Source organism: Panicum virgatum, chromosome 9N (genome assembly GCF_016808335.1).
Source record: "Panicum virgatum strain AP13 chromosome 9N, P.virgatum_v5, whole genome shotgun sequence".
In the NCBI taxonomy this organism is placed as follows: domain Eukaryota; kingdom Viridiplantae; phylum Streptophyta; class Magnoliopsida; order Poales; family Poaceae; genus Panicum; species Panicum virgatum.
In genome coordinates, this window is record NC_053153.1 from 39774972 (window position 1) to 39830361 (window position 55390).

At 45.4% G+C, this 55390-nt stretch overlaps 4 protein-coding genes and 1 long non-coding RNA gene across 9 annotated transcripts; 4 read left to right on the forward strand and 1 right to left on the reverse strand.

Moving 5' to 3' along the window:
- Window positions 1-12054: 12054 nt before the first annotated feature.
- LOC120687503 (probable histidine kinase 5) lies at window positions 12055-23400 on the forward strand. 2 transcript variants are annotated; one of them, XM_039969519.1, is made up of 14 exons: window positions 12055-12909; window positions 14817-15071; window positions 15543-15998; window positions 17128-17403; window positions 18016-18185; window positions 18288-18503; window positions 18586-18772; window positions 18876-18927; window positions 19036-19265; window positions 19387-19461; window positions 19784-20442; window positions 20860-21360; window positions 21862-22422; window positions 22934-23400. In XM_039969519.1, exons 1-13 carry the CDS (start codon window positions 12676-12678, stop codon window positions 22130-22132), a joined length of 3582 nt encoding a protein of 1193 aa, XP_039825453.1. In that variant the 5' UTR covers window positions 12055-12675; the 3' UTR covers window positions 22133-22422; window positions 22934-23400. The 2 variants fall into 2 exon arrangements, with proteins under 2 accessions (XP_039825453.1, XP_039825452.1); XM_039969518.1 differs by having other exon boundaries at window positions 12057-12909; window positions 19363-19461.
- Window positions 21943-23790, reverse strand: LOC120687504. The gene is made up of 2 exons (XR_005680765.1): window positions 23400-23790; window positions 21943-22319 (listed from the first exon to the last, which is right to left on the reverse strand). It is a non-coding gene; the product is annotated as an uncharacterized LOC120687504 (long non-coding RNA).
- A 6650-nt stretch (window positions 23791-30440) lies between these two features.
- On the forward strand, window positions 30441-31325 carry LOC120689008 (CASP-like protein 2U2). Its single transcript, XM_039971362.1, has 3 exons — window positions 30441-30742; window positions 30854-30986; window positions 31083-31325. The coding sequence occupies exons 1-3, from the start codon at window positions 30441-30443 to the stop codon at window positions 31323-31325; spliced, it is 678 nt and encodes a 225-aa protein (XP_039827296.1).
- Window positions 31326-36299: 4974 nt separating this feature from the next.
- LOC120692832 (probable polyol transporter 6) lies at window positions 36300-41422 on the forward strand. 2 transcript variants are annotated; one of them, XM_039976227.1, is made up of 3 exons: window positions 36300-36536; window positions 39505-39733; window positions 39852-41422. In XM_039976227.1, exons 2-3 carry the CDS (start codon window positions 39634-39636, stop codon window positions 41276-41278), a joined length of 1527 nt encoding a protein of 508 aa, XP_039832161.1. In that variant the 5' UTR covers window positions 36300-36536; window positions 39505-39633; the 3' UTR covers window positions 41279-41422. The 2 variants fall into 2 exon arrangements, with proteins under 2 accessions (XP_039832161.1, XP_039832162.1); XM_039976228.1 differs by lacking the exon at window positions 36300-36536 and having other exon boundaries at window positions 39005-39733.
- A 1771-nt stretch (window positions 41423-43193) lies between these two features.
- Window positions 43194-46664, forward strand: LOC120687706. Of its 3 annotated transcripts, XR_005680813.1 has the most exons (3): window positions 43196-43666; window positions 45485-45870; window positions 45976-46109. XR_005680813.1 is itself a non-coding variant. In XM_039969730.1 (2 exons), the coding sequence occupies exon 2, from the start codon at window positions 45922-45924 to the stop codon at window positions 46489-46491; it is 570 nt and encodes a 189-aa protein (XP_039825664.1). In that variant the 5' UTR covers window positions 43194-43584; window positions 45485-45921; the 3' UTR covers window positions 46492-46664. The 3 variants fall into 3 exon arrangements, 2 of the variants coding, with proteins under 2 accessions (XP_039825664.1, XP_039825663.1); XM_039969730.1 differs by having other exon boundaries at window positions 43194-43584; window positions 45485-46664; XM_039969729.1 differs by lacking the exon at window positions 45976-46109 and having other exon boundaries at window positions 45485-45907.
- Window positions 46665-55390: the final 8726 nt, after the last annotated feature.

Below are 55390 nucleotides of genomic sequence, written 5' to 3' on the forward strand. Positions count from 1 at the left end.
TCGTCTATGCTACACTTTATGTCAAACAGGCTGAGAAGGCGTTTCACTGGATGCTCCAGGGCCGCGATTCTCAATCACATACAATCAGTTTGCCACAATCCTTAGCTTTTCAGTTGAAGATCTTAAGAGGCCAAAGATTCATGATGAAAATGTGCTTGATGATCACTACATGTATGACAATGCATATGGAAAGGTTGACTTTGGGACAGTCTTTGGACTTATTCCATGTTACAAGATGATCAATCAACTCTTCTGTGACACCCGGCCCATTTGTTTCGGCCCAGTAGTAGCCCATGAGCGTGGTGTGTGCGAGTTTTGTACCACATTGCTAGTTGAGTAAGGGTGGTGTCAACTTATAAGTCTTTGTCCCCCAGCCATAGCACCTTTGAGTTAACCATTTTACAAGAAGCGAGGACGAAAGTGTAAGCAGAGTGCTATGTGTACGCGTGCCCGCCCCTCGGAAGGGCTGGGCGGTGCGGCTTTGGAGGACGGGGTGTAAGAAGTGGTATCAAAGCCGACCCTCGCGGTTGCACGTACGAATTAGTGTGCGGGCATATGGCGCATGGCATGTGTGGGCCCAGATGGGACACATGGCATGGCATATGGCGCCGGCATTGGACGTACGGGCGTGCGCCAAGAGGGGGCGGTCCTGGACATTCGCCCGTGTGGGTGAGTTGGACCGACGAGGACATCGAGTTCTTTGAGGGGGGGTGTGTGTGACACCCGACCTATTTGTTTCGGCCCAGTAGTGGCACATGAGCGTGGTGTGCGCGAGTTTAGTACCACATTGCTAGTTGAGCAAGGGTGGTGTCAACTTATAAGCCTTTGTCCCCCAGCCATAGCACCTTCGGGTTAAGCCTTTTACACGAAGCGAGGACGAAAGTGTAAGTAGGGTGCTATGTGTACGCATGCTCGCCCCTCAAAAGGGCTGGGTGGTGTGGCTTTGGAGGACGGGGTGTTACAACTTCTGATACATAGTCTCTCCTAAAGGTGAAAACTCATATAAGATCTCCAACATGTCAAGGAATTTGCTTGCTAGGATGTCTCCAAACCAAGAAGAATTCAGTGTGTTTGATTTCATTTGGGAGGAGATCATCTTCACTTCTGTGTCACCAAAGAAGGGATGCCACTAGGCCCTTATATCTTTTCCATGATCAAGGAAGTGACCGGGGTGAAAATCTTGACAGATAAAGGGCATCAAGTCTATAAGCCCAGCAAAGGGACTCTTGAGAGGCTCCTAAAGATTGGATCACATGCTCTACCTCGTCCATCTCAAGTTCCTTCAAGCTCTCATGGACCCGCTGCATCTCATGGACTTTCTCATGCCGGTCCATCAAGCTCTAGTGGCCCTCCTCGTTCTCCAAGGAAGAAGAAAGGAATTCTTAACTTCATCTCACAAAGGGTTATTTACTTGCTTCATTGTTGGGTGTCACAACGTCGAAGAGACACACTTACACAAGCAATATGTTGATGAGCAGCTCCTTAAGATTGAGACAAGACAAAAGGAGCTCATGCCCAAGCAAGATATCCACACTCACTGCTTAGGGCTCCTATCGATTTTCCTCCACCGCCGATATTCTACAACCCTTGGGAGGAAATGGGAGGTCCCTCCATGATGTATGGTGCTCCACCTCCTTTTGATGATATTGAGGAGGTCTTCGGGTGACCGTGAGTGCTCGGATGATGAAGATGATGATGATGTGTCCGCTGCGGACACTCCTTTGGACAAGGTCGAGGGTGATGACGATGAAGAAGATGACGATGAAGAGTAGTGGCTATGGAAGGGCCTCTCCTTTTTGGCGCTTGATGCCAAATGGGGAGTGAGCTTACCACAGTCATGGAGGACATGACATGATCTATTTCTTTCCTCTCATCTAGTTATTTGAGAACTTTATCTATCTATTCGTGCTAGTGGACATGTAAGACATTTGGGCTATGTTTGTGATTTGTGTGGTGGTGTGCCAAGTGAGACTTTTTAAATTTGTAAGACTTATTTGCACTAGTGTGATCTAGAACTATTGTCTATGTGATACTCATGACTTGGTGTAATATTCGTTCTCACTTGCACCCCACAAATGCATTGATATAGGGGGAGCTCTTTTGAATTTGTGCAAATGACATTATAGGCCATTTTAGAATTTTTTTTACTGATGCACAAATTAAGGGGGAGCTGAACTATATCATTGGATTTAAATGATTTTATTGAATATCTTGTGAGTCTTGATTGTGTTGTCATCAATCACCAAAAAGAGGGAGATTGTAAGTGCATTTGGCCCCCTAAGTGGGTTTTGGTGTTGATAACAAGCTCAATTCAGGAGGTAATAGTTTTATTGAGTTATGAGCAGGTTTAAAAATTATTGAAATGAAAACGATCAATTAACGATGCCAAATTTGCTAAAGAAACGATGTTTGAGCACCATTGAAGATCTTTTATGAATTTATATTTTGAATTTGAGTATAGGAAATACCATACTTCTAAGGGGATACAAAAAGATTGCTTGGACATGCCAAAGTGCTTAACTAAGATGCTAATTACCATAATACCATTGAGAGACACTCCGCACTCGAGCATTTTTTCTTGCAGTTTTAGTAGGGGTCGGAAGTTCCGACCCCCTCGAAAGTTCTGTGCTCCCTCCAACAAAGGGCTCTCGGCCAGCTGGTTTTAAATGTGTCGAAAGTTCTGACCATGTGTCGGAAGTTCCGATAAGCACATTATCTGCACAGCAACGGCAAGTTTTTGGAGCTCGACTATATATACCCCTTTACCCCTCTCTTTAGTTGCTGCTGACTCTACTCAAACACAACACTCCTTTGAGCTTCCAAGTTTTCTCCCCAGCCCTTCCAAGAGCTAATCCTTGAGTTGTTTCGAGCCAGGGCTTGGGTGAGAGCAACATTCGAGTGTGAGCTTGAACCTTTGACTTGTGAGTGCAGCCAAGTTCTTCTCAAGAGCACTATAAGCATTCTCCTTTGGTCGATTCGCGTTTGTAACTCTTGAAGCTTGCTTCTAGACGGTTAGGCGTCGCCCGTGGAGGGCCCTCTCATCTGTGAGCATCCCAGGAAGTTTGTATTGCCCCGTCCTTCGTGGACTTTGCTAGTAATTAACTCAATCCTCCTTGTGGTTGATTGAGTGATGGAAAGGATTAGTTGAAAACCCCACTCAGCTCCTCAACGGAGACGTAGCTTCCTTAGTGGAAGTGAACTTTGGGATAAATCTCGTGTGAACTTTTTTTTATTGCTTTCATATTGTTCTTGTTGTCTTTGAGCTTGTTTTGTCGATCTATGTTTGTGTGTTGTTCCATTGTGCGAGATCACTTGCAGGTTACTCCAAGACACAAGGGTGAACTTTTGATTCAAACAAATTCATTGATTTTAACTCAGATTTTGAATCACGTACTAGTTCCTTTTGTTTTGTTGGAAGTTCCTTCATAGTGTTGGAAATTCCAACCCATTGGAACTTCACAGGGTCAGAAGTTCCAACCGGATTAATTTGCGCGAAGAAGTTTTCAAGTTTTTCAGGTTCGCCTATTCACCCTCCTCTAGACATCAGGAATATCCTTTCACCACCTGAACGACCTGGAGGATTGCCACGAGGCTCTTTTCCGCGTGGCACTTGACGCGGTGTGGGTGGTGAGGTCGGAGCCTCATTTGTTGCCTGACCGTCTCTGGTCCCTGCCGCGCCAGGTCATGCGCTCGTTGGCGCTAGGCGTTCGCCAGGGGCTGCCAGCCCGTTGGCCTCAACGCAACTTTGGTCTAGCTGGGACCTGGGCCAGCTAGAGCCCGGGTTTCCCGTGGGGAATGGTTCTCAGGAGCGGAGGGTTCTCAACACCGAGTTCGCGAGAGCCGCTGGCGTTGTTGCCGTAGAGGTTGTCGTCAATGACACCCTCCTAAGGGGCGCGCTGACCCGGGTCAATACGACATCTAGGGAGCTCTTATGGTTGATGTAGTGGCAGTTGTGCCGATCTTGGAGCCCTCAGTGCCGTAGCTGATGAGTGGGCCCTTGCGACTGATGTAGTGACGGTTGTGCCGGTCTTTAGAGTCAGTTTGTAGATATATTTTGATTGTTTTTCGTGCAATGTTTAAGAACATTTCGTGCCTTTCTAATTTTTAATCCCTGTCCTTCTTGGTTTTTTCAATGTTTGGGTGAGAGGTTGGAGTTACGAGCATGAGAGTTTTGATTATGCCGGTGAGCAGAGGCATCGCAGCCGCTGGGGTGTGAGCTTGTTGCGATCTGACCAGCCTAATCTGAGTGCATTCTCTCGTGTTCCTTATCGTTTGTCCCCAGCGTGGGTGATGGGTTGGGTGCGGAAGTATTTTCCGAATAAGGTGTGTTCTGGGTGGGTAACCCACGAGTGAGGTCTGGCCCCGTGCAAAGGCTTGGGTCAGCCGTCACTAGAGAACGAGGAAAAAGGAAAAAATTCTTGCTGCATAATGGCGTAGTGTCCCCAAACAACTTTTTTTTTGAAAGGGAAATTTTATTGATTTCAAGCACAATACATCAAGGTGATACATCGTCTTGAAATTTTCCTACCTCTGCCTAAACGACACACAGCCTAAAAAGAGTTTGATAAAGATCCTTCTACACTAATGACTGTCAATTATAAGACTAGACCGCCACCCATGTGCCCGGGCAAAAAAATTCTTGGCCACCTGTGCCAAGAAATGAGAGGCCGCTACAAGCTTGTCCTGCAAAGTATACTTCCGAAGGATAGCCCATGTACGGAGCCAGTGCGTAGTTCAGTAGATAACCTGCAAAAAGAAAGATTTTTTGTTATCGAACACCAACGCATTTCTGCATAGCCAAAAAGACCAACACAAGGCTGCCGCACCCAGAAATACTAGTGGCTTATATTCTTTAGGAATTCCATTGAGCCAACTCACACACATACTAGGCATATTATGAGGTTTTGGTATGCCCCAGTCCGCATAGACCGAAGCCCATACCATTCTCGCGAATCGGCAGTCAAAAAACAGATGTTGTATTGTTTCATTTTCATGACAGAAACAGCACTGTTGGTTCCCCTGCCAATTCTGTTTTGCAAGATTATCCTTTGTAAGAATGACGCCTCGTCTAAGATACCAGAGGAATATCTTTATCTTGAGTGGGGCTTTTAATTTCCATATTCTCTTATTTAGGTTAGGAGTGTTCTGATTGATTAATCCCAGATAATATGACTTTACCGAAAAAACACCTGTCTGGTCTAGGTTCCATTTAAATTCATCCATTTCTTGGCTGAGAACTATAGTTGATAGACGTGAGACAAGATTATTCCACATCACCAACTTATTGCTAATTAGATCTCTACGCCAAGGGAGGTTCGGAATCTGTGTACTTAGTACATCAGCCACCGTATCCTGTTTCTTCCTGACTATATTATAAAGTTGTGGGTATTGATCGCGTAAAGGACTATTTTCTAACCAAGTGTCTTCCCAGAATCTTACTTGAGACCCATCCTTTATCACGAATGTTCCGAATCTTAAAAAATCTCGTTTTACCTTCATCAGGCTTGCCCAAAAATGTGAATCTCCGCTCTTCCATTGGGCCTGTACCAACGGTTTAGACCCTAGGTATTTATTGCGTAAGATCTGCTGCCATGTACCATCTGTTGTTAACAGGTGGTACAACCACTTACTGAGCAAAGCTATGTTTTTTAATTCCAAATTGTGAATCCCTAGCACCCCTTGATCCTTGGGTTGACACAAGATGTCCCACTTTGCTAGCCGATACTTTTTTTATGCTCGTCACTTTGCCAAAAAAATCTAGATCGAAAATAGTCCAACTTCTTACGAACCCCTTTTGGGATTTCAAAGAAGGACATCATGTACATAGTCAAGCTGCTAAGAACAGAATTAATGAGTGTTAAACAACCTCCAGTTGAAACGTGTTTACATTTCCAACTACTGAGACGTTTTTCAAACCGTTCTTGGATCTTCAGCCAATCGCTATTAGACAATTTTCTATAATGAATCCGAATGCCTAAGTATCGGATTGGGAAAGATCCTAGATTGCAACCAAACAGTTCCATGTACTGACTTTCGCAATTCTTCGCTTCTCCAAAGCAGAAGATTTCACTCTTATGGAAATTAATTTTGAGACCCGATAGATGCTCAAAAGCACAAAGAATAGTCCTCATGTTATGAGCCTGCTCCAGGTTATGGTCCATAAGGAGAATTGTATCATCAGCATATTGTAGTATTGATAGCCCGTCATCTACCAAATGGGGAACCACACCACTCAGCAAACCCTCTGCTTTTGCTCTCTTAATGAAAAGTGTGAGCATGTCGGCTACTAAATTAAAAAGGATGGGTGAGAGTGGGTCTCCTTGCCTAAGTCCTTTCTTTGTTTGAAAATATGGACCCACCTCATCATTGACATTTATTGCAACACTTCCACCTAAGATGAAAGACTTAATCCAATCAATCCACTTGTTTGAAAAGCCTTTCAGCTGAAGCGTCTGAATCAGGAAGTTCCACCTCACTTTATCATAGACTTTTTCAAAATCTATTTTGAAAATTACCCCACTCTAGTTCTTGCGATGTAATTCGTGAACCGTTTCATGCAAGATCACAACACCTTCTAAAATATTTCGGCCACGCATAAATGCCGTCTGTGAAGGGCTAATTATGTTATCTGCAACCGAATTGACACGGATTGTCGCCACTTTCATGAAGATTTTAAAACTCACATTCAGGAGGCATATCGGCCTGTATTGCTGGATTTTGCTGGCTTCTTGTGTTTTTGGCAATAATGTTATGACACCAAAATTTAGACTGAAAAGGAGAAGATCACCATTATGCAGGTCATGAAACATTTGCATGAGGTCCCCTTTGATGACGTCCCAAAACTGCTGATAGAATTCAGCTGGGAAACCGTCTGGTCCTGGCGCTTTGTTATGATCCATATCAAAGATTGCATCCCGAATCTCCTTTTCAGTGAAAGGAGCTACGAGGAATGCATTTTCTAGTGAACTGACTTGAGGGATATCATCCATCCTATCGCCTAGAGTAAAATTATTTTTATTCTTTTCCTTACTATGCCTCATGATGTTAAAATCTCCCCCGATTAAGGTGGGCAACAGATTCTGTTGACATGTACGGACGAGTTCTGACAGAAAAGCTGATTTGAATTCATCCTGTGCCGGACCATATACTGCCATCAAAATCCATTTGAAGTCATTGTTTCTGTTTCGGAGATGGAACTTAATAAAAAATTCCCCTTCCACAATAATAGATAGATCAAGGACTGTTGAATTAATTCCTAGCAGAATACCGCCTGACCGTCCCCTAGGTGGGAGGCAATGCTAGATAAAATCCGTGTCACCAGAAAGACGGTTAAGATTTGATCTAGACATGTCCTGTTTCTCGGTCTCCATGAGGGCAACAAAGTCTAGTTTGTGATCTCTAATTGCATTTGAGATGTATTTATATTTAGCCAAGTCTGAAAGACCTCTGCTATTCCAGTAGAATCCTTTCATGGGGAAACACTTTTGTTTAGTTTTTGAGTCTTTTTCCGCGCCTTGGCTTTTTTTAGCTGTTGATTTCGACTTACGTCCGGTCACCTTAAGGTCACAAATTCTCATGCCTAGGTCCAGGTCATCCAAATCCACATCATCAGTTATGTCCTTGATTAAGTGGGAAAGGAGCCTGTTTTCATTTTCAGGATCCTCCTCATCACTTAAATCAAAAGGATTTAAATCGGTATCCGCTCTTTTATTTTTTTTGGCTGAACCTTAACTGTGTCCACTTCGATTCATTTTAGTGCATTAGAAGAAACATTAATCTCTTTGGAACTGCTACCCATAGATATCCCGATAGACTTTAATTTTGTAACACTATTGTCCACAGGTAACTTTAAAGATATGTTACCTGGTGGGTATGTCCCTGTCGGGTTATCCAGGTTCCTAATAGCAGCACGCCTCTTGGCTTTGTCTAGAACTAGCTCATTTGCTGCAGGATTACCATCAGCAGAAAAAGAGTAGTTAGCGCGAGCACTTCGGCGTTTACCATCAAGGAAAATTGATCCAACACCTGAAATATCGTCACATTCCGTACCTGCTATACTGTTGGTAGGTGTCTTGAAAGCTGCCGGCGTGAACACTTCCGGCTGCCCTGACGCCAACACAACTTGTTGCTTACTCGGTGTTGTCAGCCCCGCCTTAGCAGATACCACCGTATCTGTACCAGATAGATCGAGTGATGATCTGAAATTATCGCAACAATTATCTGACAAAGGTGAAGGAGTACCTGTATTTGACTCCGGAATTATAGGCGATGCCATCACAGATGGCCCACTAGATGGCGAATTAGCATAATCTGCTACACAAAAGGGTGAGACTGTATGCAATTCCTCAGAAGCTGACCCAAAGAAGCGCGAACACTGACCATTATTTCTTGGTGAAGTAACATTAGCCTGACACTATAAGTAACCGACTCAGAGCCTATTTGTACTTGCAGTGCAGGTTTAAGCTCCTGAGGATTTTTATCCATCACCATGCTGGAATCGCCCATTGGCCCTGCCATCTGGGCGCCCATGCCAGTCGAAAGCGCATCTACGCCCAAAGGTGTGTCGATCACCTCTCCCTGCTGCTTAACTGCATCAGATAGAAGGCATTGTGAAAAATCAGATTTAACACAGCCATATTCTGATGTAAAAAAAGGATGATATTTACCAAAAGTATTCCCAAGAACCGGCCTGAAACCACCTCTTGGTACAGTAACCGCAATCTTGGTCGATTTTGTAGTTCCTTCAGACAAAATCGGCTTCCTCGGTGGACATGGGCGACGGTTTCCCATAGGAGTGACCGCAATCCGACACTGCATTGGGACAGGTCCAGATCCAAAATTTTTTGTCTGAGGTAAGCTGCTCTCAGGTTGACTCGTCCTCTTCAATTTTTTTGAAGAATCATCCCTATCCTTATCCTCAGCACTACAATTACCATCCCCGAAATTATCAAAATCCATGGGATCATCATCTTCTGGCGGAAGCGTTGCTGGCAAGAAAAGTTCATCTTCCTGTGCAAAGGTCACATGATAACCTTGAGTACCAAAAACCAGGTCTGTAGTATGTGGCAGCTGACGCTTATCCAGCATCCCAACCTTGATTCTGATCACGCCCTTCATCCTATAAGTTAGCATATCAACTTCCAGAGTTGCACCAATCACTGTCCCAACAACCCAGAAAACCAAGTAATACCTGTAAGCATGTGGCACCCCCGTAACATGGACCCAGACTTCCTCTAACTCATACGTAGGTGCAATATCTTGATCATTTTGCCAGACTGACACCGTGAGTGTGACGCCATGATTTTTCAACTGAAAGCCAATGTCAACCATTCTCTGCAGTGAAAACGACATAGGTGTGTTTATTCGAAAACGACGTAGCTGTTTCATATTCCATGCATTGGTGAGGATCTCGCCGTTGGCATCTTGCAGGTTGCAGCTTGTAGGTCCCAAGCTGGAGTACTTCCATGAGGATGTATGATCCTTCCCCCAAGGTAGAGACAGCTTGTGGTGGTCCTTGTTGCTTTGGACAAGGCGGAGCACCAAGTCACCGATGTTGAACGCCCGACTCCGTACTTGACGGTTGTGGTAACGTCGCAACGCTTGCTGATACTTGGTCGATCAGAGGTGGGCAAACGTCGCACGCCTGGTCGAGTTGGTCCATCGCGTCTTCGAGGGATGCCTCTGCTCCCCGTTCGTCGTATGATCTGACCTTCGGCGCTCCATATTCCAAGTCCGTTGGGAGGACAGCTTCGGAGCCATGGACCCATGTAGAACGGTGTGAAACCGGTTGCTCAGCTGGAGGTGTTGTCCCAAGGCTCCTTGTGGATGGAAAAGGAATTTATATTTTGCATAGTACAGACAACGTCTTAAGACTTTTTTTTCATATTAAAAGAGCAAATGGAAATACAATACAAGACGTACATCATGATTCATTGACCATTAAGCAAAGACGGCACATGTACATATGTTGAATCGGACGATGTTTTTATATTTGTTTTTGACGGGTTACCATAAAGTACATGCTATATGGTCCCACCCACCAGAGTACATGCTATATGGTCCCACCCACTTCGTCTACAGCCATTTAGAGCCTGTTTACACGCTGTGCCAAGTCTAATTTTCCAAAATATTTTTGGTTATATAAGAAAATTTAATAGTAATAGAGGCTGATCATCCAAGGTCAAACTTCATAAACATACACAATCTGCTTGTTCACAAAAAAAACGTAAGTTTGAACAATCTTCTAAATTGTATTCTAATTCTGGCAAGCATCACAGAGCACACTACACTAAAGCAGATGTACTTATACTGCCCCCAACAAAAAATTAAATCCTAGCATTTGAAAATTGTCCAACAAAGATGCAATCTTACCTTTTGGACCTGCTAACATTTCAGCATGCTGGCCAGTTAATTGTGGTGGCTTTACTTAAAATTATGTGTGCTAGCCACTTAATTGTGGTGGTTTATATAAGTTTTTGCATGAACAGTCAATGACAGTGCGGGTCCGGTATTTATCTGCACACACATGCACAGTTATTTAGAGGCCCCTATCTCATTTGTCTTTCAATAAAATTAATGTCTGATTTCCTGTGATTGTATTATTTTAAAACAGGGCGTACTCAATTATAACTTTGGCTTATCTAAAGAAATTCAAGTTAGGCAAAGCAGTTTCAGAGTTCTTAAATAACGAGATACAAAGTAAACTTAGAAATTCAAGCAAGGCGAGAAATGATATTATTTGATAAGAATAGAGCATCTGCTTGGTCGCAATAATAAGATGAAAAATGATGCAACACTGACTCATTTATCAGTTACCACAATTTGATGTTCATATGCATGATGCGCATGTCTGTGCTTGCTTCATAGCAGGACGTATACACTGATTGAATTCTCAAGTCAGGGTCTCAAACATGATGACGACTTAAAGAAAAAGGCTATATTGACCGATAGCAATGTTTTGTTATAAAAACTGTTTTGATGATTGCATTACAATTATTGAAGATGCTAGAGCTAGACTCCTCTTCATATGACAACAGCATGGAAACTGACAATAAAGTGATTTCTATTTATATGTAACATTCACATGAAGAGTAAAGATTGCAATAGGAATATTTTTGGAAGCAAAGATAAATATGGAAAGCGACGTACGACACAAACCACAATTCTACCTTTACAAACTACGATGTAGGCTCCAGAGACGATTACGAATGACACAATATTAGTGTCTGAGATATAATTAATTAACTAAACTAAATTAAGAAAATATGCAAAATTTATTACAAATATACGGCTGAGCCTAATTTTCGATATATACAACCAGACAATTTACACATGACTTTGTTGCCTAGATCTGTCTTGCAAGCAAAGATAGAGCGAGGAGGAAAAGAAAAACCCCAATCCATGAAGTGATGACCATTGTTGGGACCAGAGGATGATGGGAGAATGATGTGCATCTTCAACCCTTTCTTTTTTTTATTTTGAAAAGCTCCTTCAACCCTTTCCCCCACATCAAAAATTTCCACACCACATCACCTCCTTGCTGGCTTGGGTTTGTCCCCATCCCCCTGCCTCCAGCTAGAGCTAGTAGTACTTGACACGGCAACAACACCAGCAACAAAGTCCATGTTCAGATTTTTACCTGTAAACTCCGTAAACGCATAAAAAACATCACATCGAATATTTTGACACATACATATAGTACTAAATGAAATCTATTTATAAAATTTTTTGCATGAATGGGCTGTAAATCGCGAAACGAATCTAATGAGCTTATTTAATCCATGATTTGCAACAGTGATGCTACAGTAATCATCCGCTAATTATGACTTAATCATAGATTAATTAGCATCATTAGATTCGTCTCGCGATTTACAACTCATCTATACAAAAAGTTTTGTTAATAGACTTCATTTAATACTTTAAATTAACAAGATTCCATCGATTTTTTTTTCGTTGGAACTAAACACGGCAGACAGAGCTGGGGCGTGGGGGGAAGGATCAAAAGCAGCAGACGAAGAGAGAGGAGAAAGACCCACAGCAGCTTTACGGAGTAAACATCTCTCTATCTCCTGTGTCCCAGTTGTTGCACACTACTACCAGCCCCCTGCCTTGTTTGCAGCTCTTGGCCTCTTGCTCCTGCTCCAACTCCAACCTTTCCCCTCCCACCACCCACCCAGACCCCCCCAAACCCAGGCAAGGAACGACGAGCAAGTTGCTTCGGTGGCTTGGAGTGGGCGCTTCGATCACCGGTCCCCGACGCCCCGGCGTGCGAGTGCAGGAGGGCGCAATCATTCGCGCCACCGCAGCAACCAACCTCCTCAGTTCTTGGATTGGCTCTCGGCGTGCAGGGCCCCTCCAACCGGGAAAGAAACCAAGCAAGAACCCCACCAATCCCCCCTTCTCTCATGGCATGCGATTGCTGCTGGCTCGATGAGGCGCTGCTGGCCTCTCTGAAATCCTGAGCTCACTTACCTCCTGGATGAGTGGAAGCCTCGGCTGTTTCTTGTGCTTGTTTATGTGGCTCTAGGCTAGGAACTTCCAGCCCGGAATAGGGGAGGGGCGATACACAATGCCGTCGATTCTGAATCACTTAAGCGGCACTTGTTTTGTGCTGTGAGGCGGTGCTTCCTGAAGGTCTTCGGTGGCTTCAGTGGCTGAAGCGGGGGCTGGTCACGGATGGCTCCGAACGGGGCAGGGGAATGTGGCGGCGGCTGCCGGCGAGGGAAGGCGGCGCACGCCGGCGCCGGGGCCATGGCCGGCTTCGTCGTGTGCTTCTTGGTGGTCTGGGCGATTGGTGGATGTGGGAGGTCAAGTTCGGGCCGGGTGGCTGACGAGGAGGGGATGCTGGGGCAGTTCAACCTCAGCAAGAGCCAGCTGCAAGCGTTGGTGTCCATCCTCTCATCGGAAGAGGTATGATTATTGCGTCAAATATCTTCTATTGTTTTCTACATTTCTGTAGTTCTAATTGAATGGAACAGTGTAGGAGCTTGGTAGGCATATGCATTACACGATCTTTCATCTGTGCGCAATCCCAGTATCCCACTGCTGTTGATGTTGTCATCTTTTTCCTTTTTGCGAATTTATGTCATCATTTTTCTAGTCAAGTTCAATAGCCATATAGTAGACTGCTTTTTTTAATAAAAAAAAGCCATATAGACTGTCAGATGTAGTTGAGCTGCAAAACTCGTGCAAATTTGTTGACTGATACGGCTAAAGGGAGCAATACATAGATTGATTTATCATATCACGCACAAGGCACTGTAGCAGTGAAAAGCAGATTCAATGAAGGCATGCAGTTTCTGCTGCCGTATATCAAATAAGACGCACATGAATTTGGTATGGGCTAGATATCATGTGTCAACCTGTTCCATTCGATATGTGTATATCATACTGGCACCTGAAGAGGTATGTTTCATCTTACTGTATGGTCACTTGTTTGTCTAGTGCTATTTGAAATGCTGAGTCTGTTCTTGTAGTTTACTTATATGAGCTTATATTGACTAAACAGAGTAGTATTATAAGGCTCGCTGGTAGTAAGAATTTGTAGTGGTAGAAGGATTGCTGGAAATAGTTAACTATCAAGTTGGATTCCAGTGGATTTCAGAAATTTGAGCTGTTATAAGATCAGTAAAAATAGATAAAGACATGTTTAGAATCCGACAGAAAAATGGAAGGTTTGTCAGTTTTTCTGTCCGGGCGAGGATTTGAAACAAGCATTAGAAGCATGCCATTCATAGGCTAGAAGCTAGATCGGTCATCCTTGAATAGACCGAGATGCCCTAAGGTGGGTTTGAAAATTGGTATATATATATGCTAAATCAATTTCTATCTAAATGGACTTTAGGCTTTTCTAGTGTTTCTACTCTACTGGAACAAAAATATTTGTACTCTAGGTTCCAGTGCTATAAAATACACATGTCAATTCTAGTGAAAAAATGTGAAAGTAAGTGCAATAAATCAATTTGCAATGTAAAGGTCGAAGAAAAGCTTGGCATGACAACCTTTTCTTGAGGTATTAGAGAGTCACCTCTCTCCCACTATCCTTGTTGTAGCCCCTCTCAAGAGTTAAATAATGCACCACCAAGCAATCTTGATGCCACAAAGCATCAAGAGCAACAAGTGTGGATTACTCATTTGAACCAACTTTAGGTTAACCACTTAAGCTGGAATGCTGTTGATTTTTGGATGTTTTCACTTGGTGACGAACTGACGATGGAACTCCAAATATGGGTCTGCTCATTCACTTGATATCTAGCAACCTCAAATGGCTGTTTCAACAACCAACAAGCCATCAAAAACTCCATTGTCGCACACAAAGCTGGGGGTTGATCTAGGAAGTAAAAGTAGAGTGGAGCTACATACCTTAAGTGCATTTCACCTACTATTTCTCGAAAATACATTTAACTTACTATTGCTACCAGAAATTTAGTATTTACAGTAAACATGATAAATAGGGGGTGGGGTGGGGTGTAATTCATGCTTCAAATGCAAGGAATAACCACATGATAATATAGTTAATTACTCATGTTGAACTAAAGACATAACTTTCGAGTTCATATTCATAAATTAGCAAATATAAAATGGGAACAGAAGAATATGCATCTCTGCGGAATATAAAATATTACTTTCCCCATGAAATATTTGTACCTAGTAGTCCAACTGAGAGTTTTGAATACCATGTTGCTTATACCTGTCTTATCAAATTATTTCAAAAATAGCAGTGACATTGCATGATATGTAGTACTAGCAAAGTTTTTGGGCAAAAGCAATTTGCATCCCTCACTGTCACTTTCAACTACTTTGCTACTATTTTGTAGAGAGAATGTATGGAAAAATCTGGATTGATCCATGATGGGAATCAAGTCAATAGCATATCTAGTATCCCAAATACTCTTTGTATTCAAGATAAGATATCTGATGGAAAGCAGAATTGGTTGAAGGATGCCATTCTTCAACAATTCTGCACAGTTAAAGATAAATATGGGGTCAATAGTCATGCACCTGCGGTATTGGAAGATAAGTTCTTGCAAAATGTCATACAAGAAGACATTAGTTCTACCACACAAGGCCATGTGAGTTTCTCAATTTATTTCCTCTTGTATGGACTTTGTGAATTGCAGCTCTTGCAGCTATAAAGCATGTATAGAGTTGCATTTAATGAAACGTATAATTGATGTAGTTCTTTTGGCTATTCGTGAGTCATCAGGAACTTATTTCTACCTGTTACATCTACACATATTCCTCTATATACATGTGAACTCTAATAGATATTTCATAAGAGGTCAATATATATAGTTTCTTCACAACTCAATCCTCCGCAGAATTCACTTGCACCAAATACCTAGCTTCATTTTTATGCTATAATACTTGACAATAGCTGTTAATGTCTAGCTTCTGATTTATCATTAAAGAAATGGTGTTTTATCAAATTGGTAAAGTACAATATTGGTCTGGCATGTGGTTATTTGATTCTTAAATATTATCTGTTACTCGTTGACCATTACAAAGTTGCATTGATTTCATTCTATTTCCAATTTGTCTAGCCACATGAATGTGACCTATATGCTGGAATCAATGGCGTGAATGTGGTCCATAATATAATGTCAAGTTCCAAGCACACAGTGATGCTCTGTCTGTCTGCTTTATTTGGGAGCATTGTAATTTCAATTGTTAAAACTATTCACAAAAGAAGGATTCAATCAAACAAGCTGTGTGCGGATGAGAAAGTTCTCCAGATACCAAGTGCTGAAATAAGTCGGAAGTGGTCCAAGAGAGCTCTGCTTATTGGTGTCTTGCTTGGGCTTTGTAGCTCTATATGCATATTTTCATGCATGTATGCAGATGTTGTTGCTAGGGGAATTGAGAATCTTTCTAACATGTGCGATGAGAGAGCAAGGATGCTACAGGATCAGTTTAATGTAAGCATGAACCATGTGCATGCTTTGGCTATATTAGTCTCAACGTTTCACCATGGGAAGAATCAGTCTGCTATCGATCAGGTATCCTTCATGAATTCAATGTTGTCCTCCCATACACATGGTGAATAGCAAACTTTCAATATCGGTGCCATGTAGTAAGAGTGAAATAATAAATTTTAGACCAGATTGATGGGAAACATATTATGATGTGTAAGTGAACTCAGCTCCAGCTTAGCACCATTTGGTAATTAGTACTAGTTTCCGTTTCAGTTAACTCAATGTTGAGATTGCAATTTTGCTCAATATAACATTCATGTTATTATATTAACTTGTGCAAAGTCATATAATTCTTCTGATGATATTGTATTTACTGTACTCATGAAGTGATGAAGGAAACATAACTTAGGGAGCCATCTTAATTTTTGTTTGAAATGGGAGACATCTTAATTGCTGACACAGGCACACAGCAAGCAGAGTGTAACACCCCATCCTCCAAAGTCACACTGCCCAGCCCTTCCGAGGGGCGAGCCGCATACACATAGCACCCTGCATACACTTTTGTCATCGCTTCTTGTAAAAGGGTTAACCCGAAGGTAATATGGCTAGAGGATAAGGACTTATAAGTTGGCTCCACCCCTGCTCAACTAGCAAGGTGGTACTAAACATGTGCACGCAGCACTCATGGTCCACTACTAGGCCACATCCAAATTGGGCTGGATGTCACACAGAGCCACAAGAATTTTTGAATTGGGGAGCAAACAAAATTCAAAGATGGAATACATAGACTTCCATTTTAGTGAATAAGTGCCAAACATCTCATATGTCCTGACCACTTAAATAGCATTATTGCCTCCCAAGGATTATCTTCATTTATTTATAGTTAGGTGGCAACAACAAAGACCAGAAACTTGTTGTGGTTAAAAACTGGAGATAGCATTCAATTTACAAGTCGTCTGGTCCCTAAGAATGTAGAAAGAGAAAAGAATGAATACCTGTGTCCAATGAGCAACTAATAGACTCTTTTAGGTGGAGAACCCGAAATAAACTGTATTACGAACCATAAAGGTGTTCTTAAAACAGTAGTATTTAGTTTAAAACAATATTTTGTATTTACTAATATATTTGTTTGCAAGGATAGAATCATGTTAGTTACGGTTTAGCCGTATGTTTTTCAATGATCATGGACTTTTGCTTGTAAAAACCCTTCCAGAAAACATTTGAGGACTTCACAGCAAGGACAACTTTTGAAAGGCCATTGATGAGTGGTGTGGCCTATGCACTGAAGGTATTACACAGTGAAAGGGAACAGTTCGAGCAACAACATGGATGGAAGATTAAGAAGATGGAAGCTGGAGATCAATCTCTTGTTCATGACTATAATCCTGAAAAGCTTGAACCATCACCAGTTCAAGATGAGTATGCACCTGTTATTTTCTCCCAGGAAACTGTGAAGCATATCATATCTGTAGATATGATGTCTGGGAAGGTGAGGATATTTGTAAGCATTTTTCTGTAAATCCCTTTCTCTTTGATCTATTCCCTCTGCTAACTTTGTTATGAAAATAAGAAATTTCTAACTCTTTCTAACTTTCAAGTGCTTAAGATGAAAAATGTGCAAAACTTTATCTTTTTCTTTAAACTAGATATTGGTGCATAAAAACTACATTTTGACCATGATTGCAAAACTAGTATGAGCTGTTCAGTATCTTGTTCAATGGTCCATTTGAGTTAGGGCGTTATATTTCAATAAATCGTGGATATAGGTTCCATAGCATGTCCAAACCCCAGGTAATCTCTGCAGGAAGCCATGAATTTGTTCATCACTGTCTATAGCTGACATGTAGACCTTATCTTAATTTTATTTCAGATATTCTACCTCAGTAAATAGTTCTGGCACCTCTCTCTTTTCAACACAGTATAACAATTAAAGCTCTTTTGGTTATTGCATTTTTTCCCGTGTGAGTTAGTGCATTACATGTTGGTACAAAAACAACACAGGACCTGTAGATTGTAGTCTAGAAAAACTACACAGGCTTTTACTTATTCTCTCTCTCTCTCTCTCTCCATCTGTCTCCTAACATTGGAACATTTGTTTCAGGAAGATCATGATAATATATTACGTTCCCGGGCAACAGGTAAGGGGGCTTTAACGTCCCCTTTTAAGCTTCTGAAGTCTAATCATCTTGGTGTGGTGCTTACGTTCACCGTGTATAAATATGATCTTCCTCCAAATGCGACACCAGAGGAGCGTATTCATGCTACAATGGGGTAAAATTTGTTTCCAAAGTTCTAGTCAAACTATAGGCACACCCTTTTGTGTTTTTCCCCTTTAGCAGACTTGATCTTAATCTTGTTTTTGACACTTGGCAGTTATCTTGGTGCCTCATTTGATGTTCCTTCTCTGGTGGATAAACTCCTAGAGCAACTCGCTAGCAAACAAAAGATAGTTGTTAAGTTATATGACACCACAAATCATACATCCCCTATTAAAATGTATGGTTCTGATTTCAGTTCATCTGGTGATCTGCAGCACATTAGTAACATTGATTTTGGTGACCCAACACGCAAACATGAAATGCATTGCAGGTACAAATCTTTTTGTGATCAGAATTTGTACAATACTTTTGCCCATCAGATGCGCTCAGTGCTCCCTGTTTTACACTTTCAGATTCAAGCATGAACCCCCACTGCCATGGTCTGCCATAACAATATCGACAGCTGTAGCTATAATTGTTTTGCTTGTTGGTCATATAATTTATGCAACTCTGAACTCCCTTGAAACGGCTGAACATGATTATAGGGTAATGAGAGAACTAAAAGGACAAGCTGAAGCTGCGGATGTTGCAAAGTCTCAGGTTCTTTTTGCATTTTCTTGTGTTTTCTTTTATCCTTTAGTTGTTATCTCCTGTGTGCTCTTCTCTACTTTTGTCGTCTGAGAAGATGTTGATTACCTTGTAGTTTCTAGCAACGGTTTCCCATGAGATTCGGACTCCAATGAATGGTGTTCTAGGTTTGTCCTTCGGAGATATATTACTACATATTATATTTATTTGTGTCTGTGTTTTCACAATAGACATGGTCAAATGATTTTTTTAACGAGGCTTTCTTCCTGAATCAGGTATGTTGCAGATGCTAATGGACACCGAACTTGATACAACTCAGCAGGATTTTGTTATTACTGCTCAAGAAAGTGGAAAGGCATTGATAAACTTGATAAATGAAGTCCTTGATCTGGCTAAGATAGAGTCAGGAAGGATTGAGTTGGAAGCAGTGCCTTTTGATATCCGTGATATTCTTGATAACGTGGTATCTCTATTCTATGAAAAATCACAGGTTAAAGGCATAGAGGTCAGTACTAATTTAAAAGCTGTAACTCTGAAAATATTTGTTTAACGACATGGGACCTGAAGTAATGTGTAATTCACTAATTCTTTTGTGAGGATAGCTGGCCGTGCTTGTATCTGATCAGGTTCCAGATGTTCTAATTGGGGATCCATGGAGGTTTCGGCAAATCATTACAAATCTTGTGGGGAATTCTATGAAGGTTAGATTCAGAACATTAGTAGCTTCCATGTTTAGCTTGCTGGCAAGTTGTAATTGTGTTTAGTCAACTGCACCACTTATACAATTGTACTCTGTAGGAAACATGACAATTTACTAAGTATTAATTTTGTGAGATTTTTAACTTGAGAATTCCTTACAGATTTGTAACTTAGCGATTCTCAAAAAACTATAGTTGTAGCCACTTGATATCGACTATAATTTTCATACCCAAATCGACTGTTGCATTTTGCATCCTTTTCATTTATGCAACCTAGGAATCATATGATCCATCTCTATCTTAATGTGCCTGCCTGTGAATACAGTTTACTGAGCGAGGCCATATCTTCGTTCAAGTGCATTTGGTCGAGGAAGTAAAGAGGGCAGGAAACATTTTTTATGACGTTTCTGCTCAGAACAGAGAGGTTTTGGATGATCACGACAACATGATATGGAACACACTAAGTGGGCTTGAAGTAGCAGATAGCTGGAAGTCGTTTGACAATTTTAGGATGTTCAAACATTCAAGTGGTGAAACAGATAGAATTAACTTAGTTGTCAGAGTTGAGGACACTGGCATAGGAATAACAAAGGATGCTCAACTGCGTATTTTTACACCTTTCATGCAAGCTGACAGTTCCACCTCACGGACATATGGTGGAACTGGAATTGGCTTGAGTATTACAAAACGTTTGGTTGAATTGATGGGTGGAGAAATAGGGTTTACGAGTAAATCAGGAGTTGGCAGTACATTTTCTTTTACTGCCATTTTCAACGAGAACAGAAAAAGTCCTGGTGATATTAAAAGATATTATTTCGAACCTACTCCATCAGGTTTTCAAGGAATGAGGGCTCTTATTATTGATGGAAGGAATGCACGTGCAAATATTACTGTATACCATCTGCAGAGACTTGGAATACAGTGCAATCTTGTTGCCACATCTGAATCTGCATTCTCAATGCTGCTAGAAGCCTGCACCTCAAGGTTCATTTCCTTTCTTGTGTAGCTTACTGTTAGATTCATCTCAACAACTTTGCACAAGTTATTTTGTTCAAGCGTTTTATAAGCTTCCGTCATCTTAACACATGGTGTAGCTATAATTTCTTGAGTTCATTGGGTTTCATTTCTTTGGATATTTGCTGTACTGTCGTGGTTCAGTAGTTTCTTATCAACTGAAGAAAAATATGAGAAACAGACTGAAACTTATTTTTGTTTGAGTTTAGAAGCTGAAATAGGGTACTTTGATTCTGAATCACTTGTGGATTGCTTCAGTTGTTACTACCAAATAGAATCAATATATAATGTTGCCCTTGTCACTTTTCATGTTGTTATGCATTTTCTTTTCTAAAAGTTGCTTATGACTTATTTGTTGGTGTCATTGATATTTTGCATGTTGGGCAGCAAAAGCAATCCGAACATGGTCCTTGTTGATACAGAAGCTTGGGGTAATGGTTCAGGTTTTGCATTTTGTCGTCATCTTGTAGATCTTCAACTAAAGGGCTCACACAAGTCTTCTCAACCCGTGCCAAAGATTTTTCTTTTGGGAAACTCAATAAGCCCTGCAGAGTCTGATTATTTGAGGTTGACAGGATGTGGTGATTGCATAAGGAAACCCCTCCGCCTTAGTACTATTGCTGCATGTCTTCGCAAAACCTTAGGGATTGGGGTTACAAGGCCACACAGTAGAGATCAGTCTTTGGTTCTTCGTAGTGTACTAACTGGAAAACAGATTCTGGTTGTGGATGATAATGCAGTCAATCGTAAAGTTGCAGCTGGTTCTTTGAAGAAATATGGAGCTGTAGTTACATGTGTCGACAGTGGAAATGATGCAATTGATATGCTCAAGCCACCTCACACATTTGATGCTTGCTTCATGGATGTTCAGATGCCTGAAATGGATGGGTAATCTTCCTTTCTAATACGTTACTAATAAAAGATTGTTATATGTTATATTGTTATGTACTTGGTGTGGATGTACTATAAGAAATTCAGTAAGTATAGGTCCTTTGTGCAGAAATCTCTCTTGCAACTTCTTTCATTGGTTCATCAAGGAAGTATGTCTTTAATTTTAGCTATAAGCTTCTTGATCTAGAGTGATATTTCGATAGTCAACTAAAGAAGCGACAAATGTATGCACCTCCTTTTATTATTAGGAAATTTGTTTTTCTCAAACACAATGGAGAGCTGCGTATCATTATATTAAAGAAGTATTGGGAAGCTAATGATCATAGGAGGATCGTGGGAGCATAATCTCTTGTTTTCACATTCAGTTCTTGGTAAAAAAGGATCACTGTAGCCTCATATGCTTAGTTTGCTTTCCTAGGGGTTATAACAAGTAGCACTTTGATCACTTGTAGATGCACTGTAGGACCCAACATTAACAATTTTTACCTTCAATTTCAGGTTTGAGGCTACGAGATTAATCCGATCCATAGAGAAAAAAATCAATGATATGATCCAGATGGGTGAAGTATCAGCTGATAATTATGGAAATAAGGCCCATTATTGGCATGTACCGATTTTGGCCATGACAGCAGATGTAATCCAAGCGACCTTTGAAAAATGTATGGAATGTGGAATGGATGGATATGTGTCAAAGCCATTTGACGAACAGCAACTCTACTCTGCTGTTGCTCATTTCTTAGAGACTGATACAACAGATCCAACTCCATAGGAGATATAAGGCCAGTTTGGATTGAACCCTGTGAGAAGTTGCCTTCGCCAGGAAGCACTCCCAGGAGTTTGATTCCAAATGCCTGGCAATGGATCGACCGGCCTGGGCGAGCACTCCCAGGCCAGGGTGACAGGGTGCCATCCAAACAGCTCAGTACTGGCCTGTGGCTTCAACACTGATCCAAGTTCTGCCAAAAGAGTGAAAGGTCCTTTTAAAGGTCAACAGATCCTGAAAAAAGCAGTGAGCTACGAAGTGCTAAGTCCAGATTCGACTGAGCTGCATTTTATCTGGTAATTTCCTCTACATATTTTTTAGGAGCAAGCTTATGCGATTAAGATAATACCACACGCAGCTCCACAAGCAAATGCACCTGCATTATTTATGGAGTGATGGAATTCGCTTGCATGCTCGGCATTCAAAAATCTACCACAATATCTTGTACCAAAAAAAAGAAACCTATTATAATATTGACTTCCCAGGCGCTGAATGCGGATAAAGCATCTATTCTTTTACCACCTAAGTACTGATAATAAGCAATCTATGCACATCTTAATACAGCTACATAAAATATATTAGAAATGCAAATACTAGTTTGCTCTTTACTTTTTGGTGAAATTGCTGATTTGGTAATTTTAACTTTATTTTTAAGAAAACGGAACTGAAGGCCCAGTGCATATAGACCTTGCTTTAGTATAGAGAATACCCAAAACCTCGGCTCATCAAAAAATTGAACAGTGGTAACAATTCCTTCTGTAATGTTTCCTAAGACCACTTCATTGATTATCAAATGTTGTATTCTAGGTGTTTTAGAGGAAAACCAAGTTACAGCATGCTTCAACATTGAGTTCAATGACATCACCCCATCCCTTATACGAGAATGCGAGGGTCTTCAAACCTTTTCGGCATAGATCACAGAGGTCGGTTTCACCACGTCAAGCACACTATTCCAAGGCGTGTTGTATGGCTTAATGCAAACTGTTCAGAGCCAACTGCAGGTTGGAAAATACGGATTGTTGTATTGTATTCATCAATTTTGTGTGGGTTAGTAGGTCTGTAAATATTCTTCTGTACAGTAGCAATTAATGATTGATTGTATTATTAGTATTGTTGCGCTTGCACACTTGCGCTTGGGTTCTTGTATATAAATATCTCAGTATAAGTATCCAGTCATGATTACTAGGAGAATTGATCATTAGGATCGTCTAAGGCTTAGCAAAAGATGATGCCCCTACACTACCTTTATACAAAGGGTTTTGTATTTCTTTACCGTTGTATTTGTGTACTCCTTATCCGACTGTCTCCTCGGCCCTCGCCCTTCTAGTTTACTCTAGTTTGGTTGAATTGTCGTCGTACTTGGAGTTCTTCGGTGGATTTGGTGCTGTCGATCGCTTTGCTTGTTGCGGGTGGATTTGAAAAGGGAAAGCTCGCAGCCTCCTATTGTTTGCAGAGGTCATGCTCGCTAGTACTGATTCTCTTCCTGCCCTCGTGTGGTGGGTTTGAGGCGTGGCCGTGGCTGCGAAGTGCAAGGCGACTGGCGAGGCCGCGGTGGCAAGGCTGGGCTGACGAGAGGAGCGGCAGCCTCGGCCCTCTTCTCTGCCCTCTTCCCTTCCTCTTGCCGCAGATCCGGTGGCCTGAAGGTCTGAGCGGCACAGTCCTACAGTTGTTTCATGGCAAACTATAAATCCGCGACGTATTTTTCGTGAGAGTAAAAATCGTCACGAAAACTATGAATCCTGCCACAAAATTGTTTCGTGGCAGCTGCCCGTCACGCAGTAACTCTCACGAATACAACGCCACGACAATAGAGTATTTGTGGGGGTGAACCCTCACGAAAATAATTCGTGACGAGGACTCAGCCACGAAAATGAGCCATTGTCAGGTTTCCAAAATATTTTTATAAGAGTTCATAGCTGCCACGTAAATATTTTCATGAGAGTTCATAACCATCACAAAAATATATACACTGTCATGAAATACTTCAATTTTGTGAGTGCTGCATCGCCACGAAAACATGACACAACCAAGAAACCCTTCATTTTCATGAGTGTTTAAACCGACACGAAAATTCATGTAGATCTAACAGGATACATTTTTTCAATAAATGTTACAGCACACAATAATATAATTTGTAGGAAAAGATAAATGATCAATATCTCATACAATACGACCCTGTTCTGCTCCAGCAACCTCCAGCCAGCCAGCAGTATTTTCTGATGGAGAGAATAATGGCTTGTATTCCTCCGAACCCTAGAAGGGTGGGATATATAGATCATATATATGGGCCTCTAGATGGGCCTCTATACATGGGCTCACATATACACCAACACCCCCCGCAGTCTGAACTACCGGCGCAGCGGTGTTCAAGACTGGACAAGAAGAGGGTAAAAATAGAGTACAAAGGGCAAATACCCCCCTGCAGCCACAACTAGCCACCGGCTACGTTGAGACTAGAGCGAAACTCCGAGAAGGTCGAGGAGGGCAATCCCTTTGAAGATATCAGCAAACTGGGAGGTAGTTGGGACATGGAGTACCCGAACATCGCTGATGGCGACTCTGTCGCGCACGAAGTGTAGGTCGATCTCCACATGCTTCGTCCGCTGATGCTGGACGGGGTTGGTGGAGAGATACATGGCGCTGGCGTTGTCGCAGTAGACGAGCGTGCTCTTGGCGAGCGGGCTGTGGAGCTCCGCCAAGAGCTGTCGTAGCCAGAACACCTCCGCCACGCCGTTAGCGACAGCCCGGTACTCCGCCTCAGCACTGGAGCGGGAGACAACCGGCTGCCGCTTGGACGACCAGGAGACCAGGTTACCGCCCAGGAAGATGGCGTAGCCGAAAGTGGAGCGACGAGTGTCCGGGCAGCCAACCCAGTTAGCTTCGGTGTAGACCACCAGCCCAGCTCACTTATTATGTAGGCAGTGTCTGGGTTAGTTTATTGTTGTTTAATGTCACCCTTTCTAACAATTTGTGCAGGTAGCCTGCAGATTGTGACAGTCCAATTTTGTGTGACATCGTAACCCTCTAGGTTCGGTTAGGGGTAGGAGGGTTATAAAATGCTGTGATGGCTTGGCAGTCATATCAGACAACCATTTTGGACAGTTCTCCTAGTAATACTAGGATAACTAGGGTTAGACTAACCACATGCAAAGTATAGAATGCTTAGTAAATTGTATAACTAATGTAAGTACATTAGAGATGCGAGATGCTAACTTCTACCTAGCTCCCTGCCATTTATCTTTACTTGAGCTGAGTAAACTTGTGTGTCACACTACCTTTATCCAATTTTTATCTTACCCCTGTTTATGCAATTGAATATTCCATTTCAATTAGTTCATTTGCCTATCTACACAATTTAGTCGCCGCCTTCCCTGCGGAAATATAAATAACATCCTGGAATACTCTCGGGTAATATGCTACACCGGTAATTCCGTGCGCTTGCGGAACGATCCATGGTTCATGAATAGCTTCGTTCTTAGTAATTGCTCTAAGAAATGTCACAAGCATTTCTGGTGCCATTATCGGGTTCAAGCTAAATAATCCTATATCTAAAGTTGACGTTATGAAATAGCAACAAGGGGGAAGTTCTAGTGGTGGAAGATGACCCACGTGTGGAGATAAGGCTAGGTAAGGTGGGACCCACATGGGATCTTATGTGTGTGTGGGGGGGTGGGATCTTGCGTTAACGATAAAGGGAGAGCTTGTGCGCCAGAGAGGAGAGGAGGAGAAGGAAGAGGAGAGGGTGGTGGAGGTGCTGGGAGGGAAAGGGTTTGGGGGGGGGGGGGTTCTTGTTGGCATTGGAGGAGACGCCGGCGAGGGGGGAAGCTGGTGATGGGGTGGGGTAGGCAGAGAAGAAGAGGCGAGGAGCCGAGGGGGAAGTTCCAGTAGAGGAAGACGACCCATGCATAGAGATAAGGTTGGGTAAGGTGGGATCCACGCGGGATCTTCAGTGTGTGTGGGGGGGGGGAGCGGGTGGTCTCGCGTTAACGATAAAGGGAGAGCCCTATCCGGCTAGTCAAGTCCTTAAAAATTTTACGTTGTTTCAACTCACCAAATTTGAACACTTGATTTTTTTTCAACTCACCGAATTTGAACACTTGATTTATTAAGGCCAGTCTCAATACATTACCTAGAACAAAAACTTAGTAAGCGAGCTGGATGACTATCATAGAGATAAAACTCCTCTCACATCCATGAAACTCTACCTTCTCTCTTCTTATAAATATTCTGCCACATCAGTAAAATTAAATGTCTATGAAATAAAACTCCACTGAGACTGATCTATCCATATGAGCACGTCCTTTCTAGATAGATAGATAGATAGATAGATAGACAGACAGACAGACAGACAGACAGACAGACAGACAGACAGATAGATAGATAGATAGACAGATAGATAGATTGATTGATTGATTGATAGATGGAAACTAGGATCCTTGTGCAAACTTTGGAAACTCCAACACAAGCCACTGGATCCCCATCCGAGGGCACCGATCAGATCTGGGGACTATTTTCATTTAAGCGCCCGCCCCTCACCCCACCTGGCCTACGTTTTTGTCAAAAAAAACCCCTCCGTTCGTTCCGTTCCGTCCCGTTTGCTGCTGTCCGTCTCCCTCCGTCCCGATCGAATCGCCCCGATCTATCGTGGTCCAGTTTCGTCTTCCTCCGTCCTGCTTCCTCCCGATCATCTCCTGCCCTAGTTGCCGCCGCCGCCGCCGGCGCATGTCTACCAGAACGTACGAGGACCAGCGGCCTCGACCCGTGCAGCCCTAACCGCGCGCCGGCGTCGAGCACCGGCCGCCGGCGTCGGCACATGCAGCACGGGCCCCCGGCCTCGGCTCGTCCACCGCTGGCCTCGACCCGTGCAGCCCTAACCGCCGGCCTAGCAGCCGCCGGCCTCGACCCGTGCAGTCCTAACCATCCAGCATCGCCGCCCTCGTCGCACGACTCGCCGCTGCCCTCGTCGCACGACTCGCCGCTGCCCTCATCGCACGACTCGCCGCTGCCCTCATCGCACGACTCGCCGCTGCCCTTGTCGCACAGGTCGCCGCCGGCGTCGTCGCACGGCTCGTGGTGCTGCCCTCCGCCATGGAGCCAGCGGCCGCCCACGACGCCATGGAGTTGGGAGCTACATCATCGGCAATCGACGCCAACTCCAATAGCCTCGTTGCTCCCGTGATTCAAAGCCGCCCGTCCGCCATGGAGCTGCTCGCCGCCATGGAGCTGCCGTCCGCCATGGAGCCGGCGGCCGTCCACAACGCGAACTTTGGCGTTGGTAGTGGTAGCCATTCATACCAGCATTACATTCTTTGATCAAAATTAATCTGATCACTGCTAATGTGACTGCATGCATGCAGTGGATGATCATGCTGGAATCACCGTCGACGTCAGAGTTGAAGCACACATTGAACGTCCGAGCACACCACAATATTTGAGTACAACAGTAAGTTCATCTACTATTTCTTGAACTTCTTAGTTCATTTGCCAAGCATCGAGTGATTTTCTTATCAGTTCATACAATTTTACACTTCCGTAGGTCTCTTGTACAAGTGACACAAGCAACACAAATACTGGAAAAATGTGAAGATATCAAAATTTTCACCATCAGCACCCTATCTGGAAAAGAGCGAGTTGTTCAGATGAACAAGACAAACATGTTCGCTACGTGCTCATGTAAATTATATGAGTCCTATGGCATCCCGTGTCGGCATATCATACAAGTGCTTCGCGCCGAGAAGCAAAATGAGGTACATCGAATTATATTATGAAGAGATGGGAGACAAGATGTAAAAGGTGTGTACTGTATGTTTTTTTCCTTTGGTATTTTTGTTTCATTCTGTACATCCCCTTTTTTGTTTTATACTATCAGTCTTAATGAGCACTTCAATTTTATAGGGAACTATTCTATGATGGTGAAGGTAACCTACTGGATGAAAAGCCAAAGGATCCAAGGGAGGTGGCAATGCGGAAAAAGATTTCAGAATCGCGCAACAAGTTTGAAGATATTATCCAAATGGCCAAGACCTCTGAACAAGGGATGGACTTTTTATATTCTAGTTTATCGAACCTAGTAGAACCTCTCCAGAAGATCACGCCTGCTACGAGAGTTGATAAACAAGAAGAATATGAATCTTTCCTAGGTAATAGAATTCCAACTGAAGTCGATATACATCCACCGAATGATATTAGGTCGAAAGGGAGATCCAAAAGAATTAGGAGGAGCAAGGATAAGGAGCCTAAAAAAAGGAAGTGTCGAAAATGCAAGCAACTAGTGGATCATGATGCACGCAATTGCCCAAACAATGTTCTGTAGGTTACCTTGCTACTAGGTCGATGCTTTTACATTTCAAATTAGTATAAACTTATTACTACTAGGTGAGCCAATTTGTAATAATTATTTAAATGTGAGTTGTGAACCATATTTGTATTTGAGTTTGCTTCACTATCAGTTTCAGAACAGTTGGACTCATTTACTGAATGTGAAATGTGAAGGAGACACATTTGTCATTTATGTCTTTCATGCTCTGCAGATTGTAGGCCCATCTGATTTAATTCCTTTCTGATCGTTTTGAGGCTAAATCTCTCACATTCTTAGCAATGGTGAGCGTATAATTAAGTGTGGGCAGTGGTGACCGATTGGTCCAGCTAGGCATATATCTGAACACTGACCCTGATCAGTAAAAGCTGGATTGGTGCATTGGTTTCTGCTTCAAATATTCCATTTGTAGTAGTCTGAGCTCTTTTTGAGTTGTTTCTAATGGCTTGTTGGTAACTTTGCTCAACTTCTGTAGACTAGAATGTTGTAGGGACAAATGCATGCTAGAGTTGGAGATAGAAATGAAAAATTGAATAAGGTCAGAATGTCAGGTTGAGTGAGCTGAAATTGTAGTATTACTTTTACTCTCATGTCATTAAACAAATATTGCTCTAAATCTTGAAAACTACTTCTCTACTGTTATTGAGAAAATTATTTCTTTCTCTGAGTATGTCTGAGAATGACTCATTAATTATGCCAAACCACCATAAAGATAATGCTTTAACATTTGAACCCTGCTCTCGTGCTTAGTTGGTTGTTTCAGGTTCCACAAAAAAAAGGTTGAGTATGATTTTTAGTGCTCATGGAATTGCATTTGTGAGCTCCATTAAGAAAAACATCATGACTATATTTTCTCTAATGATTGAAAGAGGAAATCATCCAACTCCAGAGTTCTCAGTCAGAACAATGTTCCAGTGAAGCACCAGCAATGTTGGCTCCGAATTTGGCACCTGGAAGATCAGTACGAGAGGCTTTACAAGAAGTCATTCTTGAGTCATTCTCAGTCAGAGCACTCATGAACATTGTTCTGAATATGCAACCAATTTTGATTGCACTTGAGTCATTGTCATTACAGAATACAATTTAATCTAAATCTCTTCAAATGACACAACACAATTCCATCTCATCATTTCTTATTTTACAAATGGACTGAACACAAATCAATCTCATCATTTCAAATGACAGAACACATTTGGTGGAGACAAGGTTCAGCTAGCAAAGCATACATGGCGGCGGCTCTAGGGAGGCGGCGGCTCCAGAGAGTACGCTGCGACCCGACGGAGGAGGCGGCGGCCCGAGGGAGGCGGCGGCGGACTGAGGGAGGCGGCGTCCCGAGGCAGCCGGCGGGGGACTGAGGGAGGCGGCGAGCCGAGGGAGGCGACGAGTCCGCCGGTGGAAGACCTAGGCCGGGGCGATTCGCTCGCCTCCTGCCGAGGAAACGGAAGCGGAACGGCGCTTCCTCGCCCAGACGGAACGGAGGGGTCAGGGGGCTTTTTTGTGAAAGGAGCAAGCCAGGTGGGGGGATGAGGCGGGCGCCTAAATGAAAAAGTGCCCAGCTCGGATCGGTGCCCTCGGATGGGGATCCAGTAGCCTCTGTTGGAGTTTCTAAAGTTTGCACAAGGGTATTGGTTTCCATAAGATATGGTGCCTAGATAGATAGATAGATAGATAGATAGATAGATAGATAGATAGATAGATAGATAGATAGATAACATACATGATCAAGATATGGCTGAGAACGCCGACTGCAATAATAGCTTTGATTGTTTTTTTCACATCATTATACAAACTCGATCAAGTAGTAGACAACTTTGGCCTATATCTTACATATTCCAAGGCGCAGCCTTCTTGATGTCTTGTCTGACGTGCGCACGTTGCAAGAATTTCTGCTCCCGTACGTTGTTTGATGTACCCACTGAATTCCTCCTCCCTTATATTCTCAGGAAACCATCATCCATTGATCTCAGCATCTCAGACTCAATTCTGGGAGTATCAAGGATGGAGCGACAGGAACAAGGGGGCGACGACGACATCGAGATCATCAGCCAAGCCTCCGACGATGGCGGTGGCATCGTCGTCGTCCCCCGTCAGCGCCGCCATGGCAATGGCGGGGCTGGGGCAGGCCTGCGCGTGTCGCCACGCACGGAGAGGAGACTGTGCGCCGCCGAGGCGGCCCTGAGGTTCGCGGTGTGCGTCCTCGCGCTGGTCGCGGCCGTGCTGCTCGCGGTGAACAGGGAGACCCAGGAGTTCCTGGGATTGTTCGTGAAGGTGGCCCGGTACACGGACATGCCATCGCTCGTGTAAGCGCACTACCTCTGATGAATAGGAGTAATGCGTATGTACACATCTCCTTTGTTTAGCGATGAAAAAAAAAATCGCAGACCGGTGTTGATCTTTGAATCTGGATGTAGGGTCCTGGTGAACACAAACGGTATAGCGGCGTCCTACAACCTCCTCCAGGGAGCGAGGTGCCTGGTGAGCACGGTCAGAGGCAGGGCGCTCGTCAGCCGGCCAATGGCCTGCGCCTTCCTATTCTGCGATCAGGCACGCACACCGGCGATCCATATTTCGCTGTCGTTTATTTGCCCTCACACACAAACGACACACCGAATAATATTTCATCTCGAACTGATTCATCAGGTGATAGCCTACGCCACGCTCTCGGCACTGGCGGCAGCACTGGTGTCGTCGATGGTAAGCAAGGTCGGCCAGCCGCAGTTCGGGTGGATGAAGACGGCCGACCTTTACAAGAGGTTTAGCATGCAGGCCGCCGGCGCCATCGTCTGTGCCCTCGTTGCTGTCGTGGGCATGGTCGTTGTCTCGGCCATGTCGGCGTTCAACGTGTTTCGATTGTACGGAGCCGGCAAAGGCAGAAACATATAAGTAATTTCTGAGTAGCAGGGTCATGTGGACCAGATAGTGAGTGCCTTACATGTTGCGTTCTATGAAAACAGGAGCTGATTTGAATGGTGTGGTAAGAGAATGAATTATCACTAACTATTTAACGGCAAGGTCTGTACATGATAAGGGACGGGGCATGTCCCATATATGTACTTGTATGCGAGTAGAACTAGTCGGTATAGAAGGAAACTACTCAAGTAGTACCCGGAAAATACTCTTAGACTAATACCGACCTAGAGTTTTATGTAACCTTGTTCCCCAAACTATATATGTATAAGGACAGACAGAGACCTCCTCCAAAGGATTAACCCATCTCAGTCAATACAAACCACTAAACAGGACGTACGGTATTATGTGTACCCAACTCACTGCCCGAACCAATCTAAAACTTGTGTTGCTTGCACCATTATGTTCCTGATCCCGGCGACCCCATGCCTACCATCTACTACCGTAGGGTATCCTTGGGGCTCTGATTCCGAAGATGAGGCGGATATCAGGCTGGCAAAGTGGACTAGGAACAAGAAACCTGTGTCGAGCTCGTGGGTGCAGGCCAACACAGAAAAATACAGTTTTGTATCAACAAAGCCGATCAGATATTTGACTTCTTGCTAATGGAAAAACAAATCCAACTTTCTCCGAACCATAGCATCCCATCAGCTGAGGAGTTGACAACTGCAAGTAGCACAACTCCACATCTCAAAGTACAAATGAGTTCATTGTGTTCTGTCAGTAAATCCAATCAGTTATTGAGCTATTGAGCAAGGCAGGATCCAAATTGAATATAACAAGAAGCCGATGAAGATTGATGCGCACCCCTTCCCAGGTGCATCGATCAACATTTTGGACTTTGGAAATGGGAAGGCTAAGGTACAAACATCATCAAGGGTGAAAGAAGTTGGATCAGTTGACCCGAAGTCCCAGGTCTCAGTTGATGATGTCAGGAAGGCTAAGCATCATGCCCGTACTGGTGGCCGATATGGGCAAGGATATAGCAGGGGGCATCTCCCACGGGTGACATTAGAAATGCTACTCATGAAGTACCAGAGGCAATAGGCAATAGGAAAGGGAGCAGAGGCGCAAGAGAGCTAAACATGAAGATCATTGGCGTTATCCTTTCTTTGCTCACTGTTTTATAAATGAAGGATTAAAGTTGCCTTCGGTCCGAGATTGCCCGGAATGCAACAATCACTGTGTAAATTCCCGTGACCACAATGGGCAGCGTCGGTCCATCCATGATTGGATTGACTAACAATCCTAGTAAGGAGAAAGGCTATGCGAAAGGTGATTTGAAGAATACGATCCTCGTGATCGGCCATAAAACAGGGTCCCGGTACACGAGAGGCTAAATTTTCTAGAAGAGGGATCAACAAAACATAACTGATTCAAAAAAAAAACCGCCGAGCCTTCGTACCACCGCGAGTACATTCCTGACGCTAATCCCCAATGGTGTCCTAGGGGTTTGACCATATCACAAAAAAGAAAAGTAAAACATCTTAGGCATACGGAACAACTTGAGCAAGAAGCTGAGGCCGTCAAAATCTGGCGTCCTAAGAGGAAGGTCGTCATTAATAAGTAGAAGAGAATTGACCCTTTGTAAGTGCATTTGGCCTCCTAAGTGGGTTTTGATGATAATGACATGCACAATGAAGGAGCTAATGTGTTTTATTGAGCTATGAGCAGGATAAAAAATCATTAAAATTAGAAAGAGCAATTAACAACGCAATATTCGCTAAAGAGATAGTGTATGAGCTTCAATGAAGATTGTTTACAATTTTCTATTTTGAAAATTGAGTATAGGAATCACCGTACTATTAAGAGGGATGCGAAAAGATAGTGTGGAGATGCCAAAGTGCCTTAGAAATGCTAACAAATCCATGAGAGTCACTTTGCACTACCTCAGCTCTTCACCCTGCAATTTCTGTAGGGGTTGGAAGTTCCGACCTAGTGTCAAAAGTTCCGACCTCCCTCGGAACTTCCACATCTCGTCTGACAAAATGCTCTCGACCGGCAGGTCTTCAATGGGTCGGATGTTCCGACATGGGGTCAGAAGTTCCGACCCCCCTCGAAAGTTCTGTGTATTTTCCGGCAAAGGGTTCTCGGGCAATTTTTCTCTATCTTGTCGGAAGTTCCGACCCCATGTCAAAAGTTCCGATAAACACATAATCTGCCCAGTAACGGCTAGTTTTTGGGGTTCAGGTATATATACTCCCTCAACCCCCCTTTCATTTGCTGCTGACCTCCAAGGACAGAAACACCTCTCAAGCTTTCAAAACTTCTCCCCAACCCTTCCAAGAGCTAACCCTTGATTTGAACGAGCTAGGGTTTTGGTGTGAGCAAGATTCGAGTGTGAGCTTGAGCCTTTTTACTTGTGTGAGCAGCCACATTCATCTCAAGGCACTAAAAGCATCTCCATCCTTTGATTTGCGTTTGCTACACTTGAAGATTGCTTCTAGATGGTTCGACGTCGCTCGTGGAGCGCCCTCTCGTGTGTGAGCGCCCCGGGAAGTTTGTATTACTCCATCCTTTATGGACAATTGCTAGTCAGTACCTCAATCTTCCTAAGTGGTTGATTGGGTGAGGAAAAAGGGTTATAGTGCAACCCGGCTCTTTGTGAACCCCTCAATAGAGACGTAGCTTCCTTAGTGGGAGTAAACTTTGGGATAAATCTTGTGTCAATTTGTTATTATTGCTTTCATATTGTTCTTGTTGACCTAAAGCTTAACTTGTCCCGATCTACTCTCTCGAGTTGTTCTAGTTCACGAGATCACTTGCAGGGTTGGCTAAAACACATTGGTAATTTGATTCAAACAGATTTTTTGATTTCATCTTAGTTTTTGAATCTCGTTCAAATTCATTTGTGTTGTTGGAACTTCGTTCACAGGGTCGTAAGTTCCGATAGGGTTAACTTGTGCGAAGAATTTTTTAACTTTTGCAGGTTTGCCTATTCACCCCCTCTAGGCATCACCAAAATCCTTTCACCCTTTTTATAAATAAACTAGGCCCGAAACTAAATAACTACAGCTACAACACCTACAACTACAACCCTACAATGGAACAACACTGGTTGGATTGGGACATCAATCGAACACACTCAACTTTGACTGGACGGATTATGATGTCGACATGAGCCATAATGAAAAAATCTCCACCCAGTCGGATTGGGACATTGACCTGAGCCTCTGCGAACTCTGCCCGGCCAGATTGGGACATCGATACGAGCCACCACAGCCAACGCCACAGCTCGGTGTTGGGCTACCACCACGTTGTCGGATTGGGATATCGACACGAGCCTCATCAGAAAAACTTTGCTCGGTCGGATTGGTCCGACGACATGAACTCTCCTGACGTGGCCATTGCTCCCAGCCAAGCTCAACAACCAGCAGCACGAGAATCCGCCAGGAGCCACCATGGCATCGCTAGCAATTATAGAAGCAAGCTACCACCGACCACACCGCCACGGTGTAGCCAACGCGCCCCGCAGTTGGTCAGAGTGAAAAGACACCATAACAACACCTCTAATGTGGGAAACAACGTCTGAGGGCATCGCCGTCGCCTTGTCGGCAGAGCTGGCATGGCTTTCGCCTGAGCTTGCACAACTGCCGACCAAGCTAAGCAGGGAGTCCACCCGCTGCGGTGCCTCGCCAAGCGTGTGCACCACCTCCTCGTCTGCAGCAGCCACGCTGCGGCCAGATCCTCCAGTGGCAAGCTCCCCCGTGTGCGGCCATGCCGCCAATGCTGCTGACCCGCAGTCGTAGCGCCGGAACCAAGTCTCAGCCGACCTCGCACACCACACCTCCTCTTACGTGCGGGTTCGTGCCGCATCCTCCACGCCTGCGCGCGGCCACCATGGAGACCGCGCCATTGCCGGTCGGCTCGCGTGCCCTAGCCGCTTGGACGCTGGATCCGCCAGTTGCTGCGCTGGATCTAGCACCAAGGACCCTGCAGCCACCAGCCGTCTGCACCGATGAGCACCCTCAACACGCAGGCCACCTACTTGCCTTGCGCGCCACCACCTCATTCACAATGCGCTAGGCGCCGATGCCGGAAGGCCAGCCCATCACCGGGTCGCGGTCGTCGTTGACCACCTGTGCTCCTCGCCGCCTCCTCCGCCATGCACGGTCCCCGCTAGATCTTGTGTGCATGGCTCGGGAAGTCCCCGCCGCTGCCCTCCTAGGGAGCCGCACGGACTTTTGGCAGCTCCCTTCAGCAACAGCAAGGAGGAGAGGAGGAGGATGGGGGGTGGTAGCTAGGGATTGGGTCGCCACTCGAGTTGCTCGAGCGGGGTGGCACAGGGGCCCGGTTTTTTGTTTGCTCCATTTGGATAAATTGTCACCTACTTATTCACCCTTCAATTACACGACGTGTTTGCATGGTGTATACACTCAAACTATAAAACTAATGTAATGATATAATCGAATTCTAATTTGGATGTACGGTCGAAGAACTATTTGTTTTTCCATTTTGAAATTGATATGCATGTGTTCATCGTATCAAGACATGCAACACAGGAAACTTTGGGGTTGATATCTCTACACAGATTCTTATCCCGAGAGCCCTCCCCCCATCAATCGAGTAAAACTAAATAAATAATATTTTAGATTTTGCTAATTTTAGATTGGCCGAATGGATGTTAAGCAAATATGGTTAGGCCCACGCAGGGCACCGATCTGATCGAGATTAGTTAATTATAAACCACAAAAAACCTTATACACGCGGCACCAAGATGCAAGGCGTCATTCCCATGCATATCTACCATGTAGAGGAGCATGCAAGGAAGTCATTGGCGAGCGGGTCTGCCGCGCGCGCGGCACCGGGATAGACTATGGATAGGATCGAAGTAAGCAATGAAAGCTTGGAATGGATAGGATCGAATCGCCAGGGATCACAACACTCGATAACCATCACTGACAGAGGCAGGTTGTTGCCCGGCCTAAGCGCGCGCGCGCTACAAAGGGATGATAAGCGAGCGAGAGCCGAAGGAATTGACACTCCATCGGACAGAACAATCGAGACCCGGCCCCTCTCCTTCGTGCGTCCAATTCTGGGATTTTTTTTCTGGAGGCGGTTCATCTTCCTCTCCGCGGTGGTGGTGGCCGGAAAGTTGGCTGCTGCGTTCCCATCAGAATGGGCGACACGGCCGTGCCGGCGGCGGTGCTAATACATGGTTGTTAGTTATTAGCAGCCTAGCAGCAGGTGCGTCGACTCGAACCATGACTGTTCGTTCTTCATTCTTTATGGTATCCTGCGTCTTGATCTATATAATTTTCATGTCAATTATTCGCTCATCATTGCGCATGAGATCGAAAGTCATTTAGGAAATCACGGAATCATATATATGATTAGGTGATCGATTGTTAATAGAAGAGCAAAGGTCGAAAGGGGTCTCACTGTTAATTCTTAGTCGCACCTCCTATTCGTCGGTCTCTCTTTCTTCGATCTAGTAGCTAGAGAAAAGGTCGAAAAATGGCGAAGGGTGGAATTCCGCTAGTACCTTTTTTTTTATTTTGCTGTGTGTTCGGAGGCGGGGGGAGGGGACCTTGTGGGGAAGCAGGGCTGACAAAAAGGATACACATCTTCTAATTACAGTTTCCTGATAATCCCATCCCAAATACAATTAATATATTAGGAGAGCAAAAGTTCTCACTTTATTTGAGGGGAGTTAGAGGTGAATTATTAGAACATCCTAATATTTCTTTTAAAAAAGGGAGAGATATTGGAGAACTGCTGGAGAATATCTTTTCCCAATATTGATGTTTTATTGGAAAAAGAGAGACTGTTGGATATGCTCTAAAGCAAATTATACAATCTAGCTAAAAATTAGAAATAAGTATCCAAACCTGGAGGATTTCAGTGCTTATTATAAGAATCCAACCACCCAGCTGATTCTAAAAATTCTAGCATCCACTCCAATGTCCAACCTGCCCACCATCCCGATTCTCATAATTTGTAGTTGAAGATGATCCAAACGGGGTATTAGAAAGAAATGAACTGGATGAATGGAGTCCATCACTTTCACAACTCTCACCAGTGAACTGATGACATACTCCAGTGGAAGCTATGATCAGGGCCAACCCTGGAGCAGTGCGGATGGTGCGACCACATCAGACCTTTAAAATCAGGGGCCTCCAAAAATTGTTATGCTAAAAGACCTGTTAAGTCATAAGTAACACATGTGCTCAGAAGCTAGCTCGTGTTGAAAGGGATCTGGATCATCCAAGTATTTGGCATGATCCTCTTCCAGACTTTGTAATCCGTATTGTTGGGCGTGACATCTCTGCCCAGTTGGATGAATAAAACAATGGCCTACTTTGGGATAAAAAAAGTCACAAGTGCCAACAAAGTCCAGTTGCATATTTACATAGAGTAGGCCTAATAGAGAGGAATCAATCGACAACTCCTCCACCATTTGCTCAGCTGCACGCCTCAGTGACTCCTTGACTTCCTCGCGAGATGCCTTCGCAGTCCGCTGATCACCCGATTTCACTTGTATTTTTATGGTGAATGAAGCCTCTGTTTTTTTATCCGTGGCCATGATATACTCTGTTGGAAGGCGTTGTCTTCAACGATTTACCCCCATGCATAGTACATGGCATCCATACGCCCGGTGGTGGCGAGCAAGCTAAGGTGAGCATGCGATCGATGCGCGGTCCAGGACGCCAAACCTAGGTCTGCACGCGTGCACGCGCGAGGAATGGACAAAGACGAATCCCCGCGGAAGGCAGAAGTGGACGGCGAGCAGACAGCGGCAAAGATCGTAGAGGTGATGATCCACGAGGATGTCGCTCGTGAGGTCACGATCCAACCCGACGACTCGTATGCATCGTGATCTTCCAATTCAAATAAGATTTCGTACCCCAACAGAGACGTCCACTTGGCCATCTCTCTCTTTTCTCTCCTGCACACAGTTTTTCGATCTCTTGAGAAGTAACTAGAAAACAGGTCAGAAGAAAAAAGCTAAAGAAAGAATTAGAAAGAATGCACAAAGTATCCATGTATGTGTCGGCACCCAGGCCAGCCGACCCCCACAGAACAAACTCAACAAGTACAAGTTGCTCACGGCCTGATCGAGACCATGTATAGATGCAAACACGTACGCCACCAAAAGGAGTTACATATAGGTAAGGCTTATATGCTATAGTGCTTGCATGGTTGGACTAGATGACTAGCTATCTCAATTGAAAAATATTAAAAAGAACGATGAACAATATTAAAAATTGAAAAATAGTGGAAAAAAAAGAGCAATGAACTGGATGCATGAAAGGAAACTGAGCTGTCGTCGTCTCTGACTTCGAACCCAGCGTGGAGGATAAGCACTCAATCGATCTACTCCGATCCCTGCCAATGCAAAGAAACGGACAAAATGAAACCGCTGCATGCGTGAGTTGTCAGTTGTAGCACGCTCGGTGGCAGCTTGGGGGCACTGCCAAAGTGCGTAACTGCCATACATGGATTTTTTCGAGTGCATGGTTGTCACTGTTTCCTGCATTGAGAGAAGAATTCGGTATAGTATGCTACTCTAGCTACTACTCAATTATATTGTTGGACCTGATTCTTTGTCATTGGTCAAGTAGGAGATATTTTCATCTACCTCGCTCTCTTTAGTCGATGTGACAAGTGTCTCAATGATGCATGCTCTGTCAAGGCCGGGGCGTAATTAGAATTTGAGCTAATTATTAAGGAAATATATCCATCTGGATAATGCAAATTGATACTCACTAACCTCTCCCAGCAGGCCTCTGAGTAGTAATAGTGTCCGATATAATCCTAATCTCGGATGTGACATGGGTTGTCAATGGCATGTGGGCCCAGTTTCCCATTTCGATCAGCTTACACACACATGCATGTCAGCAAATCTAGGCAGCTTCTAGTTTTTCCCTTGCTCCGGATAATACATAGTACTAATTATAATGCCCAAGAAATAGTGCAACGCACCAAGATCCTAATTAAGTTGTTCAAGGAGGTGATGCTGTTCCAGAGAACGAGTTAAACTTTGTCTTCGTTCCGTACTGATTGCGGTGTGGCCGTGCCTACCACTCCACCGATCCAAGTGATCGAGGAAATAAAGGAAGGAACGCCATAGTGCGCAATCAGCTAGTCATGCCCCCCATATCGATCGGTGCTCCGTGGTTGTAACCATTCGGTTACGACATGCTGCCTGCAGGCAACCTCAAGGAGTGACGACGGCTATAAGAGGACCGGGAGTTCCTGCCGCTTGACTCGCGGCGAGATCGAGCTGCAGCGGCTGTTGGTAGTGTTACTTACACAAAAGAGATCGCGAGGAGGAGCAGCCATGGGAGAAGAGAAGCAACGGGGCGGCCATGCGGGGAAGAACAAGTATGCCGTGGCGTGCTCCATTATGGGCTCCATCATCTCCATCCTCATGGGATACGGTAATTAACTATATATCACAAACTTAATTCAGCAATCAGTTATATCGATCAGCATACAGTAATGCACGTGCAAGTTATTATTACTGAAACACGTGCGTGCGTTAACACGCATTTGCAGACACGGGCGTGATGAGTGGCGCGATGCTCTTCATCAAGGAGGACCTCAAGACGAACGACACGCAGGTGCAGATCCTCGCCGGCATCCTCAACGTCTGCGCCGTCGTCGGCTCCCTCACCGCCGGCCGCGTCTCCGACTGGATCGGCCGCCGCCTCACCATCTCCCTCGCGGCCACCATCTTCCTCGCCGGCTCCGCGCTCATGGGCGTCGCGCCCAACTTCGCGACGCTCCTGGCCGGCCGCTGCGTCGCGGGCGTCGGCGTCGGCTACGCGCTCATGATCGCGCCCGTCTACGCGGCCGAGATCTCGTCCGCCGAGATCCGCGGCTCCGTCACGTCGCTGCCCGAGATCTGCATCAGCTTCGGCATCCTCGTCGGGTACGTGGCCAACTACCTGCTCGCCAAGCTGCCGCTGGTCTACGGCTGGCGCGCCATGCTGGGCCTCGGCGCGCTGCCCAGCGCCGTGCTCGCGGTCGGCGTCGTCGCGATGCCGGAGTCGCCGCGGTGGCTCGTCATGCAGGGCCGCGTCGAGCAGGCCCTCGCCGTGCTCCGGCGGGTGTGCGACACCGCCGACGAGGCCGACGTGCGCCTCACGGAGATCAAGGTCGCGGCGGGGATAGCAGATGACGCCGCCGCGGGCGCGCCCCACCAACCGAGCAGTGTCGGCAAGGGCGTCTGGAGGGAGATGTTCTTGCACCCGACGCCGCCCGTCCGGCGTATCCTCGTCGCGGCCTTCGGCGTCCACTTCTTCCAGCACCTCACGGGCATCGAGGCCGTGGTGCTCTACAGCCCGCGAATCTTCAAGGCGGCCGGCATCGCCACGCGCAGCGAGATCCTCGTGGCCACCATCGGCGTCGGCGTGACCAAGACGGTGTTCATCCTGACGGCCATCCTGCTCGTGGACCGCATCGGCCGGAGGCCGCTCTACCTCTCCAGCCTCGCGGGGATCGTCGCCTCGCTGGCATGCCTCGGCTTCGGCCTCACCGTCGTCGAGCGCTCGGCGCCGCACCACTCGCCGGCGTGGGCGGTGGTGCTGTCCATCGCGACGGTGTTCACCTTCATAGCGTCCTTCTCCGTCGGCGTGGGTCCCATCACCTGGGCGTACAGCTCGGAGGTGTACCCGCTCCGGCTGCGCGCGCAGGGCGCCAGCGTGGACGTGGCCATCAACCGCGTCATGAACGCCGGCGTGTCCATGACGTTCGTGTCGCTGTACAAGGCGGTGACCATCGGCGGCGCCTTCTTCCTGTTCGCGGGGCTGGCCGTGCTGGCCGCCACGTTCTTCTACTTCCTGTGCCCCGAGACGCAGGCCCGGCCCCTGGAGGAGATCGAGGAGGTTTTCAGCCGCGGGTGGCGTGAACGGCGTCGGTCACCGGCGATGGCTGTGGAGCTTCCGGCGTCCAACGTCCCCGACGGCAAGGCGCAGCCCTGAATCCGTGATGCGACAGAAATAAATGTGCATAACCAATGTGTTTATATGTCAAGACTTCTCATTTGGGATGGAACATTCCCAAGGAACTATGATCCTAAACTATCTCAAATAAAAAAACTTGCGAACTAAACAATTTAGATCTCATTCAGCACAAGAGCAAGGTTAATAAGGCAGCCCGCCAGCCTGCTGCAAGCGCGGCCATCCGCCCTCTTCTGCGGCCGCTGCTAGCTGCATGTCAGCTGTCCAGTCTATCCGGGCCCACAAACAAAGGTAAGCGAAACGCCCGCTTCTGTCTCTCCTCATCTCTCTTCCACTTAAGATTTAGCCTTCTTGCAGTCTTTCATAATACTTGCTCGTGCTATAAACATTTTTTGAAAGTACAGTCACATACTCTTATAAATTCGCGGGCATACTCACCACAATAAATATAAACACGCAACTCTATGCTATAAGCATATTCGATAGAATGAGCCGATAAACTACACTCGAGAATCACGAAATCACCATCGGCACAACTTGTTAGTGTATTGCCTACCATTAAAAGAATAGTGATGGTTAAAACCTAAAATAAATTCAGAAAAATACGAGAATCCATATCGAGTCGAGGACTCAAATCCAAATGGGCTGGTTCACCATAAGGAATCTTACCTGCTAAGTCACACTCAATTCGCACTACAAAAGCGAAGGAGTTCACGGCGCAGTGGCAAAAGCCACTGGTTGGAGTGCTCCCATCCAGGGTTCAAATCTTGGGTGCCACACATTTTTATGCTCTGAGGGCTTCCCTTAGAGTTTTTCTATCAAAAAATTCGCACCGCAAAAATTGGTATAGAGCCCTTCTATATTAGAAGTCATTTGAAAAAAGTTCAAAACACATCTAGAGAATTGACCTTTACTATGCGCACCGGGCGCTCGACCAGTTGTTCGTTGGTTGTTCGGTTAAAAGCCAATTATATGAACTCCCAGAGGTCCCCACCCTCCCACTCGAATTTCATGCATAATATGCACATGCATGGTCCGTGCGATTTGAACTCATGACCTCATGCCTCGCTCAAACCTTCCTTATCATCTCACCTACACAACACATTTGCAATTGAGATGCTTTCCTTTTAAAGTAATCTGTGGAGTACTATTTAGTTTCGTGTCATAACATCTCCCGGTACTAAATGTCACCCTTTAGTACCGGTGGTGTTATTGACCGGTACTAAAACCATTTTAGTACCGGATCACACCAACCGGTAATAAAATACTGGCTTTATGGCTTTCAAATTTAGATCTGGTACTAAATTGGCATCGTGCAAGCTTTAGTATTAGACCAAATTATTACCGTTACTAATCTACATAGACGGAAGACTATTTTTCTTACAGTGAAACTAGGTCCTGGGAACCGATTTCCACCTTATGGTCCACTAGTCGATTTCCTGGGACGGTCTGCACTCTGCAGCATGGACGGCTCGATCCCCCTAGAAATGGGGGCAATTTCAAGGGCCAGTTCGCAACATGGATTAGTCTGCTACAGTGCACCTAGAAAGGGGATGGAGTGGTGAACTTTTTGTTAATAAACAAATGTTCCAGGAGGGTCTTCATTGATCTGATACTCAAGATTTATAAGGGGGAACCGTCGCGATGTATGGATGCGTCCGTTCGGAGAAGGCAATCCGACGCCATGGACAACCGCGACGCTTCGGCAACGGACATATCCGTTGGTGTAAAATAGGAACAGCTAAGAGCAACTCCAACAAGTTTTGTAAATCAGGTTGGATAGGTAAAAAAAGAAAGGGCACTAAAATTGCTTTCCAACAGAGGAGCTAAAGTGGTGGCATCGCTTTCCTCTTCTGCATCCCGTGAAAGCCGGGAGCCTTCTTTGCCGATGCGCCGCCGTTCGCCATCCTCGCTTTCGAGCGCAGCCGTCGCCCTCCCTCGCACGCTCGTCTGGTTCCCGCGCGCCCGTCGCCCTCCCGCGCTCATTTTCGCACCTCTCTCCCGCGCGCCAATCTTCAATGCCGCACTTTGCCCGCGTCCAGAAAAGGGCCACGCCAAGCCTCATCAGTGCCCCGGCATTCTCTCGAGCCGCCCAGGAAGCCGCGCCTCCGCCCGCCATCGAGGATCCCCCGCCGTCGAGGATCCCCTCCGTCCTCATGTACAGGCCGCTGTGCCTGGCGACGACGGATGGTCGGGCGGGGATATGGAATCCTCCCTCAGCTGCTGTTCCATTTGGTCAGAACGCGGAGGGAAGGTTCAATCTGGAGGCCTATCACTCCAATGGAGAATTTGATCCCTCTGGTGTCGGATTGATGCGCCATCGAGTGGTTCCTCCCACAAGCAACCAAGTCCGGTTGGCAGATGATTTGTTCGGTCATGAGGAAGAGGACGCGGAGGAGGCACGCACTGGTAATTCGACCACTGAATAAGTAGCATAGATGTGTGCTATGTTGTTGTGTTATTGCTTCATGTCATAGATGTGTGGTCGCATTCAGTGAGTCAGTGTGATCTATGATTGTGCAGAATACACGCTGCTTCATCCAATTGATAGCAACTTGGGGTCAATTAAATTCATGTCGGGCTTATGAATTGGGCATGTCTGTGCAAGTAGGTAGAAGCTCTGAAATTAGTTCATTTAAGAACTACAATATTGACTGGAAGCTCTGAAAGTTTCTACTAATTTCAGTTGTCTTGTTACAACATCTTCAGTTTTATTGTTGAGTGAAGGGAAACAAAATACATAGAGCTTGCTTCAGATGAAAACTAGTGACTGCACTGAAAAGGTTGAATGATAGGTAATATATATCAGGGATACCCACTCTTACTGCAGCAAGGCAGGACTCGCGTAGTCATCTGTAACTACGCCATAAGGGGCGGAGCAGTCGGGCTTCACGGGTCAGGCACCTACCGCACCAGGCCAATGGCTCTGGACCCGCTCCCCGCTCTGGGACGAGTCCGGTGACGCCACGTGTCCCTGAGGAAGGGGAGCTCCGAGCCAACAGTCGAGGGCTCGGACCCCCATAGGGGTCCGGGACCTCTCGCGCCCGTCCGGACCTCCCACGCGCGTAGAACCAACATACCGCCGGGGGGTCCGGAGCCACCACGTGTCCCGCAGAAGTGGCTGCGGGCGCGGGTCTTCCGCTGGAAGACTCGCCCACCCACCGCATTCAATGCGGGTGGTTGAGGCGTACTCTGCCGCCGCGGCATGCGGTGCAGCATTTGTCAAGCCTTACTGTAGACCGCATATTACCGAGGTACACAGTGCAGCCGCCTGCGCCGCATCCGCGCAGAGCCCGTCTGCCACATTAATTGGATACGACGGCACGACACTTTTTCATCATGCCGCCTACGCCGCAAGCTACACGGCCCGTTCAGCTACGCTGCAGGCGACGCCGCAAGCTACGCCTGGCGCCGTTTCGACAAGACAGCGCATGGGTATGCTGGTCGGAAGATTTCCGCGGGCAGGCAAGGAAATCCAGGAGTGAGATCTCCTTCGCCTGTAACGCCATAATGTATGAACAGTATGATATTTTATACTATCTCGATTGGGCCCACTTGTCGGGGACCCAACGGCCATGTACGCGCCTCCCTTGAGATATAAAAGGGAGGCGTTCGCTACAGATAGACAGATTCACCCTGGACTGAGCACTAGACACACAAGCTCTCTCAGACTCTCTCGAGTCGAATGGAATACACGCAATACAACACACAGTGGACGTAGGCTATTACGCTCCGGCGGCCCGAACCACTCTAAACCTGCTGTGTTCATCGTGTTCTTCCAGCGAGATCGAACTAGTCCTAACTAACCCCCGAGTACTCTCCCTCTGGGCTTAGGCGGGTGCATTCCGCCACCCGGCTGTGGTTTACCACACCACGACAATAGGTAATATATATGCTATTTCCAATATAGAGCAGGAACATTGAATTTAGTAGATTCTTCTTATTTGCCAATTATTGAATGCCCAGGAGGCTCCAGCCCCCACAAAAGTACATTGGTACTATTCAGAATCAGAGTTGAGGCTAGACAATTGCTCCTGCTATTTATGCTCAGATCATATATTTTCTAACAATTTCAGCCATAAGAAGCTGCTGGTTCAGTTTTTCACCTAGTTTCAAACTGATTATCACATTGTTACTCTTACTTGTAGCAACTTGAAGATAATTGGAGTGCTTGTTTCTGATCTCCAACTTGTAGCAACTTGATGATAATATTTTTTTCTATCCCAGGTGGTATGGGTTCAAGGTCTTACACTGATCTCGTACTGAATGGTATCCAAGAATCTCAAGATGATCCACTCCTCAATCAAGCTCCTGCAACAGCCAAGAGTTCTCAGGGTAGAACCAAAAATTTCAGTTCTAAGGAGGATATACTTCTTGTTTTAGCTTGGCTAAATGTGGGCATGGATGCTATAAGTGGAGTTGATCAATCACAGGGCACCTATTGGAGAAGAATACATTAATATTTCCATGCAAACAAATCGTTCGAGTCATCTCGTACCGAAGTTTCTCTAATAAATCGTTGGTCCACTATACAACATGATGTGAATCTGTTTTGTGGGTGTCTGACTAGGATAGAGGACAGGAACCATAGTGGTTCCAGAGTTGATGACTAGGTAAACACATTATTTCAGAGGTGTCATCATTTGTCCCTATTTAGCTTTTTCATGTTAATTTGGTTTTCAATTGTACAAATTGGAAATGCATGTTCACTGTACAAGGCCGAAGACAAGAAGAATAAGAAGTTTACCTTGATGCATTGCTGGAACATCCTGAAGGATCAACCCAAGCGGATAGAGAGGCGAAAGGAAATTGGATGTGCCAAAAAAATGAGTAACAAGAAACAGAAGACAACAGCCAATTCAAGTCCTCTTTCAGTGGAACCTGCTGCTCCTGTTGGTGGTGGTTCCGATGCTCAACCAGCAGGAAGACCGGATGGAAAGAAGAAGGAAAAACAAAAGCTACGCCAGGGTAGAACCATCGAAGCAGTGGACTACCTAATGGCAAAGAAGAAAGAAGCTGATCTTGAGAAAGAGTTGAAGAAAGAAGAAAGGTGCAACAGAGCTTTTGCTCTACAGGAAGAAAGGATCAAATTGGAAAGGGTAAAGTTTGAGTTTAAGAGGGAGATAAAAGAGGAAAAAATTATTGCTTTGGATTTGAGCACAATGACCTTCGATGACCAGCAGTATTATGAAGATCGTAAGAGAAAGATTCGGGAAAGGTGTTTCAATATCTAGCTTTGTCTACTTTTAGTTCAATCCAGTCAGTCAATCTGTCTGTTCAGTTCAGTCGGTTCATGAAACTGCTTCCAGTATAGTTGTAGGCTCTTTTTTATATCCCCTGTGCATCGCATGACATGCAGTAGGACAATTTTTCCAACTCCAATGCATACAATCTATGGACCCAAGCATACCAGGAAAGCCTCTGCTCGCTCCAATTGCAAGTAACCTAGCGGTATCCTGTTCATCAGGCATCCTCAAGTACTCGGGGTCCAAAAACCTCAACGACAGCTACCACAAAGTTTCTCAAAGCTTCTAGAGCGGTAGTCTCACCAATACGAATGTACTCGTCCAAAGCATCAGCCGGAACTCCGTAAGAGAACATATGAAAAGCCGCAACGACCTTCTGCAGACAAGATAGTCCTTGCACACCAGCTGTATTCCTCTTCTGCACGAAATATTCATCATGTTCCTCGACAGGCTTCATTATGCGAAGAAATAAAGGCCGCCTCATTCGAAACTTATGTCACGACACAATTAAAAAATTAGCAATACTATAATAGACGTGGCATGATAATTAGATAAAATTTATGTAGAACATGCGAATCTCCACCTAAAAGTCTTTGCTTTGAATGTAGGATTATCTGAGAAATAGTCTTTGAAAAGAAGATGATGGTATAAAAGTCTTTCACGATCCAGTACATCATGTCCCACAACCGATCCAATTTGACCCGGATTATTTACCAAATCCTCAATGATCATTTGCGCGGCACCAACAAATTGATCATCCTCATCATCCGAAGATGAGGGATCAACCACTTCATTCACCACAAACTGATTGAATTCATCATCAGACTCCACGTATGTTGACGGGTGTTAAGTGCAAAATATGACAGTCAACTATACTCATAAAAGAAGGAAAACTATACCTCTTACTCACATATTTGTATCACTAACCTAGCTCCATAGTAGTTTTCGAAGATCTATGATTTCAGGAGCACAAGTCTGGAATAAGAAGAAAACATAATGAATACGCAGACAAAGTCGCAGAAGATCACGTCCTGCGTAACACATGCAAAGGAGGCCCACAAACCAGACCAAACCGACCAACGAAGCCCCGGCACCGACCATCTAACATCAGGACCTACCAGGCAGTGTACCAGAGAAAGGCGGTGGCTAGAGCCGCCAAAGTGGGGCCGGCCGAACCTAGACTGACGCTAGTCCAGGTGCACTTTGGCGGAAAGATCACTCTGATCCTCCTGAAGGCAGTTATGAACGTTTCCATGTTTATCTTGGCGGGAACCGACCTCAAGGAGCTATAAAAGGGGCCTCCCACCACTCTCACCACACACACCATTTGAAGGCCTCTCTCACACTCTCTTTTGACTTGTACTCCTTAGGGTAGTGGAGCTAGGCTAGTACTTCATCTCCTTAGCGAATCCAGTCGTCCTCGGGGTCGGCGAGCAATCCTCGGCCTCTAGTATGGCTTTATATTCCGACTTTCGTTATGCTATTCCTATTGAGTTCATTCTTGGTTATCTTGATATGTTCGTAGCTTGCTTAGCCTTGATTTGTGCTTTATCAAGTTATACTAGTTGCTTGCTTAGACCAGATGATCTGGGTAAGGATATCGGTTCGTTGTGCTTTCAGGCTTACCTTAGCATCTTACCTGTCCATCCGAAGGGTGGGGGACCCGGGGTGCTAGGGTAGTGATCTCATATGCGGGCATGGTGCCCGAGTATGCAGGATCCTTCGGATATGATGGTGCTCCACGGTGTGACTGGAGTAGACCACTGGTGGTGACAGCCCTGTCGGTCTGCCGGGAAACTGCTTCTCAGTTAGCGTACTCCCCGGCGTTCGGGTATCGTGTAGGAGTTCATGCAAAGATGAAACGGGAATGGATGTTCTCCAGTGCGGGTCATTCTCCCCGATGTCCCTAATTTTCCGACACCTGCAGCTCTAAGCATGTGGCTAATGTAACTTATCTACTAATCTGAATAGTATACTAGGATCTGTGCCTATGCTCCCTCTAACCTTAGGTGTGCTTGTTTATTCTTTATTCATGAGAGTTGGCTGTTCTGTGTGTGTCACATTACCCCTGTTTATCTTTTATTTATCACTTACCCCTATATAGTCAGTAGTCTGCACCTTACTTCATAATGTCATGGTTATGGAACTAGTAAATATCTTTACACAACCTAGCCATCCCTTGGAAAAATATAAATAACGATACACTGAATACTTCCGGGTGAAATGCTACAACGGTATATTCGTGCACTTGCGGATCTTTCTGTAAACGTTAAGACATACCAACATGGCATTTCCATGGCGGCGTTGCTAGGAACTAACCCCTCCTAGTGGCGACGCTAAGAAATACCAACAATGTACAGGACCCTCAGCTCCCTCTCCTGAACCCTGTTGCCCCGAGAAAAGCCATCATCATTCTATTCAAAACAATTGAGACATGGTGCAGCATATATGGTGATATAGTTACCTGACACGATCAGCGACAGACACAGCAAGTCCAGAAGCCGGCGGACCAAGCACGCAGCTCCGGCGATGGCGGTGTCCAGGTCGCTCCAAGCATGCACGATCAGCGATCAGCCCCAATCAATGGCCGGGCACTTCGTGCTGCTAGCCAGATGCACCGATGGAGAAGGCGGCTCCGGCGCTGGCCGAGTCTAGGTTGTGAGAGGATGCGGAGCGGCGGCGGTCAAGCAGCGCTGCGATGCGATCGATCGGAAAAAAGGGAATACGAACTGATGTGGCCCCACTTTTGAATATGGAGAATCAAGAATAGCTAGTCTTTTGGTTTATCCTACCCTTTAGGAAGCTTTATATTTTTACACAGTCCTTGTTCCACTCTATATTTGCCTAGAAGTTACATAAGCTGTTGGAGTTGTTCTAAGTGGTTATTAGCTTAAACTAATGGCTAGGATTAACTAGATCTAATGGATGAGATTATCCTAAATCTTCTGGATTTGTAACACTTTTCATCTGCATTTGAGAAAAAGCTTGGGTATTCCTACAAATATTTTCATTGTAGTATATGTCATAGAAATTCATGTTATCATCCCTCTACCCTCAATATAGTTAGCTTTGGACTTTATTGGATAGATTACGAACATGGATTAAAAGACTAAAATTGGACCTTAATGATGACTTTATCAAGATCTGTCGACTCCATTTCTAGGATGTTCTCATGGGGAATAGAGTTGTGGTCGTGTATTCATAGATTTTATTTTTTGTGCATGTTCTGAGCATCTAGGTCTATTTCGTGTTTTGTCACACCCAGTTTTTAAAAGAAAACTGAATGTATAATTCATCAATATTTTAAAAATGCTATGATTTCACTGTCACCCAATAAAATTTCAATTAAAAAATTATACATGGAGAAATAGAAAAGATAAATCTTACTAAAGTGTAAATTGGACCTATTGACATAGTTTGTGGGGGTAAATTGACAAAATCTGGTTTAGGGAATTATGTGAGCATTAGACATACTTGAAAGGATTAGTTTGGAACTTGTTCCATGTGAAAGTGTTGAATATCCTGTGGTCACTTTATCGGCTGCAACAATAGAGTAATTTAAAATATTTTCTTGAGTATTTTTTTTGTTCAAATGGCCGGTGGTTGTTAGTCCTCTTTAGGATTTCCTTTTGAGAAAGCCATGAGTTTTTAGTGTAACTAAGACGTGTTTGGAGAGGTACTGCTAGCTACTAAGTGGCGGACAGTTTTTATTGAGAAATTTTGGTATTGGATTTTCTTTGATTCTAATGGGAAATTTTTCTTGTCTGAACATTTTCTTTGTCATGTTAAAAGTTGATCCGATTCGAAGTAAATTTCCTCCAAAATGAAATATTGTTCTGGTTGGAAAGAGAAATTGTTCCATATATAATAAAAAAATGTTCCCTTACCAAGAAAAGATATTTCCGAACTCAGAATAGCTCAGCTGGTAAGGTTGAACCTATCTACCTAGGTTCGAGTCCTCGACTCAATGTAGGGCTCATATCCGAGATTTAATGTAACACCCTAATTTAAATTCCAGCATTTAATAATAAATTTAAATTGCTTTATTTAAAATTCTAAGGTTTATTGTGTTTAGACTTGCATTTAATCTAATTTTGTTCCACAAGTAATTAAAATTGGTCTAAGTTTAATTTGTGTTGTTGCATTCATGCTGGAGCATCTCTTTTATTTGTTTGAGTGCTGGTGTTGAATTCAAATTTTAATTAATTTGAATTCAATTAGGTTTGAGTAGAGTTTGAAAAAGGAAAATGGAAGAAAAGAAAAACCCAAACCCAGTCCAGCACCAAACCAACCCGGCCCACTCTCTCCCTTCCCCACACGCGGCCCGCTCGGCCTTCTCCCCTCAACCCGCGCGGCCCAGCAGCGTCCCGCAGCCCACTCGCGCGCTCAGCGCCGCGCTGCGCGTCGCGCTTCCCCGCTCTTTCCTTCCCTCCCGGGCCCAACCGCGTTTTCCCTCAGCTCGCCTGGCCCAGTGACGCACACGGCACGCACCCCGCTCCCACGCCCGCTCCTCACTTCCCGGCCCCACCTGTCGGCGACTGCAGTCGCGCGCTCGCCCGACCCCGCCCCTTTCCCTCGCTGACAAGCCGACCCCACGGGTCAGGCCCGTCTTCCCCGCGCCCTCCGCTCGCGCAACAGCCGCGCAACGGAATTCGGCCGGATTTCTCGCCGGCCTTTCCTTCCGGGGCACGCCCGCCCGAGATCTCGGGCCCCCTCTATAAACCGCACCGCGGAACCCCTGCGCCCACCATCCTCCCATCAGCGCCGTCCCAAACCTAGCCGCCACTGCCCTCCAAGCTCAGAGCAGAGCAGGGCTCCGCGTCGCCGTGCCCTCGCCGCTCTGCTGCTCCACGGCCACCGAGAACCACCACTGGAGCTCCGCCTGAGTGCCAGGGACATCCCCGGTCATCTCCTCAGCCCTCTGCACCGCGCTTCACCCGGGATTTCAAACCGAACCCGCCGCCGGTAAGCTACGCCGCCGTGGAATTTCTTCGCCGCCGGTGCTTCCCCAGCCACGCTGACAACCTCCCAGGTTTCGCAGCGTGACTCAGAACTCACTCATGGGGATCAGAAGCCCGGAGCCATCCTGCAACAACCTCGGCCGCGAGCAGCTCCGAGCGCCGCCGCCGGATCTCGCCGTCGAAACTTCTGCGCCGGTCCTTCCTTCGATCCCAACCCTCGGTGAGCACTCCCCGACCTCCTCTCTCTCTTGCGCTAGGATACTTAGCCCGTAGGTCACTCCAGTTATTGGCACGGCGTGCACCGGCGCTCCGCCGCCGCGTGCGCCATGGCTCCGCCGTGGCGGAGCCTCTACAGCACGGCAGCACCCCGCGCGAGCCTCGAATAGACATGCCCCGGCACCGCGCGCACGCACGCACCAGCTCGCACCCGGATTCGAGCCTTGACTCGGTCCGAACGTGAACTCCGACGAGGTCAGTGGCCGCCGACCCGCCCTCGCCGGTGAGAACCCCTCTCCCAGTCCCGCACCACCTCTCCGAGTGTTCCAGTGAATCATACATGCCGTTCTCGAGAATTTGGGCCAAATCCCATGCCAAACCATACACAGGGGCGCCGTTTTGGCCTTCTCCGGTGAGATCGCCGCCGCGGAACTCTGTTCCGGCGAGTCGCGCCGCCCCCCCCCCACGCGTCCATCTTCCCTGGATCGTCCGATCCCAGATCCTACGGCCCAGATCCGTTCGGCCCGGAGTCAATCAGGAAAGAAAACGGTCAGCGCTGGCCTTTTTGCTGAAGAGCCCTTCAGTTTCTTCGTAATCAACCCGCGGTCCATGCGCGTTCAAAAGTAATTGCTTCTGGGTCCTGTTTTTAACACTTTAGACCCTAAACTTCCTGGAAATATAACCCGCCGTCCAGCCCAGTTCTTTTTGCATGTCAGCCCTCGGATCTTTCCAGTTTTTACATTTAAGTCCCTGGTTTTTGCAGAAAACCCCCAGAAACTTAGTTTTTCTTGCAGTTTAGCCCCTAGATCTTGTTTTAGGCCTAGTTTTCACGTTCTAGCTCCGTTTTAGGCGTTCTTTATGTCCACGCGATCGTGGTAACGCGTAGAATAGTTTTAGCTTAGTTTTGTTTGCTGTTTTCATGTATTGATGTACTGTTTCTTAGTTTTTACTATTGTTTGCATGTATGTTTATGTTGTGTATTATTTTTGGCCATGTGTTCGAGAGTAGACGTTGATCCATCTAAGGAGCCCCAGTACCAGTACCAGGAGCCATCTTCTGAGCAGTTCGAGCAGCAGGAATAGTTTGAGGAAGGCAAGTATAACATGAACAACACCCATCACCTTTAATTACAATTTCATACTGTATTTTAATATTCTATGCCTATAAGGACTTTCCTAGCCACTTTATATCCTTTATATATATATATATATCCTTGGGTTGCATTTTGGTTAGTTGTGCTTGGTGCCGCGCTATAACCCACTTGGTCCTTTTTAATTAATTTGATTAATAGTATATGCAACTTAATTCTGAGAGTGGCCTGTTTGAGGGGCTCACGTCTCGTTATAAAATGGTTTTGTTAGAAACATGGTTTAGGGGGCCAGCACGGTGCTTACTGCCTAGTTGGCCACTCTCCATAAGGACCGGTTCATAGAGCGACAACCTGGGACAACAGCGCTACCACAAGACTGGAATGGGACAGTTTTGGCTTACTAATTAGGTCATTTTGGTTCGGAAGTAACTTACCGACGGGGCACGAGGGGGGTCGAGCTTCAATGGTCCTCAGGCTACGAGGCTTGGTCTGCGTACCCCTCGAGGTGGGTACCATCGTTGCATTGCCTTAATCCTTAGCGGTTACACCTTACCAACGTGATCCTTTGTAACGGCCTCGTAGTGAGTTTGCTAGTCATCTCACGTAAGGAAGTGTGATGAACAACTAGCGTAGCTCACGACTTGTGGGTAAAGATGTGCAACCTCTGCAGAGTGTAAAACTGGTATACTAGCCGTGCTCACGGTCATGAGCGGCTCAGATCCTCCTTTTGATTAGTGGGGTTATCTCCTTCTGACGAGAGGGGTGCCTCTCGGGGTTACCTTGGCTTGGTTTGGTTTGGTTCTCAGTAGTTCATGATGAATTTTGATTAATTACTATGTAACTGGGCTATGGTAATTCATCAACTTGTAGTAATTAGCTTTAATACAATTTTGCCAAGACTTAAAAGCTAATGCAGTCAGTCAGCCAACCTTAGAGCCTCATAGTTTGTGTTATACTTGTTGAGTACAAGTTGTGTACTCACTCTTGCCTACTCTACTCTTTTTCCTCTTGGGACACTCTACAGCTGCTCAGTTCTTGCCGACGCGAGGGAGTTCGCTCAGCGCTACCAGGAGTACGAGGACTTCTAGGCATTTGTCTCCCAGCCGACGTCCCTGTGGTGCCCTGCTCAGCTTCAGAGAGTTTTTATCGTATTTGTAATTCGCTTCCGCTGTATCAGACATTTTTTGTCATTAATGTAATAAATAACTTACGTACTCGCTTTATTTTATCTTTTTACGTGATATGTGCTGTGATATACTGTTCATTCTGTTGTATATACGTGTGACTTGATCCTGGCACGTATATGATTGCTCGGTTTATGTCCTTTTATAAACCGGGTGTTACAGAGTGGTATCAAAGCTATATCGACTGTAGCACGAAAGCCTAGATAGAACTGGTCGAGTTTTAGGACTTCTCTCTCAGCCTTGTCTGCTGAAACTATTTTGCTATTATATTCCTTGAAATTCCAATATTTTTACTCGTCTTGCCTTGAATCTTCTCTATGGAATTAGTTTCCGTAGATCTCTGGCCTGAAGAAAGTCGTTTGACCATTATAGGTGTAAGCTAAATGACCCTTTATAATTATACGATAGCATGTTCTGCGACACGATGTGTTAGTCGAGTCGTATGTTAAACTCGGCTCAGTTGTGAAATTTGTATGCTTGTTATTGTGCTACATGTTTGATTTGGATTTTTGAATGATTGCATAGTTTAGTAGTTAAATTTGTTTAAAGAAAATCAGTCTTAAGTTAAAGTAAATTAATTAATAAAACGAGTTAGATCGTTGGGGGTAAAACCGTCCACTCTATCATGTCTACTTTATCATGTCTAAGTCTTCCTTGCCGAAAGATATTATATCCGTCTGAAATTATTTCTGCAATATCTTTGCTCATACATCTCTTGTTCAAATCAGATGGTGAACACCAGGAGCACTGGTTCCGGTTCTGGCCAGCAGTAGGGACAGAACAACCAGGGTACCGAGATGCCGATGCCTCCACCTTTGACTCCGGAGCAGTTCTGTCAGCTCCAGATGCAGATGATGGCCACCCTGAAAAACACTGTTTAGGCACTGCAGCAGATCCATGCTCAGCCGCCGCCTCCTCCACCGCCGCAGACCCGCGATAGGCATGCTGAGTTCCTGAGGGGTCACTCGCCGACGTTCTCTCACACGTCTGACCCACTTCAGGCAGACAACTGGCTCCATGTTGTGGAGCGCTAGCTGGACATCGCCCAGTGCGATGATCGAGAGCGAGTCTTGTACGCAGAAGGACAGCTGCGAGGGGCAGCTTTGGACTGGTAGGAGTCCCACCCAGTTCAGGACCGCGAGGCTCTCACCTGGCTCCAGTTCTGGGAGCGGTTTCGCAGCCACAACGGCCCCGCGGGTGTTATGAAGATGAAGCAGAAGGAGTTCCTTGTACTGAAGCAGGTAATCTCAGATATAATCATTCAGCGTTTCCTTTTGAGCTAATACCCCCTTGTTCTATCCTTCTGAATCACGAATTAATCCTTCGATATATATATATATCTATCTTTTTCACTTCAGGGGACTATGACGGTCACGGAGTATCGTGGTCGTTTTCTGCAGCTTGCTCGTTACGCCCCTGCCGAGGTTGCGGATGAC

Bases quoted from the DNA above. Each gene is read 5' to 3' on its own strand.
- LOC120687706 (XM_039969729.1), top strand. From the start codon at position 43,276: ATGCCGCACTTTGCCCGCGTCCAGAAAAGGGCCACGCCAAGCCTCATC. The intron at 43,667-45,484 runs GTAATTCGACCA...TTTCTATCCCAG, and splicing joins CGCGGAGGAGGCACGCACTG to GTGGTATGGGTTCAAGGTCT.
- LOC120687503 (XM_039969518.1), top strand. From the start codon at position 12,676: ATGGCTCCGAACGGGGCAGGGGAATGTGGCGGCGGCTGCCGGCGAGGG. The intron at 15,999-17,127 runs GTATCCTTCATG...AAACCCTTCCAG, and splicing joins ATCAGTCTGCTATCGATCAG to AAAACATTTGAGGACTTCAC. The intron at 18,504-18,585 runs GTACAAATCTTT...TTACACTTTCAG, and splicing joins AAACATGAAATGCATTGCAG to ATTCAAGCATGAACCCCCAC.
- LOC120689008 (XM_039971362.1), top strand. From the start codon at position 30,441: ATGGAGCGACAGGAACAAGGGGGCGACGACGACATCGAGATCATCAGC. The intron at 30,743-30,853 runs GTAAGCGCACTA...ATCTGGATGTAG, and splicing joins ACGGACATGCCATCGCTCGT to GGTCCTGGTGAACACAAACG. The intron at 30,987-31,082 runs GCACGCACACCG...CTGATTCATCAG, and splicing joins CCTTCCTATTCTGCGATCAG to GTGATAGCCTACGCCACGCT.
- LOC120692832 (XM_039976227.1), top strand. From the start codon at position 39,634: ATGGGAGAAGAGAAGCAACGGGGCGGCCATGCGGGGAAGAACAAGTAT. The intron at 39,734-39,851 runs GTAATTAACTAT...ACGCATTTGCAG, and splicing joins CTCCATCCTCATGGGATACG to ACACGGGCGTGATGAGTGGC.